Source organism: Ambystoma mexicanum, assembly GCF_040938575.1.
Source record: "Ambystoma mexicanum isolate Mex_15411 chromosome 12 unlocalized genomic scaffold, UKY_AmexF1_1 Mex_chr12_unloc.2, whole genome shotgun sequence".
Classification (NCBI taxonomy): Eukaryota; Metazoa; Chordata; class Amphibia; order Caudata; family Ambystomatidae; genus Ambystoma; species Ambystoma mexicanum.
In genome coordinates, this window is record NW_027182323.1 from 11,520,701 (window position 1) to 11,592,789 (window position 72,089).

The 72,089-nt window shown below is 44.9% G+C and overlaps 13 non-coding genes across 13 annotated transcripts; 5 read left to right on the forward strand and 8 right to left on the reverse strand.

The window, feature by feature from the left end:
• Window positions 1-1,447: 1,447 nt before the first annotated feature.
• TRNAR-UCG (transfer RNA arginine (anticodon UCG)) lies at window positions 1,448-1,520 on the reverse strand. The gene has a single exon. It is a non-coding gene; the product is annotated as a tRNA-Arg (tRNA).
• A 9,723-nt stretch (window positions 1,521-11,243) lies between these two features.
• TRNAR-UCG (transfer RNA arginine (anticodon UCG)) lies at window positions 11,244-11,316 on the reverse strand. Its single transcript has one exon. It is a non-coding gene; the product is annotated as a tRNA-Arg (tRNA).
• A 6,660-nt stretch (window positions 11,317-17,976) lies between these two features.
• Window positions 17,977-18,048, forward strand: TRNAQ-CUG (transfer RNA glutamine (anticodon CUG)). The gene has a single exon. It is a non-coding gene; the product is annotated as a tRNA-Gln (tRNA).
• Window positions 18,049-21,018: 2,970 nt separating this feature from the next.
• On the reverse strand, window positions 21,019-21,091 carry TRNAR-UCG (transfer RNA arginine (anticodon UCG)). Its single transcript has one exon. It is a non-coding gene; the product is annotated as a tRNA-Arg (tRNA).
• A 9,696-nt stretch (window positions 21,092-30,787) lies between these two features.
• Window positions 30,788-30,860, reverse strand: TRNAR-UCG (transfer RNA arginine (anticodon UCG)). The gene has a single exon. It is a non-coding gene; the product is annotated as a tRNA-Arg (tRNA).
• Window positions 30,861-37,521: 6,661 nt separating this feature from the next.
• Window positions 37,522-37,593, forward strand: TRNAQ-CUG (transfer RNA glutamine (anticodon CUG)). The gene has a single exon. It is a non-coding gene; the product is annotated as a tRNA-Gln (tRNA).
• A 2,994-nt stretch (window positions 37,594-40,587) lies between these two features.
• On the reverse strand, window positions 40,588-40,660 carry TRNAR-UCG (transfer RNA arginine (anticodon UCG)). The gene has a single exon. It is a non-coding gene; the product is annotated as a tRNA-Arg (tRNA).
• A 5,942-nt stretch (window positions 40,661-46,602) lies between these two features.
• On the forward strand, window positions 46,603-46,674 carry TRNAQ-CUG (transfer RNA glutamine (anticodon CUG)). The gene has a single exon. It is a non-coding gene; the product is annotated as a tRNA-Gln (tRNA).
• A 2,994-nt stretch (window positions 46,675-49,668) lies between these two features.
• TRNAR-UCG (transfer RNA arginine (anticodon UCG)) lies at window positions 49,669-49,741 on the reverse strand. Its single transcript has one exon. It is a non-coding gene; the product is annotated as a tRNA-Arg (tRNA).
• Window positions 49,742-56,402: 6,661 nt separating this feature from the next.
• TRNAQ-CUG (transfer RNA glutamine (anticodon CUG)) lies at window positions 56,403-56,474 on the forward strand. Its single transcript has one exon. It is a non-coding gene; the product is annotated as a tRNA-Gln (tRNA).
• Window positions 56,475-59,468: 2,994 nt separating this feature from the next.
• Window positions 59,469-59,541, reverse strand: TRNAQ-UUG (transfer RNA glutamine (anticodon UUG)). Its single transcript has one exon. It is a non-coding gene; the product is annotated as a tRNA-Gln (tRNA).
• A 6,661-nt stretch (window positions 59,542-66,202) lies between these two features.
• On the forward strand, window positions 66,203-66,274 carry TRNAQ-CUG (transfer RNA glutamine (anticodon CUG)). Its single transcript has one exon. It is a non-coding gene; the product is annotated as a tRNA-Gln (tRNA).
• A 2,993-nt stretch (window positions 66,275-69,267) lies between these two features.
• Window positions 69,268-69,340, reverse strand: TRNAR-UCG (transfer RNA arginine (anticodon UCG)). The gene has a single exon. It is a non-coding gene; the product is annotated as a tRNA-Arg (tRNA).
• Window positions 69,341-72,089: the final 2,749 nt, after the last annotated feature.

Consider the following 72,089-nt stretch of genomic DNA (forward strand, 5'->3'; position numbering starts at 1 on the left):
CACTTTATTTGCATATTAGCGAATGCAAAATAAAGAGCAAATCAACAGTGAACCTGTCTCCAATACAATCACCAGGTCGCCACAAATTACACAGCCCTAGCCCTGACCCAAACCCTTCCTGTAATACTAACCTTACCTTAATTGCAACTCTAACACTTACCCTAATGATTACTTTACCCTAACCACTAGGTTTAACCTAACTGCTATCCTACGCCAACACCACCAGCCCTTTCCATCCTCTGTATCCATTTCTTTAACACTTCCCCAAACCAATACCCAAACCCTTCAGCTGACACAGAATCTCGTCTAACCACTAACCAAACCTGAACATATTTACTCTAACCCTAACCCCTATCCTTCCCCTAACCCTAAACCAGGCAATAACAAGCCCACTAAATACTCTTTTACCTAACAATTACTGTAGCAACACTACCAATTTTGGCTACTTTTCAGCTGCGTTTTTGACTACTTTTTGCTTGGCATCGTTTTCACCGCAGAGGTATTTTCACCACGACATTTTCACAGACTATTTTTGATGGCTATATTTTGTCGGGATACCTGTAACATGATGTGCTGGTTCTGTTGGAGCGCTTGGTGGCAGAAAATATGGCTGACCACCACATCCTGCTTTATTATGACATGACATGCAATTTGCAAATTGGAAGTATGTCAGGATGATGCAAAGTAGGAGTATACTGATGCTGTGAAAAGTCGGCATTTAGAGCTATTTTTAACTGGGCATGAATTGCTTTTTGTAGAGCCAGTTCAACATCCAGATGCATACTGGTCGCTGCACTGATGCCTTGAAAGCATTTCCGGAAACCTTAGTGAAGACACAATTACCACATTTGCTAAGGTAACATTACCAGCTTGAACACTCGTGCACATGTTGTTATTACACCGGTGGTAAAACAAGCAGCATGTTGTCATTGTGCTGGGGCTACAATGAGCAAAACTGTTGTAATGACAAGGTTTATGCTAAGCACCAGCGTAATGACAAAAGATGTGTTGGAATTAGGGCGCTACAAAACCCTTCATGTGCATCTCTTAGCGCCAGGCCTAACGCCGCAATGTTTGTGTTCGTGTTTTGGGTGCTTCCAACGGTGCGGATGTTAACGTTTCAGCACTGCAAACATGCAGCCATATTGGGTAATTTCACTGTCACTACAACCAGACAAATACCTTCCCTGCTCCTGCACTAGAGCAGTGCAAATTGGATGAATCTCCCCCAATGCGTGCCAGCACACACAACCCTCTTCCGACCTGAAGCCATACAATGGGCTGACAGTATTTCCTAAGCATTTGCACACGAATGGTGTTGAGGAGCATCTCATGGTCTTCTCTGTAGCCGGCTTTAGTTTCCAAAATATGACATCTGGATTTCCAGATGCGGACATCATCAACTTTTCCTATAAAAGCAAAGATAATTTAAATGTACAAAACGTCCCGACCACGAAGGGACTCGAACCCTCAATCTTCTGATTCGAAGTCAGACACCTTATCCATTAGGCCACGCGGTCCACTGGTTGCAACATCTGTATACTCATATAAATAGCGTCCTCCATCACATTGCATATGCTATCTTGTCTGTCTATGAGGTTAGACCAGAGTCAATCCCCTCATTCTTTATGGAAGTGATATGTTGAACACATATAAAGATGAAGACCCATTTAAATATACAGCCCAGATCTAAAGTACAGGAACCAGTCTCTCACGCGTTTTACTTCTTTCTCTCTGTCTCGCTTCATCCCCGCCTGTCCCCAAATATTGTTCTCTCCTTTTCCGCCTGTATTCTCTCTATCCGTGGACTTCTGAGGCTGTGTCTTAATCGATGCAGCTCTCATGTTCATCTAATTAACTAAATAGATGAAGATGTGTCCTGGTCACCTGCATCACCACAAGCCACAGCGCCTTCCTTATGCACACTTATAAAAAAAAAAAGCAACACCAAAAACAACATACAGCCGCTTCCTAGATCCACAAGCTTATGAAAATGTGGGGGGTTGTGAGCTGGCAGAAGCAGCTTTAACGGAGTGACCATGCTAGGTCACAAGGGCCTGAGAGGAAGAGGAGGAGTAAGGGGAGAAAACATTAGTCAATAGACGGAGTTGAATGCAGACCCTTTAGGCCCAAATGCAACAACTGGCGACAAGCCATAAGTCCCACGCCGCGAGAGACGTCCACTGCACTCTGCAGTTCCTACGCGACTGCAGTCCGCAGTTCCACTTGACACTGACTGCAGTGGCGTCCCATGCCGGCATCCAGACTCCGAGGTCAGGATGGTCTGCGTTCCAACATTACTGTTCCGCTGTGATCCGCAACTCCGCTTGCCACCAGCACTGTGTGGCGTCCCGTGCCCTCATCCAGAGACCTAGGTCAGGAAGTCCACGTACACTCTGAGGATGTACTCTGCTCAGCTGTTTCCTTTGACGCAACAGGCCCGGCTGCATTGCCATACCTGTATCCGCCACAGAGGGGTAAGAAAAGATGAGAACATTAAAGGATAAAGGCAACCGGTAAACAGAAGGTGTGGACCAGGAGGTATTTGCATCACCGGGAGGCCTGGAACAGCAGCAAGATGGACGAGCAGCCAGCTGAGCAGCAAGCAAGGCAGAGTTCAAGCGCAAGGGCCACTTTCCTTTGAAAACCCCCACCATTCCCATTGCAGCTCCAATTCGACAAAGGTCCCTGGTGGGCAGAATGGGTGCAAGATTTCACCGATTTCATAGGTGCTGCAGGGTAAGAAAAGTCTCTGGCCATATCTGGCATGATCACAAATGTGTTGGGCAATGAGATGAACGGTAAAATAAAGACCATACCGTAAGAAGAAAGAACACCGTATGACACCCGTGTGGGGGCACTGAACAAGAAATTAATCATCCAGCCCAACAGCGACTACAGAAATTAATACACTGCCGTTTGCGAGCTTTGCTGATGATGAGTCTACTAGGCTGAGGGTGATAGAAGGGTGTACATCGTCTACATTCTGGAAGCAGTTGCTGAAGCAGCCGCTGACCATTGACACAGTCATTGAGCTGGCCAGAGTGCATGAGAGGGTAGATCTGCAGACCACAGCCATTGAAACACAGAAAAAGAAGACAGAGAAAGATGAAACGGTGGCTGCTCTCATGACACCAAGAGGGCCGGTCAACCGGTTCATGGGAGGACCAGTTACCTCGAGGGGGCCTACTCGATATCCATACCAACAAACAGGCAGTCAGCTAGACCACAACGGATATGTTTCAGATGCGGATTCGCATTTCCGCACACCGGAACATGCCCAGCAATTTGTGAGGCATGCTCCAAATGTGGAAGAGAAGGACACTTTCACACCGTGTGCCAAGAAGGCAGACCTTTTCTGACAGCAAGGCCACCACAGACAACCATGTGGAGACCATCAATGAGGGCTTCCCAACAAACAACATGGAGGATACCACGGCCATACTCGCAGATGCCACAAAGAGTGATCAGAGCGATGGAACCGGTTCTGAAATTTGAGGTGGCGACATACAAAGAAATACCACACTAGTACGTGGATTATGCTGATCCATACGAGAATGAATTTAAAAGCCACTGAGATAATGTGGAAATGCTACAGGAGTTTTATATAGACTACACAGACGAATATTTTAATCTAATGCAAGGGGACCAGGAAGCCGAGGAAGGCCCAAGGGTGATGATTGACATGGGGCCTGCTACACATTGCTTCCTCATGGACATTGGAGCAACAGTGAGCATCATGGGAGAACACAAATTTCTCAAAATGGGTGCTAGGAAGATACTGCAAAAGAGAAAGATCCAGGCTCAATAGCCATCCGTGTGGGTTGCACACCTCAGTAACTACACATCCATTCGTCAATTTCAACTGACACTCGCACAACGAGGACGCTCGGCCAACGCCACGATACACGTGATAAGAAGCCCTATAGATGGGTGGTCCCTGCTCAGTTACAAAACGGTGAAATCAATAGGACTCATGTATATAAACTGCCAAGATACAGAAGTGGTAAGGTGCGGTATGGGGCCCCGACAGCTAACGCACAGTGTGGCAAGATTATCACACAGACCCATTTCTAAAGAACAAGTGCGATAAACAAATACCGACCCTCTTCAAGGGACTGGGAAAATAGAAATGGAGCGTCAACTAGCTCCACATCGATGAAAAGGTGCGCCCAGTACCCCAACAGCCCCGGAGGGTTTGGTTTCATTTGCAACAGGCAGTGTCTCAGGAGGTTCAACAGCTGTAGCAAAATGAAATCATTAAGAAGGCGGTAGGGCCCACACCATGGATTTCACCCCTAGTGGTGGTTCCCAAGGAAGGAAGGCGCATCAGGATATGCTTCGACATGAGCGTAGCCAACACAGCCATCCAAGGAGAACGCCGCCGCAGACCAAAAATAGAGATATGATCGTGCAGCTTAACAGAGCCACAACAGTTTACAAGCTTGATCTATCTCAAGGATATCACCAGCTGGGACTGCATCCCTCATCCCATGTGATCATCACATATGCGACACATAGTGGCCTTTTTAGATATATATGCCTTAATTTCGGCATCTCTTCGGCAGCAGAGATGTTTCAGGAAGCCATCAGGTAAGTACTGTTATCGATAAAGACCGATTTTAATTACAGCGATGACATTTTGGTATACAAAACCTCACAGAATGAACACGATCAGGCACTTATGGTATGTGAAGCATTGCAAACGCCAGGCCTCACTCTAAATTTTGACAAATGCAACATAAAGAAAAAGAAGCTGCGATTCTATGGACACGCCTTTTCAGACGAGGGAACGAAGCCAGGCCCAGACAAGGTACGCACCATAACTGACCTAGTGGCACCCACAACGGTATCAGAGGTGAGGTCGACCCGTGGGTCCTTTTCAAGGCTATGTAGTATGGTCCAAAGCCCCCTATGGGGTCCTTAGTGGTATACTGCGATTGGTCCTGTGATTACAGCTGGGCTCTTGAGGGGCCCTAATTATTCGTTGTGCGCGGCGTTATTGCGTCCTGCTCTGTGTCGGCTGCCCTCATTTGGGACATAAGAGTCCACAATGTACCTATACAATAAGAAAACTTTTTCCAAAAAAGTCAACACAATAAGACAAAATAAAACAAAAACCTTTTGCACCGAGCCCAACACATGAGAAAACTGCGTAGAAAATCTATTTCTTTTTTCAAAAACAAATGCGAGGTATCCTGGGGGGCAGGATGACAGTTTTGAAAGCTGGTTGCGATTGGGGTCATTTACCCTTGGGCTGTTGATCCTCCCCCTCCTCTGAGCCTAGGAGGCTTAATAGCTATTAGGCATTACTTTGGCCCATTAGATGCATCTTTCATCCCAATTCAGAGGATATTTAGTTTAACAAATAGATGCTAGTCCTTAGAGTTGTGAACCATCTAAAGGCTGGGCTGAGCAATAAAGTGTTTGTCTACGTCATAGGGATATATTGATTGTGTGTGGGCAGGCTTGTGTCCTCTGCCAGTGTATGTTTCCTTCTGTTGTAACATTAATGAGTGTTTGCTGGTAGATGGTCTGCTCTACAAGATGAGAACGTTTACAAGATCTTGCTGAAGGCCCCCTTTCCAATTGGTGCCCCAGACTAAATGTCAGTTTAGTGCTGCCTTATGCCTGCAACCTCCTCAATGTGCGAGTGCTTAAGCAATCCCAAGCAAAGGGCTGGGGCCACCCCTGCTCGCATCCATATGGGTGCACTTCACAGCACTTACAACTCTTTGAGAAGAAGTGCTGGATCATTTATCAAAATGCAGCACTTTATAAAGGATGGCAACCAAAACAACAATCTCTTGGCTAAGAAGCAAGTGTCCAGTCCTTTGGGCCACCTGGGCTGGTTAAGATTCCTTTCATATACTTTCTATGCTACTCTTCCATCACAGCCAACCCTCCTCTGATTGCCTGAGAAAGGCAAGCGTTGCTATGACAAAGTGTCAGAAGAGGCCACTGAGCACAGCCCCTGAGCAAGTTAGGCTGAGAGCTAAATTGGCTCACAGCCTGCCAACCAACTTAGTCAGGAAAGTGAAATGTTTGCCCAGGGCATTCATATTTCACGCCGAACTTTAATTGAACCCGAGGTTTGTGTCTCCCATAACCCATAGCACTTCTTTTATGGCAATGCGTGGAGTGTCTCCCTTACTCCTTCCCTTCATCTCCCAATTCCAAGATCCCTGTTGCACATGGGATACAATGTATCTATTTGAGAGGGAGAGCAAAAGAGAGGGAGAGACACGGTTTGACAGTAGCAAAGTGAGAAAGTGAAATGGAAGCTCTCTGCAGACGCCAGTGGTAGGAGCACAGGAAGGACTCACATTTCTTTTGCCTTGTTTGGCATTTTTCATGTGCTGGTATAATTTATTTATTAAACATCAATATAGTACCTTCATCCAAGGCGTTGCACGTATTACAAAAAGTACAAAAATAAGGTAAACCACAACCAAGGCATGAAACGAGAGACGTCTAATGCTTTCTTTAGCCCTTCATGTCTTTTTCAGCCTTGCTCTGCCATGTGATGTTCTGCTAAATGTGGATTCAAGATTTTGTGCGGTCCTCACCAACCTGGACCATGGACTTTGACTGCTCTCTGCACTACATGCTCAAATTCTACTTTTCATACAAAACAGGCACACCAGCAAAGCCGCCCATGCGTGTCATTTGAACACCCCTCCCAACCAATATCAAACATCAGAACACTGCACCTCTGCAACCAACTTACATACCACAACCCATGGCAGAACATCCCTTGGCACCACAGGCATATAAAGCACCCCTTCATGCAAAAACACCTTCATGCTTTTGGCACAGAACACCTGGCAACCGATCCACACATAGAGTGCAGGATACTTCCAGTGTGCATGCGTCAACACAAAAGCAAAGCCATCTTGCATTTCCCTCTTCTCCTCACTAATGTAACCCATCCCTCTCTCTAAGATCCTGCGGAGCCCCTGGAGACCATGCAAATGGCGCTGGATCGGGTATAAAACCCAGTAACATACCATAACCTTGATTTATGGGATCTGGGTCATCTGCCCCCGCAGTAAAACTGCTCGGGCCCCCGTTTTGTCTGTTCATTGACAACGGGGGCCCAGCCCATTTTTGTCCACCTCCTCCATTGTTAAGTATGCAGGGGACACCCCCGCAATCCCTGAGGCTACAGATACCTAACATGGGGAGCAGGGGACACCTCCAAACCCTGCTCCTCATGTTCCGGTATTTTGGCACCCAAATAGTTGGAAAAAATTCGAACTAATGGTAGTGACCGAATTGGGTCAACTCTACCATGCGATCAATATTTTCGGAACAATTTGGGTAATACCTCTTTAAGTGCATTGTGGGATTTATAGTGAACTAGCAGTGACATACGCTCACCTTCCCACGCCAGCACGAAAGGCTTAAATATGTATTCCTCCATTCGTATCCGTAGGGGAACGCGATTGTTTATACCATTTACCTAAACTGGCTTATTTTCTTGCCTTATACGTTGATCAATAGCTGATCTTCCTTTCAAATGCAGCAGTTTAATTGTTTTGCACTTTAGTTCAGGTTTTTTTCTTTCCATTGAAAATATTGTTTCGACTACCCACGAATTTCTAAGTTTATTATTCCTGCATTTGTTGCCAGTTACAAACCCAGAGTTGTCTATATTTGTCCTGTTTTTGTTATAGGGTTCAGTGTTATACTATACAGTCTGCAGGTGGCGCTACTGAGTCCTTGAAAACAGCTTCTTTTACATTAGTCCTCCTATTTAGTCCAACTCATGCAAACCCAATCTCTTTATTATACGCTAATTAGGAATAGGTTAGCGCCAACAGCGTAGATAAGAGAATGGCGAGTTGTGCATGGCTACCAGAAGCGCTGCTAGTAAGTGTCCCTGCCCTCCTGCCCCTGCAAGTGGGACGTTGAGTGATTGTGTTAGTGAGATACCTGTATTCCCGTACAATATCCATGTTTTCTCTTCTAAATAATAAAATCTCAATCATGAAAGGAGTCATTCTGGATTTTCCAGATTTGCTCATGAAATTTCACTGATTGGACGCTTGGCTATGCTTTTCTGCAAAAAGGTGAAATCTTAAACTAGAATTACAGTAGATAACAAAAATATGCTACTGCATGTACTTCTCCTTCTTGAACAGAGTATATTGAGGGACTGGAAAGTACTGTTCACGTGGTTCCATGGTGTAATGGTTAGCACTCTGGACTCTGAATCCAGCGAGGATCAAATCTCGGTGGGACCTAGTTTTTTTGAAAAAAAACATTTAACATAAAAATGTTATGTCGACTTAATGTTAACAGGACGTGTCTTGCTATTTTTACTTGCAAATGGTGGCAGAAGTGACTTGTGTGTTTGGAGACGGTACACATGGTACTTTCATAGTCTTTATTTAAACAGAGAAGGCGTTCCCAGGTTTCTGCAACAGAACTTCAATTTCTCTGCCTTTCATCTCTTAGTGTTCTCTCTGAGCAGCAGGTCAGCAAAGTATTCGGGAAACAGTTGCATAGCATCTAACATTCTGTGCTCATTAATCTTGCTTACTGTCCTAAATCTACGTCCTTGCTTACTGCCCTAAATGTAAGTTGATGACTCTCCCATGACCGCAGAATCCCTTTTTTCGGTGCATGTTTTATCGCCTGGAACTGACAGGGGACCCTCTATCTAATACCTCTTTTTTTTTAGATGTACTCTCTTTGTACCCCTAAAACAGTTCAATCACATTGAGCTGGTTATGTATCAAACTCCCACATAACCTATTTCCTCCTCTTATTTAATGTGAACCAGCAGACCTTGAGACTCGCCACTTCAAGGACTATATGTCTTCTCAGTCTTTCTTTCATATCCATGTATGTTGTTGTTGCTTTTACATGTTTTTCAGATTGACACCAATGGAATGTTATTACACGTTTAATTCACTGAAAAGGAAAACGGACAACTGGTTCAAGAAGTAAGAACCATTTGCTGAGTTTTCCCGCTCGTTACCGCGTGTGTCTTGGTTTTGCACGTGATGTGCATGAAAACATATGTGCCTATATAGTATGGTTATAAAATGTAATATGTTGTTTTGGCAGCATCTCTAGAAACCATCTTAACATAAATCATGTTTCCCTTATATCTCCCATCTGCATTTCTCTTTGAAAGTCTTGATTTATTTTTCACTTTCCGGCAAATCATTACTAAAACACGGAATCTGTATGTTCCTGCAATGGACATAGATCCCTGCCAGCTGCCTTGCCTGTGCCCAGGACGAGAAAAGGTGCTTTGCTTCCCCTCACAATGGGTGGATGCTGCCGCTGTCCTTGAACTGATCAATAAGCTCAAATCCACTGGCTCAGCTGTGGCCCTGGAACAGCTTTTCCTTCAATGCCTTTAAGAGGCTCATCTGATCAACCTCATCTTTTCCGCTGGTTTGTCCCCCATATGAACACGGCAGGCGTTACCTTCATGCTTATAAAGAAACCAACACTGGACCCCGCCATACTGGCCTCTTATAGACTTATCTCCAGCCTTCTTGTAATATCTAACATGGTTCTACGTGAAAATGTCTGCAGGTAAATGTAGTCAGCAAAAAGTCATTTTAATAAAGTTAGTCATTCAATAAAAACTATGCCAGGTCTGAAAATGTTGCCAGTAAATAAGGTCACCAAAACACCTATTTTTAAATACACAAAAGCACAAGGCTGCAACCCTAAATATGAACTCCATTCCTAAACCGTCCCCTAACTCGAATTACACCACTTATCCTACCCTAAATTCTCACAGAACAGGAACCCTTCAGCACACGAATGCACTTTATTTGCATATTAGCGAATGCAAAATAAAGAGCAAATCAACAGTGAACCTGTCTCCAATACAATCACCAGGTCGCCACAAATTACACAGCCCTAGCCCTGACCCAAACCCTTCCTGTAATACTAACCTTACCTTAATTGCAACTCTAACACTTACCCTAATGATTACTTTACCCTAACCACTAGGTTTAACCTAACTGCTATCCTACGCCAACACCACCAGCCCTTTCCATCCTCTGTATCCATTTCTTTAACACTTCCCCAAACCAATACCCAAACCCTTCAGCTGACACAGAATCTCGTCTAACCACTAACCAAACCTGAACATATTTACTCTAACCCTAACCCCTATCCTTCCCCTAACCCTAAACCAGGCAATAACAAGCCCACTAAATACTCTTTTACCTAACAATTACTGTAGCAACACTACCAATTTTGGCTACTTTTCAGCTGCGTTTTTGACTACTTTTTGCTTGGCATCGTTTTCACTGCAGAGGTATTTTCACCACGACATTTTCACAGACTATTTTTGATGGCTATATTTTGTCGGGATACCTGTAACATGATGTGCTGGTTCTGTTGGAGCGCTTGGTGGCAGAAAATATGGCTGACCACCACATCCTGCTTTATTATGACATGACATGCAATTTGCAAATTGGAAGTATGTCAGGATGATGCAAAGTAGGAGTATACTGATGCTGTGAAAAGTCGGCATTTAGAGCTATTTTTAACTGGGCATGAATTGCTTTTTGTAGAGCCAGTTCAACATCCAGATGCATACTGGTCGCTGCACTGATGCCTTGAAAGCATTTCCGGAAACCTTAGTGAAGACACAATTACCACATTTGCTAAGGTAACATTACCAGCTTGAACACTCGTGCACATGTTGTTATTACACCGGTGGTAAAACAAGCAGCATGTTGTCATTGTGCTGGGGCTACAATGAGCAAAACTGTTGTAATGACAAGGTTTATGCTAAGCACCAGCGTAATGACAAAAGATGTGTTGGAATTAGGGCGCTACAAAACCCTTCATGTGCATCTCTTAGCGCCAGGCCTAACGCCGCAATGTTTGTGTTCGTGTTTTGGGTGCTTCCAACGGTGCGTATGTTAACGTGTCAGCACTGCAAACATGCAGCCATATTGTGTAATTTCACTGTCACTACAACCAGACAAATACCTTCCCTGCTCCTGCACTAGAGCAGTGCAAATTGGATGAATCTCCCCCAATGCGTGCCAGCACACACAACCCTCTTCCGACCTGAAGCCATACAATGGGCTGACAGTATTTCCTAAGCATTTGCACACGAATGGTGTTGAGGAGCATCTCATGGTCTTCTCTGTAGCCGGCTTTAGTTTCCAAAATATGACATCTGGATTTCCAGATGCGGACATCATCAACTTTTCCTATAAAAGCAAAGATAATTTAAATGTACAAAACGTCCCCGACCACGAAGGGACTCGAACCCTCAATCTTCTGATTCGAAGTCAGACGCCTTATCCATTAGGCCACGCGGTCCACTGGTTGCAACATCTGTATACTTATATAAATAGCGTCCTCCATCACATTGCATATGCTATCTTGTCTGTCTATGAGGTTAGACCAGAGTCAATCCCCTCATTCTTTATGGAAGTGATATGTTGAACACATATAAAGATGAAGACCCATTTAAATATACAGCCCAGATCTAAAGTACAGGAACCAGTCTCTCACGCGTTTTACTTCTTTCTCTCTGTCTCGCTTCATCCCCGCCTGTCCCCAAATATTGTTCTCTCCTTTTCCGCCTGTATTCTCTCTATCCGTGGACTTCTGAGGCTGTGTCTTAATCGATGCAGCTCTCATGTTCATCTAATTAACTAAATAGATGAAGATGTGTCCTGGTCACCTGCATCACCACAAGCCACAGCGCCTTCCTTATGCACACTTATAAAAAAAAAAAGCAACACCAAAAACAACATACAGCCGCTTCCTAGATCCACAAGCTTATGAAAATGTTTTCGGTTGTGAGCTGGCAGAAGCAGCTTTAACGGAGTGACCATGCTAGGTCACAAGGGCCTGAGAGGAAGAGGAGGAGTAAGGGGAGAAAACATTAGTCAATAGACGGAGTTGAATGCAGACCCTTTAGGCCCAAATGCAACAACTGGCGAAAACCAATAAGTCCCACGCCGCGAGAGACGTCCACTGCACTCTGCAGTTCCTACGCGACTGCAGTCCGCAGTTCCACTTGACACTGACTGCAGTGGCGTCCCATGCCGGCATCCAGACTCCGAGGTCAGGATGGTCTGCGTTCCAACATTACTGTTCCGCTGTGATCCGCAACTCCGCTTGCCACCAGCACTGTGTGGCGTCCCGTGCCCTCATCCAGAGACCTAGGTCAGGAAGTCCACGTACACTCTGAGGATGTACTCTGCTCAGCTGTTTCCTTTGACGCAACAGGCCCGGCTGCATTGCCATACCTGTATCCGCCACAGAGGGGTAAGAAAAGATGAGAACATTAAAGGATAAAGGCAACCGGTAAACAGAAGGTGTGGACCAGGAGGTATTTGCATCACCGGGAGGCCTGGAACAGCAGCAAGATGGACGAGCAGCCAGCTGAGCAGCAAGCAAGGCAGAGTTCAAGCGCAAGGGCCACTTTCCTTTGAAAACCCCCACCATTCCCATTGCAGCTCCAATTCGACAAAGGTCCCCGGTGGGCAGAATGGGTGCAAGATTTCACCGATTTCATAGGTGCTGCAGGGTAAGAAAAGTCTCTGGCCATATCTGGCATGATCACAAATGTGTTGGGCAATGAGATGAACGGTAAAATAAAGACCATACCGTAAGAAGAAAGAACACCGTATGACACCCGTGTGGGGGCACTGAACAAGAAATTAATCATCCAGCCCAACAGCGACTATAGAAATTAATACACTGCCGTTTGCGAGCTTTGCTGATGATGAGTCTACTAAGCTGAGGGTGATAGAAGGGTGTACATCGTCTACATTCTGGAAGCAGTTGCTGAAGCAGCCGCTGACCATTGACACAGTCATTGAGCTGGCCAGAGTGCATGAGAGGGTAGATCTGCAGACCACAGCCATTGAAACACAGAAAAAGAAGACAGAGAAAGATGAAACGGTGGCTGCTCTCATGACACCAAGAGGGCCGGTCAACCGGTTCATGGGAGGACCAGTTACCTCGAGGGGGCCTACTCGATATCCATACCAACAAACAGGCAGTCAGCTAGACCACAACGGATATGTTTCAGATGCGGATTCGCATTTCCGCACACCGGAACATGCCCAGCAATTTGTGAGGCATGCTCCAAATGTGGAAGAGAAGGACACTTTCACACCGTGTGCCAAGAAGGCAGACCTTTTCTGACAGCAAGGCCACCACAGACAACCATGTGGAGACCATCATTGAGGGCTTCCCAACAAACAACATGGAGGATACCACGGCCATACTCGCAGATGCCACAAAGAGTGATCAGAGCGATGGAACCGGTTCTGAAATTTGAGGTGGCGACATACAAAGAAATACCACACTAGTACGTGGATTATGCTGATCCATACGAGAATGAATTTAAAAGCCACTGAGATAATGTGGAAATGCTACAGGAGTTTTATATAGACTACACAGACGAATATTTTAATCTAATGCAAGGGGACCAGGAAACCGAGGAAGGCCCAAGGGTGATGATTGACATGGGGCCTGCTACACATTGCTTCCTCATGGACATTGGAGCAACAGTGAGCATCATGGGAGAACACAAATTTCTCAAAATGGGTGCTAGGAAGATACTGCAAAAGAGAAAGATCCAGGCTCAATAGCCATCCGTGTGGGTTGCACACCTCAGTAACTACACATCCATTCGTCAATTTCAACTGACACTCGCACAACGAGGACGCTCGGCCAACGCCACGATACACGTGATAAGAAGCCCTATAGATGGGTGGACCCTGCTCAGTTACAAAACGGTGAAATCAATAGGACTCATGTATATAAACTGCCAAGATACAGAAGTGGTAAGGTGCGGTATGGGGCCCCGACAGCTAACGCACAGTGTGGCAAGATTATCACACAGACCCATTTCTAAAGAACAAGTGCGATAAACAAATACCGACCCTCTTCAAGGGACTGGGAAAATAGAAATGGAGCGTCAACTAGCTCCACATCGATGAAAAGGTGCGCCCAGTACCCCAACAGCCCCGGAGGGTTTGGTTTCATTTGCAACAGGCAGTGTATCAGGAGGTTCAACAGCTGTAGCAAAATGAAATCATTAAGAAGGCGGTAGGGCCCACACCATGGATTTCACCCCTAGTGGTGGTTCCCAAGGAAGGAAGGCGCATCAGGATATGCTTCGATATGAGCGTAGCCAACACAGCCATCCAAGGAGAACGCCGCCGCCGACCAAAAATAGAGATATGATCGTGCAGCTTAACAGAGCCACAACAGTTTACAAGCTTGATCTATCTCAAGGATATCACCAGCTGGGACTGCATCCCTCATCCCATGTGATCATCACATATGCGACACATAGTGGCCTTTTTAGATATATATGCCTTAATTTCGGCATCTCTTCGGCAGCAGAGATGTTTCAGGAAGCCATCAGGTAAGTACTGTTATCGATAAAGACCGATTTTAATTACAGCGATGACATTTTGGTATACAAAACCTCACAGAATGAACACGATCAGGCACTTATGGTATGTGAAGCATTGCAAACGCCAGGCCTCACTCTAAATTTTGACAAATGCAACATAAAGAAAAAAAGCTGCGATTCTATGGACACGCCTTTTCAGACGAGGGAACGAAGCCAGGCCCAGACAAGGTACGCACCATAACTGACCTAGTGGCACCCACAACGGTATCAGAGGTGACGTCGACCCGTGGGTCCTTTTCAAGGCTATGTAGTATGGTCCAAAGCCCCCTATGGGGTCCTTAGTGGTATACTGCGATTGGTCCTGTGATTACAGCTGGGCTCTTGAGGGGCCCTAATTATTCGTTGTGCGCGGCGTTATTGCGTCCTGCTCTGTGTCGGCTGCCCTCATTTGGGACATAAGAGTCCACAATGTACCTATACAATAAGAAAACTTTTTCCAAAAAAGTCAACACAATAAGACAAAATAAAACAAAAACCTTTTGCACCGAGCCCAAAACATGAGAAAACTGCGTAGAAAATCTATTTCTTTTTACAAAAACAAATGCGAGGTATCCTGGGGAGCAGGATGACAGTTTTGAAAGCTGGTTGCGATTGGGGTCATTTACCCTTGGGCTGTCGATCCTCCCCCTCCTCTGAGCCTAGGAGGCTTAATAGCTATTAGGCATTACTTTGGCCCATTAGATGCATCTTTCATCCCAATTCAGAGGATATTTAGTTTAACAAATAGATGCCAGTCCTTAGAGTTGTGAACCATCTAAAGGCTGGGCTGAGCAATAAAGTGTTTGTCTACGTCATAGGGATATATTGATTGTGTGTGGGCAGGCTTGTGTCCTCTGCCAGTGTATGTTTCCTTCTGTTGTAACATTAATGAGTGTTTGCTGGTAGATGGTCTGCTCTACAAGATGAGAACGTTTACAAGATCTTGCTGAAGGCCCCCTTTCCAATTGGTGCCCCAGACTAAATGTCAGTTTAGTGCTGCCTTATGCCTGCAACCTCCTCAATGTGCGAGTGCTTAAGCAATCCCAAGCAAAGGGCTGGGGCCACCCCTGCTCGCATCCATATGGGTGCACTTCACAGCACTTACAACTCTTTGAGAAGAAGTGCTGGATCATTTATCAAAATGCAGCACTTTATAAAGGATGGCAACCAAAACAACAATCTCTTGGCTAAGAAGCAAGTGTCCAGTCCTTTGGGCCACCTGGGCTGGTTAAGATTCCTTTCATATACTTTCTATGCTACTCTTCCATCACAGCCACCCCTCCTCTGATTGCCTGAGAAAGGCAAGCGTTGCTATGACAAAGTGTCAGAAGAGGCCACTGAGCACAGCCCCTGAGCAAGTTAGGCTGAGAGCTAAATTGGCTCACAGCCTGCCAACCAACTTAGTCAGGAAAGTGAAATGTTTGCCCAGGGCATTCATATTTCACGCCGAACTTTAATTGAACCCGAGGTTTGTGTCTCCCATAACCCATAGCACTTCTTTTATGGCAATGCGTGGAGTGTCTCCCTTACTCCTTCCCTTCATCTCCCAATTCCAAGATCCCTGTTGCACATGGGATACAATGTATCTATTTGAGAGGGAGAGCAAAAGAGAGGGAGAGACACGGTTTGACAGTAGCAAAGTGAGAAAGTGAAATGGAAGCTCTCTGCAGACGCCAGTGGTAGGAGCACAGGAAGGACTCACATTTCTTTTGCCTTGTTTGGCATTTTTCATGTGCTGGTATAATTTATTTATTAAACATCAATATAGTACCTTCATCCAAGGCGTTGCACGTATTACAAAAAGTACAAAAATAAGGTAAACCACAACCAAGGCATGAAACGAGAGACGTCTAATGCTTTCTTTAGCCCTTCATGTCTTTTTCAGCCTTGCTCTGCCATGTGATGTTCTGCTAAATGTGGATTCAAGATTTTGTGCGGTCCTCACCAACCTGGACCATGGACTTTGACTGCTCTCTGCACTACATGCTCAAATTCTACTTTTCATACAAAACAGGCACACCAGCAAAGCCGCCCATGCATGTCATTTGAACACCCCTCCCAACCAATATCAAACATCAGAACACTGCACCTCTGCAACCAACTTACATACCACAACCCATGGCAGAACATCCCTTGGCACCACAGGCATATAAAGCACCCCTTCATGCAAAAACACCTTCATGCTTTTGGCACAGAACACCTGGCAACCGATCCACACATAGAGTGCAGGATACTTCCAGTGTGCATGCGTCAACACAAAAGCAAAGCCATCTTGCATTTCCCTCTTCTCCTCACTAATGTAACCCATCCCTCTCTCTAAGATCCTGCGGAGCCCCTGGAGACCATGCAAATGGCGCTGGATCGGGTATAAAACCCAGTAACATACCATAACCTTGATTTATGGGATCTGGGTCATCTGCCCCCGCAGTAAAACTGCTCGGGCCCCCGTTTTGTCTGTTCATTGACAACGGGGGCCCAGCCCATTTTTGTCCACCTCCTCCATTGTTAAGTATGCAGGGGACACCCCCGCAATCCCTGAGGCTACAGATACCTAACATGGGGAGCAGGGGACACCTCCAAACCCTGCTCCTCATGTTCCGGTATTTTGGCACCCAAATTGTTGGAAAAAATTCGAACTAATGGTAGTGACCGAATTGGGTCAACTGTACCATGCGATCAATATTTTCGGAACAATTTGGGTAATACCTCTTTAAGTGCATTGTGGGATTTATAGTGAACTAGCAGTGACATACGCTCACCTTCCCACCCCAGCACGAAAGGCTTAAATATGTATTCCTCCATTCGTATCCGTAGGGGAACGCGATTGTTTATACCATTTACCTAAACTGGCTTATTTTCTTGCCTTATACGTTGATCAATAGCTGATCTTCCTTTCAAATGCAGCAGTTTAATTGTTTTGCACTTTAGTTCAGGTTTTTTTCTTTCCATTGAAAATATTGTTTCGACTACCCACGAATTTCTAAGTTTATTATTCCTGCATTTGTTGCCAGTTACAAACCCAGAGTTGTCTATATTTGTCCTGTTTTTGTTATAGGGTTCAGTGTTATACTATACAGTCTGCAGGTGGCGCTACTGAGTCCTTGAAAACAGCTTCTTTTATATTAGTCCTCCTATTTAGTCCAACCCATGCAAACCCAATCTCTTTATTATACGCTAATTAGGAATAGGTTAGCGCCAACAGCGTAGATAAGAGAATGGCGAGTTGTGCATGGCTACCAGAAGCGCTGCTAGTAAGTGTCCCTGCCCTCCTGCCCCTGCAAGTGGGACGTTGAGTGATTGTGTTAGTGAGATACCTGTATTCCCGTACAATATCCATGTTTTCTCTTCTAAATAATAAAATCTCAATCATGAAAGGAGTCATTCTGGATTTTCCAGATTTGCTCATGAAATTTCACTGATTGGACGCTTGGCTATGCTTTTCTGCAAAAAGGTGAAATCTTAAACTAGAATTACAGTAGATAACAAAAATATGCTGCTGCATGTACTTCTCCTTCTTGAACAGAGTATATTGAGGGACTGGAAAGTACTGTTCACGTGGTTCCATGGTGTAATGGTTAGCACTCTGGACTCTGAATCCAGCGATCCGAGTTCAAATCTCGGTGGGACCTAGTTTTTTTGAAAAAAAACATTTAACATAAAAATGTTATGTCGACTTAATGTTAACAGGACTTGTCTTGCTATTTTTACTTGCAAATGGTGGCAGAAGTGACTTGTGTGTTTGGAGACGGTACACATGGTACTTTCATAGTCTTTATTTAAACAGAGAAGGCGTTCCCAGGTTTCTGCAACAGAACTTCAATTTCTCTGCCTTTCATCTCTTAGTGTTCTCTCTGAGCAGCAGGTCAGCAAAGTATTCGGGAAACAGTTGCATAGCATCTAACATTCTGTGCTCATTAATCTTGCTTACTGTCCTAAATCTACGTCCTTGCTTACTGTCCTAAATGTAAGTTGATGACTCTCCCATGACCGCAGAATCCCTTTTTTCGGTGCATGTTTTATCGCCTGGAACTGACAGGGGACCCTCTATCTAATACCTCTTTTTTTTTAGATGTACTCTCTTTGTACCCCTAAAACAGTTCAATCACATTGAGCTGGTTATGTATCAAACTCCCACATAACCTATTTCCTCCTCTTATTTAATGTGAACCAGCAGACCTTGAGACTCGCCACTTCAAGGACTATATGTCTTCTCAGTCTTTCTTTCATATCCATGTATGTTGTTGTTGCTTTTACATGTTTTTCAGATTGACACCAATGGAATGTTATTACACGTTTAATTCACTGAAAAGGAAAACGGACAACTGGTTCAAGAAGTAAGAACCATTTGCTGAGTTTTCCCGCTCGTTACCACGTGTGTCTTGGTTTTGCACGTGATGTGCATGAAAACATATGTGCCTATATAGTATGGTTATAAAATGTAATATGTTGTTTTGGCAGCATCTCTAGAAACCATCTTAACATAAATCATGTTTCCCTTATATCTCCCATCTGCATTTCTCTTTGAAAGTCTTGATTTATTTTTCACTTTCCGGCAAATCATTACTAAAACACGGAATCTGTATGTTCCTGCAATGGACATAGATCCCTGCCAGCTGCCTTGCCTGTGCCCAGGACGAGAAATGGGTGGATGCTGCCGCTGTCCTTGAACTGATCAATAAGCTCAAATCCACTGGCTCAGCTGTGGCCCTGGAACAGCTTTTCCTTCAATGCCTTTAAGAGGCTCATCTGATCAACCCCATCTTTTCCGCTGGTTTGTTCCCCATATGAACACGGCAGGCGTTACCTTCATGCTTATAAAGAAACCAACACTGGACCCCGCCATACTGGCCTCTTATAGACTTATCTCCAGCCTTCTTGTAATATCTAACATGGTTCTATGTGAAAATGTCTGCAGGTAAATGTAGTCAGCAAAAAGTCATTTTAATAAAGTTAGTCATTCAATAAAAACTATGCCAGGTCTGAAAATGTTGCCAGTAAATAAGGTCACCAAAACACCTATTTTTAAATACACAAAAGCACAAGGCTGCAACCCTAAATATGAACTCCATTCCTAAACCGTCCCCTAACTCGAATTACACCACTTATCCTACCCTAAATTCTCACAGAACAGGAACCCTTCAGCACACGAATGCACTTTATTTGCATATTAGCGAATGCAAAATAAAGAGCAAATCAACAGTGAACCTGTCTCCAATACAATCACCAGGTCGCCACAAATTACACAGCCCTAGCCCTGACCCAAACCCTTCCTGTAATACTAACCTTACCTTAATTGCAACTCTAACACTTACCCTAATGATTACTTTACCCTAACCACTAGGTTTAACCTAACTGCTATCCTACGCCAACACCACCAGCCCTTTCCATCCTCTGTATCCATTTCTTTAACACTTCCCCAAACCAATACCCAAACCCTTCAGCTGACACAGAATCTCGTCTAACCACTAACCAAACCTGAACATATTTACTCTAACCCTAACCCCTATCCTTCCCCTAACCCTAAACCAGGCAATAACAAGCCCACTAAATACTCTTTTACCTAACAATTACTGTAGCAACACTACCAATTTTGGCTACTTTTCAGCTGCGTTTTTGACTACTTTTTGCTTGGCATCGTTTTCACTGCAGAGGTATTTTCACCACGACATTTTCACAGACTATTTTTGATGGTTATATTTTGTCGGGATACCTGTAACATGATGTGCTGGTTCTGTTGGAGCGCTTGGTGGCAGAAAATATGGCTGACCACCACATCCTGCTTTATTATGACATGACATGCAATTTGCAAATTGGAAGTATGTCAGGATGATGCAAAGTAGGAGTATACTGATGCTGTGAAAAGTCGGCATTTAGAGCTATTTTTAACTGGGCATGAATTGCTTTTTGTAGAGCCAGTTCAACATCCAGATGCATACTGGTCGCTGCACTGATGCCTTGAAAGCATTTCCGGAAACCTTAGTGAAGACACAATTACCACATTTGCTAAGGTAACATTACCAGCTTGAACACTCGTGCACATGTTGTTATTACACCGGTGGTAAAACAAGCAGCATGTTGTCATTGTGCTGGGGCTACAATGAGCAAAACTGTTGTAATGACAAGGTTTATGCTAAGCACCAGCGTAATGACAAAAGATGTGTTGGAATTAGGGCGCTACAAAACCCTTCATGTGCATCTCTTAGCGCCAGGCCTAACGCCGCAATGTTTGTGTTCGTGTTTTGGGTGCTTCCAACGGTGCGGATGTTAACGTTTCAGCACTGCAAACATGCAGCCATATTGTGTAATTTCACTGTCACTACAACCAGACAAATACCTTCCCTGCTCCTGCACTAGAGCAGTGCAAATTGGATGAATCTCCCCCAATGCGTGCCAGCACACACAACCCTCTTCCGACCTGAAGCCATACAATGGGCTGACAGTATTTCCTAAGCATTTGCACACGAATGGTGTTGAGGAGCATCTCATGGTCTTCTCTGTAGCCGGCTTTAGTTTCCAAAATATGACATCTGGATTTCCAGATGCGGACATCATCAACTTTTCCTATAAAAGCAAAGATAATTTAAATGTACAAAAAGTCCCGACCACGAAGGGACTCGAACCCTCAATCTTCTGATTCGAAGTCAGACGCCTTATCCATTAGGCCACGCGGCCCACTGGTTGCAACATCTGTATACTCATATAAATAGCGTCCTCCATCACATTGCATATGCTATCTTGTCTGTCTATGAGGTTAGACCAGAGTCAATCCCCTCATTCTTTATGGAAGTGATATGTTGAACACATATAAAGATGAAGACCCATTTAAATATACAGCCCAGATCTAAAGTACAGGAACCAGTCTCTCACGCGTTTTACTTCTTTCTCTCTGTCTCGCTTCATCCCCGCCTGTCCCCAAATATTGTTCTCTCCTTTTCCGCCTGTATTCTCTCTATCCGTGGACTTCTGAGGCTGTGTCTTAATCGATGCAGCTCTCATGTTCATCTAATTAACTAAATAGATGAAGATGTGTCCTGGTCACCTGCATCACCACAAGCCACTGCGCCTTCCTTATGCACACTTATAAAAAAAAAAAGCAACACCAAAAACAACATACAGCCGCTTCCTAGATCCACAAGCTTATGAAAATGTGGGGGGTTGTGAGCTGGCAGAAGCAGCTTTAACGGAGTGACCATGCTAGGTCACAAGGGCCTGAGAGGAAGAGGAGGAGTAAGGGGAGAAAACATTAGTCAATAGACGGAGTTGAATGCAGACCCTTTAGGCCCAAATGCAACAACTGGCGACAAGCCATAAGTCCCACGCCGCGAGAGACGTCCACTGCACTCTGCAGTTCCTACGCGACTGCAGTCCGCAGTTCCACTTGACACTGACTGCAGTGGCGTCCCATGCCGGCATCCAGACTCCGAGGTCAGGATGGTCTGCGTTCCAACATTACTGTTCCGCTGTGATCCGCAACTCCGCTTGCCACCAGCACTGTGTGGCGTCCCGTGCCCTCATCCAGAGACCTAGGTCAGGAAGTCCACGTACACTCTGAGGATGTACTCTGCTCAGCTGTTTCCTTTGACGCAACAGGCCCGGCTGCATTGCCATACCTGTATCCGCCACAGAGGGGTAAGAAAAGATGAGAACATTAAAGGATAAAGGCAACCGGTAAACAGAAGGTGTGGACCAGGAGGTATTTGCATCACCGGGAGGCCTGGAACAGCAGCAAGATGGACGAGCAGCCAGCTGAACAGCAAGCAAGGCAGAGTTCAAGCGCAAGGGCCACTTTCCTTTGAAAACCCCCACCATTCCCATTGCAGCTCCAATTCGACAAAGGTCCCTGGTGGGCAGAATGGGTGAAAGATTTCACCGATTTCATAGGTGCTGCAGGGTAAGAAAAGTCTCTGGCCATATCTGGCATGATCACAAATGTGTTGGGCAATGAGATGAACGGTAAAATAAAGACCATACCGTAAGAAGAAAGAACACCGTATGACACCCGTGTGGGGGCACTGAACAAGAAATTAATCATCCAGCCCAACAGCGACTACAGAAATTAATACACTGCCGTTTGCGAGCTTTGCTGATGATGAGTCTACTAGGCTGAGGGTGATAGAAGGGTGTACATCGTCTACATTCTGGAAGCAGTTGCTGAAGCAGCCGCTGACCATTGAGACAGTCATTGAGCTGGCCAGAGTGCATGAGAGGGTAGATCTGCAGACCACAGCCATTGAAACACAGAAAAAGAAGACAGAGAAAGATGAAACGGTGGCTGCTCTCATGACACCAAGAGGGCCGGTCAACCGGTTCATGGGAGGACCAGTTACCTCGAGGGGGCCTACTCGATATCCATACCAACAAACAGGCAGTCAGCTAGACCACAACGGATATGTTTCAGATGCGGATTCGCATTTCCGCACACCGGAACATGCCCAGCAATTTGTGAGGCATGCTCCAAATGTGGAAGAGAAGGACACTTTCACACCGTGTGCCAAGAAGGCAGACCTTTTCTGACAGCAAGGCCACCACAGACAACCATGTGGAGACCATCAATGAGGGCTTCCCAACAAACAACATGGAGGATACCACGGCCATACTCGCAGATGCCACAAAGAGTGATCAGAGCGATGGAACCGGTTCTGAAATTTGAGGTGGCGACATACAAAGAAATACCACACTAGTACGTGGATTATGCTGATCCATACGAGAATGAATTTAAAAGCCACTGAGATAATGTGGAAATGCTACAGGAGTTTTATATAGACTACACAGACGAATATTTTAATCTAATGCAAGGGGACCAGGAAGCCGAGGAAGGCCCAAGGGTGATGATTGACATGGGGCCTGCTACACATTGCTTCCTCATGGACATTGGAGCAACAGTGAGCATCATGGGAGAACACAAATTTCTCAAAATGGGTGCTAGGAAGATACTGCAAAAGAGAAAGATCCAGGCTCAATAGCCATCCGTGTGGGTTGCACACCTCAGTAACTACACATCCATTCGTCAATTTCAACTGACACTCGCACAACGAGGACGCTCGGCCAACGCCACGATACACGTGATAAGAAGCCCTATAGATGGGTGGTCCCTGCTCAGTTACAAAACGGTGAAATCAATAGGACTCATGTATATAAACTGCCAAGATACAGAAGTGGTAAGGTGCGGTATGGGGCCCCGACAGCTAACGCACAGTGTGGCAAGATTATCACACAGACCCATTTCTAAAGAACAAGTGCGATAAACAAATACCGACCCTCTTCAAGGGACTGGGAAAATAGAAATGGAGCGTCAACTAGCTCCACATCGATGAAAAGGTGCGCCCAGTACCCCAACAGCCCCGGAGGGTTTGGTTTCATTTGCAACAGGCAGTGTCTCAGGAGGTTCAACAGCTGTAGCAAAATGAAATCATTAAGAAGGCGGTAGGGCCCACACCATGGATTTCACCCCTAGTGGTGGTTCCCAAGGAAGGAAGGCGCATCAGGATATGCTTCGACATGAGCGTAGCCAACACAGCCATCCAAGGAGAACGCCACCGCAGACCAAAAATAGAGATATGATCGTGCACCTTAACAGAGCCACAACAGTTTACAAGCTTGATCTATCTCAAGGATATCACCAGCTGGGACTGCATCCCTCATCCCATGTGATCATCACATATGCGACACATAGTGGCCTTTTTAGATATATATGCCTTAATTTCGGCATCTCTTCGGCAGCAGAGATGTTTCAGGAAGCCATCAGGTAAGTACTGTTATCGATAAAGACCGATTTTAATTACAGCGATGACATTTTGGTATACAAAACCTCACAGAATGAACACGATCAGGCACTTATGGTATGTGAAGCATTGCAAACGCCAGGCCTCACTCTAAATTTTGACAAATGCAACATAAAGAAAAAGAAGCTGCGATTCTATGGACACGCCTTTTCAGACGAGGGAACGAAGCCAGGCCCAGACAAGGTACGCACCATAACTGACCTAGTGGCACCCACAACGGTATCAGAGGTGAGGTCGACCCGTGGGTCCTTTTCAAGGCTATGTAGTATGGTCCAAAGCCCCCTATGGGGTCCTTAGTGGTATACTGCGATTGGTCCTGTGATTACAGCTGGGCTCTTGAGGGGCCCTAATTATTCGTTGTGCGCGGCGTTATTGCGTCCTGCTCTGTGTCGGCTGCCCTCATTTGGGACATAAGAGTCCACAATGTACCTATACAATAAGAAAACTTTTTCCAAAAAAGTCAACACAATAAGACAAAATAAAACAAAAACCTTTTGCACCGAGCCCAAAACATGAGAAAACTGCGTAAAAAATCTATTTCTTTTTTCAAAAACAAATGCGAGGTATCCTGGGGGGCAGGATGACAGTTTTGAAAGCTGGTTGCGATTGGGGTCATTTACCCTTGGGCTGTTGATCCTCCCCCTCCTCTGAGCCTAGGAGGCTTAATAGCTATTAGGCATTACTTTGGCCCATTAGATGCATCTTTCATCCCAATTCAGAGGATATTTAGTTTAACAAATATATGCTAGTCCTTAGAGTTGTGAACCATCTAAAGGCTGGGCTGAGCAATAAAGTGTTTGTCTACGTCATAGGGATATATTGATTGTGTGTGGGCAGGCTTGTGTCCTCTGCCAGTGTATGTTTCCTTCTGTTGTAACATTAATGAGTGTTTGCTGGTAGATGGTCTGCTCTACAAGATGAGAACGTTTACAAGATCTTGCTGAAGGCCCCCTTTCCAATTGGTGCCCCAGACTAAATGTCAGTTTAGTGCTGCCTTATGCCTGCAACCTCCTCAATGTGCGAGTGCTTAAGCAATCCCAAGCAAAGGGCTGGGGCCACCCCTGCTCGCATCCATATGGGTGCACTTCACAGCACTTAGAAGAACTCTTTGAGAAGAAGTGCTGGATCATTTATCAAAATGCAGCACTTTATAAAGGATGGCAACCAAAACAACAATCTCTTGGCTAAGAAGCAAGTGTCCAGTCCTTTGGGCCACCTGGGCTGGTTAAGATTCCTTTCATATACTTTCTATGCTACTCTTCCATCACAGCCACCCCTCCTCTGATTGCCTGAGAAAGGCAAGCGTTGCTATGACAAAGTGTCAGAAGAGGCCACTGAGCACAGCCCCTGAGCAAGTTAGGCTGAGAGCTAAATTGGCTCACAGCCTGCCAACCAACTTAGTCAGGAAAGTGAAATGTTTGCCCAGGGCATTCATATTTCACGCCGAACTTTAATTGAACCCGAGGTTTGTGTCTCCCATAACCCATAGCACTTCTTTTATGGCAATGCGTGGAGTGTCTCCCTTACTCCTTCCCTTCATCTCCCAATTCCAAGATCCCTGTTGCACATGGGATACAATGTATCTATTTGAGAGGGAGAGCAAAAGAGAGGGAGAGACACGGTTTGACAGTAGCAAAGTGAGAAAGTGAAATGGAAGCTCTCTGCAGACGCCAGTGGTAGGAGCACAGGAAGGACTCACATTTCTTTTGCCTTGTTTGGCATTTTTCATGTGCTGGTATAATTTATTTATTAAACATCAATATAGTACCTTCATCCAAGGCGTTGCACGTATTACAAAAAGTACAAAAATAAGGTAAACCACAACCAAGGCATGAAACGAGAGACGTCTAATGCTTTCTTTAGCCCTTCATGTCTTTTTCAGCCTTGCTCTGCCATGTGATGTTCTGCTAAATGTGGATTCAAGATTTTGTGCGGTCCTCACCAACCTGGACCATGGACTTTGACTGCTCTCTGCACTACATGCTCAAATTCTACTTTTCATACAAAACAGGCACACCAGCAAAGCCGCCCATGCGTGTCATTTGAACACCCCTCCCAACCAATATCAAACATCAGAACACTGCACCTCTGCAACCAACTTACATACCACAACCCATGGCAGAACATCCCTTGGCACCACAGGCATATAAAGCACCCCTTCATGCAAAAACACCTTCATGCTTTTGGCACAGAACACCTGGCAACCGATCCACACATAGAGTGCAGGATACTTCCAGTGTGCATGCGTCAACACAAAAGCAAAGCCATCTTGCATTTCCCTCTTCTCCTCACTAATGTAACCCATCCCTCTCTCTAAGATCCTGCGGAGCCCCTGGAGACCATGCAAATGGCGCTGGATCGGGTATAAAACCCAGTAACATACCATAACCTTGATTTATGGGATCTGGGTCATCTGCCCCCGCAGTAAAACTGCTCGGGCCCCCGTTTTGTCTGTTCATTGACAACGGGGGCCCAGCCCATTTTTGTCCACCTCCTCCATTGTTAAGTATGCAGGGGACACCCCCGCAATCCCTGAGGCTACAGATACCTAACATGGGGAGCAGGGGACACCTCCAAACCCTGCTCCTCATGTTCCGGTATTTTGGCACCCAAATTGTTGGAAAAAATTCGAACTAATGGTAGTGACCGAATTGGGTCAACTCTACCATGCGATCAATATTTTCGGAACAATTTGGGTAATACCTCTTTAAGTGCATTGTGGGATTTATAGTGAACTAGCAGTGACATACGCTCACCTTCCCACCCCAGCACGAAAGGCTTAAATATGTATTCCTCCATTCGTATCCGTAGGGGAACGCGATTGTTTATACCATTTACCTAAACTGGCTTATTTTCTTGCCTTATACGTTGATCAATAGCTGATCTTCCTTTCAAATGCAGCAGTTTAATTGTTTTGCACTTTAGTTCAGGTTTTTTTCTTTCCATTGAAAATATTGTTTCGACTACCCACGAATTTCTAAGTTTATTATTCCTGCATTTGTTGCCAGTTACAAACCCAGAGTTGTCTATATTTGTCCTGTTTTTGTTATAGGGTTCAGTGTTATACTATACAGTCTGCAGGTGGCGCTACTGAGTCCTTGAAAACAGCTTCTTTTATATTAGTCCTCCTATTTAGTCCAACCCATGCAAACCCAATCTCTTTATTATACGCTAATTAGGAATAGGTTAGCGCCAACAGCGTAGATAAGAGAATGGCGAGTTGTGCATGGCTACCAGAAGCGCTGCTAGTAAGTGTCCCTGCCCTCCTGCCCCTGCAAGTGGGACGTTGAGTGATTGTGTTAGTGAGATACCTGTATTCCCGTACAATATCCATGTTTTCTCTTCTAAATAATAAAATCTCAATCATGAAAGGAGTCATTCTGGATTTTCCAGATTTGCTCATGAAATTTCACTGATTGGACGCTTGGCTATGCTTTTCTGCAAAAAGGTGAAATCTTAAACTAGAATTACAGTAGATAACAAAAATATGCTACTGCATGTACTTCTCCTTCTTGAACAGAGTATATTGAGGGACTGGAAAGTACTGTTCACGTGGTTCCATGGTGTAATGGTTAGCACTCTGGACTCTGAATTGTTTTTTTGAAAAAAAACATTTAACATAAAAATGTTATGTCGACTTAATGTTAACAGGACGTGTCTTGCTATTTTTACTTGCAAATGGTGGCAGAAGTGACTTGTGTGTTTGGAGACGGTACACATGGTACTTTCATAGTCTTTATTTAAACAGAGAAGGCGTTCCCAGGTTTCTGCAACAGAACTTCAATTTCTCTGCCTTTCATCTCTTAGTGTTCTCTCTGAGCAGCAGGTCAGCAAAGTATTCGGGAAACAGTTGCATAGCATCTAACATTCTGTGCTCATTAATCTTGCTTACTGTCCTAAATCTACGTCCTTGCTTACTGTCCTAAATGTAAGTTGATGACTCTCCCATGACCGCAGAATCCCTTTTTTCGGTGCATGTTTTATCGCCTGGAACTGACAGGGGACCCTCTATCTAATACCTCTTTTTTTTTAGATGTACTCTCTTTGTACCCCTAAAACAGTTCAATCACATTGAGCTGGTTATGTATCAAACTCCCACATAACCTATTTCCTCCTCTTATTTAATGTGAACCAGCAGACCTTGAGACTCGCCACTTCAAGGACTATATGTCTTCTCAGTCTTTCTTTCATATCCATGTATGTTGTTGTTGCTTTTACATGTTTTTCAGATTGACACCAATGGAATGTTATTACACGTTTAATTCACTGAAAAGGAAAACGGACAACTGGTTCAAGAAGTAAGAACCATTTGCTGAGTTTTCCCGCTCGTTACCGCGTGTGTCTTGGTTTTGCACGTGATGTGCATGAAAACATATGTGCCTATATAGTATGGTTATAAAATGTAATATGTTGTTTTGGCAGCATCTCTAGAAACCATCTTAACATAAATCATGTTTCCCTTATATCTCCCATCTGCATTTCTCTTTGAAAGTCTTGATTTATTTTTCACTTTCCGGCAAATCATTACTAAAACATGGAATCTGTATGTTCCTGCAATGGACATAGATCCCTGCCAGCTGCCTTGCCTGTGCCCAGGACGAGAAAAGGTGCTTTGCTTCCCCTCACAATGGGTGGATGCTGCCGCTGTCCTTGAACTGATCAATAAGCTCAAATCCACTGGCTCAGCTGTGGCCCTGGAACAGCTTTTCCTTCAATGCCTTTAAGAGGCTCATCTGATCAACCCCATCTTTTCCGCTGGTTTGTCCCCCATATGAACACGGCAGGCGTTACCTTCATGCTTATAAAGAAACCAACACTGGACCCCGCCATACTGGCCTCTTATAGACTTATCTCCAGCCTTCTTGTAATATCTAACATGGTTCTATGTGAAAATGTCTGCAGGTAAATGTAGTCAGCAAAAAGTCATTTTAATAAAGTTAGTCATTCAATAAAAACTATGCCAGGTCTGAAAATGTTGCCAGTAAAAAAGGTCACCAAAACACCTATTTTTAAATACACAAAAGCACAAGGCTGCAACCCTAAATATGAACTCCATTCCTAAACCGTCCCCTAACTCGAATTACACCACTTATCCTACCCTAAATTCTCACAGAACAGGAACCCTTCAGCACACGAATGCACTTTATTTGCATATTAGCGAATGCAAAATAAAGAGCAAATCAACAGTGAACCTGTCTCCAATACAATCACCAGGTCGCCACAAATTACACAGCCCTAGCCCTGACCCAAACCCTTCCTGTAATACTAACCTTACCTTAATTGCAACTCTAACACTTACCCTAATGATTACTTTACCCTAACCACTAGGTTTAACCTAACTGCTATCCTACGCCAACACCACCAGCCCTTTCCATCCTCTGTATCCATTTCTTTAACACTTCCCCAAACCAATACCCAAACCCTTCAGCTGACACAGAATCTCGTCTAACCACTAACCAAACCTGAACATATTTACTCTAACCCTAACCCCTATCCTTCCCCTAACCCTAAACCAGGCAATAACAAGCCCACTAAATACTCTTTTACCTAACAATTACTGTAGCAACACTACCAATTTTGGCTACTTTTCAGCTGTGTTTTTGACTACTTTTTGCTTGGCATCGTTTTCACTGCAGAGGTATTTTCACCACGACATTTTCACAGACTATTTTTGATGGCTATATTTTGTCGGGATACCTGTAACATGATGTGCTGGTTCTGTTGGAGCGCTTGGTGGCAGAAAATATGGCTGACCACCACATCCTGCTTTATTATGACATGACATGCAATTTGCAAATTGGAAGTATGTCAGGATGATGCAAAGTAGGAGTATACTGATGCTGTGAAAAGTCGGCATTTAGAGCTATTTTTAACTGGGCATGAATTGCTTTTTGTAGAGCCAGTTCAACATCCAGATGCATACTGGTCGCTGCACTGATGCCTTGAAAGCATTTCCGGAAACCTTAGTGAAGACACAATTACCACATTTGCTAAGGTAACATTACCAGCTTGAACACTCGTGCACATGTTGTTATTACACCGGTGGTAAAACAAGCAGCATGTTGTCATTGTGCTGGGGCTACAATGAGCAAAACTGTTGTAATGACAAGGTTTATGCTAAGCACCAGCGTAATGACAAAAGATGTGTTGGAATTAGGGCGCTACAAAACCCTTCATGTGCATCTCTTAGCGCCAGGCCTAACGCCGCAATGTTTGTGTTCGTGTTTTGGGTGCTTCCAACGGTGCGGATGTTAACGTTTCAGCACTGCAAACATGCAGCCATATTGTGTAATTTCACTGTCACTACAACCAGACAAATACCTTCCCTGCTCCTGCACTAGAGCAGTGCAAATTGGATGAATCTCCCCCAATGCGTGCCAGCACACACAACCCTCTTCCGACCTGAAGCCATACAATGGGCTGACAGTATTTCCTAAGCATTTGCACACGAATGGTGTTGAGGAGCATCTCATGGTCTTCTCTGTAGCCGGCTTTAGTTTCCAAAATATGACATCTGGATTTCCAGATGCGGACATCATCAACTTTTCCTATAAAAGCAAAGATAATTTAAATGTACAAAAAGTCCCGACCACGAAGGGACTCGAACCCTCAATCTTCTGATTCGAAGTCAGACGCCTTATCCATTAGGCCACGCGGTCCACTGGTTGCAACATCTGTATACTCATATAAATAGCGTCCTCCATCACATTGCATATGCTATCTTGTCTGTCTATGAGGTTAGACCAGAGTCAATCCCCTCATTCTTTATGGAAGTGATATGTTGAACACATATAAAGATGAAGACCCATTTAAATATACAGCCCAGATCTAAAGTACAGGAACCAGTCTCTCACGCGTTTTACTTCTTTCTCTCTGTCTCGCTTCATCCCCGCCTGTCCCCAAATATTGTTCTCTCCTTTTCCGCCTGTATTCTCTCTATCCGTGGACTTCTGAGGCTGTGTCTTAATCGATGCAGCTCTCATGTTCATCTAATTAACTAAATAGATGAAGATGTGTCCTGGTCACCTGCATCACCACAAGCCACTGCGCCTTCCTTATGCACACTTATAAAAAAAAAAAGCAACACCAAAAACAACATACAGCCGCTTCCTAGATCCACAAGCTTATGAAAATGTGGGGGGTTGTGAGCTGGCAGAAGCAGCTTTAACGGAGTGACCATGCTAGGTCACAAGGGCCTGAGAGGAAGAGGAGGAGTAAGGGGAGAAAACATTAGTCAATAGACGGAGTTGAATGCAGACCCTTTAGGCCCAAATGCAACAACTGGCGACAAGCCATAAGTCCCACGCCGCGAGAGACGTCCACTGCACTCTGCAGTTCCTACGCGACTGCAGTCCGCAGTTCCACTTGACACTGACTGCAGTGGCGTCCCATGCCGGCATCCAGACTCCGAGGTCAGGATGGTCTGCGTTCCAACATTACTGTTCCGCTGTGATCCGCAACTCCGCTTGCCACCAGCACTGTGTGGCGTCCCGTGCCCTCATCCAGAGACCTAGGTCAGGAAGTCCACGTACACTCTGAGGATGTACTCTGCTCAGCTGTTTCCTTTGACGCAACAGGCCCGGCTGCATTGCCATACCTGTATCCGCCACAGAGGGGTAAGAAAAGATGAGAACATTAAAGGATAAAGGCAACCGGTAAACAGAAGGTGTGGACCAGGAGGTATTTGCATCACCGGGAGGCCTGGAACAGCAGCAAGATGGACGAGCAGCCAGCTGAGCAGCAAGCAAGGCAGAGTTCAAGCGCAAGGGCCACTTTCCTTTGAAAACCCCCACCATTCCCATTGCAGCTCCAATTCGACAAAGGTCCCTGGTGGGCAGAATGGGTGCAAGATTTCACCGATTTCATAGGTGCTGCAGGGTAAGAAAAGTCTCTGGCCATATCTGGCATGATCACAAATGTGTTGGGCAATGAGATGAACGGTAAAATAAAGACCATACCGTAAGAAGAAAGAACACCGTATGACACCCGTGTGGGGGCACTGAACAAGAAATTAATCATCCAGCCCAACAGCGACTACAGAAATTAATACACTGCCGTTTGCGAGCTTTGCTGATGATGAGTCTACTAGGCTGAGGGTGATAGAAGGGTGTACATCGTCTACATTCTGGAAGCAGTTGCTGAAGCAGCCGCTGACCATTGACACAGTCATTGAGCTGGCCAGAGTGCATGAGAGGGTAGATCTGCAGACCACAGCCATTGAAACACAGAAAAAGAAGACAGAGAAAGATGAAACGGTGGCTGCTCTCATGACACCAAGAGGGCCGGTCAACCGGTTCATGGGAGGACCAGTTACCTCGAGGGGGCCTACTCGATATCCATACCAACAAACAGGCAGTCAGCTAGACCACAACGGATATGTTTCAGATGCGGATTCGCATTTCCGCACACCGGAACATGCCCAGCAATTTGTGAGGCATGCTCCAAATGTGGAAGAGAAGGACACTTTCACACCGTGTGCCAAGAAGGCAGACCTTTTCTGACAGCAAGGCCACCACAGACAACCATGTGGAGACCATCAATGAGGGCTTCCCAACAAACAACATGGAGGATACCACGGCCATACTCGCAGATGCCACAAAGAGTGATCAGAGCGATGGAACCGGTTCTGAAATTTGAGGTGGCGACATACAAAGAAATACCACACTAGTACGTGGATTATGCTGATCCATACGAGAATGAATTTAAAAGCCACTGAGATAATGTGGAAATGCTACAGGAGTTTTATATAGACTACACAGACGAATATTTTAATCTAATGCAAGGGGACCAGGAAGCCGAGGAAGGCCCAAGGGTGATGATTGACATGGGGCCTGCTACACATTGCTTCCTCATGGACATTGGAGCAACAGTGAGCATCATGGGAGAACACAAATTTCTCAAAATGGGTGCTAGGAAGATACTGCAAAAGAGAAAGATCCAGGCTCAATAGCCATCCGTGTGGGTTGCACACCTCAGTAACTACACATCCATTCGTCAATTTCAACTGACACTCGCACAACGAGGACGCTCGGCCAACGCCACGATACACGTGATAAGAAGCCCTATAGATGGGTGGTCCCTGCTCAGTTACAAAACGGTGAAATCAATAGGACTCATGTATATAAACTGCCAAGATACAGAAGTGGTAAGGTGCGGTATGGGGCCCCGACAGCTAACGCACAGTGTGGCAAGATTATCACACAGACCCATTTCTAAAGAACAAGTGCGATAAACAAATACCGACCCTCTTCAAGGGACTGGGAAAATAGAAATGGAGCGTCAACTAGCTCCACATCGATGAAAAGGTGCGCCCAGTACCCCAACAGCCCCGGAGGGTTTGGTTTCATTTGCAACAGGCAGTGTCTCAGGAGGTTCAACAGCTGTAGCAAAATGAAATCATTAAGAAGGCGGTAGGGCCCACACCATGGATTTCACCCCTAGTGGTGGTTCCCAAGGAAGGAAGGCGCATCAGGATATGCTTCGACATGAGCGTAGCCAACACAGCCATCCAAGGAGAACGCCGCCGCAGACCAAAAATAGAGATATGATCGTGCAGCTTAACAGAGCCACAACAGTTTACAAGCTTGATCTATCTCAAGGATATCACCAGCTGGGACTGCATCCCTCATCCCATGTGATCATCACATATGCGACACATAGTGGCCTTTTTAGATATATATGCCTTAATTTCGGCATCTCTTCGGCAGCAGAGATGTTTCAGGAAGCCATCAGGTAAGTACTGTTATCGATAAAGACCGATTTTAATTACAGCGATGACATTTTGGTATACAAAACCTCACAGAATGAACACGATCAGGCACTTATGGTATGTGAAGCATTGCAAACGCCAGGCCTCACTCTAAATTTTGACAAATGCAACATAAAGAAAAAGAAGCTGCGATTCTATGGACACGCCTTTTCAGACGAGGGAACGAAGCCAGGCCCAGACAAGGTACGCACCATAACTGACCTAGTGGCACCCACAACGGTATCAGAGGTGAGGTCGACCCGTGGGTCCTTTTCAAGGCTATGTAGTATGGTCCAAAGCCCCCTATGGGGTCCTTAGTGGTATACTGCGATTGGTCCTGTGATTACAGCTGGGCTCTTGAGGGGCCCTAATTATTCGTTGTGCGCGGCGTTATTGCGTCCTGCTCTGTGTCGGCTGCCCTCATTTGGGACATAAGAGTCCACAATGTACCTATACAATAAGAAAACTTTTTTCCAAAAAAGTCAACACAATAAGACAAAATAAAACAAAAACCTTTTGCACCGAGCCCAACACATGAGAAAACTGCGTAGAAAATCTATTTCTTTTTTCAAAAACAAATGCGAGGTATCCTGGGGGGCAGGATGACAGTTTTGAAAGCTGGTTGCGATTGGGGTCATTTACCCTTGGGCTGTCGATCCTCCCCCTCCTCTGAGCCTAGGAGGCTTAATAGCTATTAGGCATTACTTTGGCCCATTAGATGCATCTTTCATCCCAATTCAGAGGATATTTAGTTTAACAAATAGATGCTAGTCCTTAGAGTTGTGAACCATCTAAAGGCTGGGCTGAGCAATAAAGTGTTTGTCTACGTCATAGGGATATATTGATTGTGTGTGGGCAGGCTTGTGTCCTCTGCCAGTGTATGTTTCCTTCTGTTGTAACATTAATGAGTGTTTGCTGGTAGATGGTCTGCTCTACAAGATGAGAACGTTTACAAGATCTTGCTGAAGGCCCCCTTTCCAATTGGTGCCCCAGACTAAATGTCAGTTTAGTGCTGCCTTATGCCTGCAACCTCCTCAATGTGCGAGTGCTTAAGCAATCCCAAGCAAAGGGCTGGGGCCACCCCTGCTCGCATCCATATGGGTGCACTTCACAGCACTTACAACTCTTTGAGAAGAAGTGCTGGATCATTTATCAAAATGCAGCACTTTATAAAGGATGGCAACCAAAACAACAATCTCTTGGCTAAGAAGCAAGTGTCCAGTCCTTTGGGCCACCTGGGCTGGTTAAGATTCCTTTCATATACTTTCTATGCTACTCTTCCATCACAGCCAACCCTCCTCTGATTGCCTGAGAAAGGCAAGCGTTGCTATGACAAAGTGTCAGAAGAGGCCACTGAGCACAGCCCCTGAGCAAGTTAGGCTGAGAGCTAAATTGGCTCACAGCCTGCCAACCAACTTAGTCAGGAAAGTGAAATGTTTGCCCAGGGCATTCATATTTCACGCCGAACTTTAATTGAACCCGAGGTTTGTGTCTCCCATAACCCATAGCACTTCTTTTATGGCAATGCGTGGAGTGTCTCCCTTACTCCTTCCCTTCATCTCCCAATTCCAAGATCCCTGTTGCACATGGGATACAATGTATCTATTTGAGAGGGAGAGCAAAAGAGAGGGAGAGACACGGTTTGACAGTAGCAAAGTGAGAAAGTGAAATGGAAGCTCTCTGCAGACGCCAGTGGTAGGAGCACAGGAAGGACTCACATTTCTTTTGCCTTGTTTGGCATTTTTCATGTGCTGGTATAATTTATTTATTAAACATCAATATAGTACCTTCATCCAAGGCGTTGCACGTATTACAAAAAGTACAAAAATAAGGTAAACCACAACCAAGGCATGAAACGAGAGTAGTCTAATGCTTTCTTTAGCCCTTCATGTCTTTTTCAGCCTTGCTCTGCCATGTGATGTTCTGCTAAATGTGGATTCAAGATTTTGTGCGGTCCTCACCAACCTGGACCATGGACTTTGACTGCTCTCTGCACTACATGCTCAAATTCTACTTTTCATACAAAACAGGCACACCAGCAAAGCCGCCCATGCATGTCATTTGAACACCCCTCCCAACCAATATCAAACATCAGAACACTGCACCTCTGCAACCAACTTACATACCACAACCCATGGCAGAACATCCCTTGGCACCACAGGCATATAAAGCACCCCTTCATGCAAAAACACCTTCATGCTTTTGGCACAGAACACCTGGCAACCGATCCACACATAGAGTGCAGGATACTTCCAGTGTGCATGCGTCAACACAAAAGCAAAGCCATCTTGCATTTCCCTCTTCTCCTCACTAATGTAACCCATCCCTCTCTCTAAGATCCTGCGGAGCCCCTGGAGACCATGCAAATGGCGCTGGATCGGGTATAAAACCCAGTAACATACCATAACCTTGATTTATGGGATCTGGGTCATCTGCCCCCGCAGTAAAACTGCTCGGGCCCCCGTTTTGTCTGTTCATTGACAACGGGGGCCCAGCCCATTTTTGTCCACCTCCTCCATTGTTAAGTATGCAGGGGACACCCCCGCAATCCCTGAGGCTACAGATACCTAACATGGGGAGCAGGGGACACCTCCAAACCCTGCTCCTCATGTTCCGGTATTTTGGCACCCAAATTGTTGGAAAAAATTCGAACTAATGGTAGTGACCGAATTGGGTCAACTCTACCATGCGATCAATATTTTCGGAACAATTTGGGTAATACCTCTTTAAGTGCATTGTGGGATTTATAGTGAACTAGCAGTGACATACGCTCACCTTCCCACCCCAGCACGAAAGGCTTAAATATGTATTCCTCCATTCGTATCCGTAGGGGAACGCGATTGTTTATACCATTTACCTAAACTGGCTTATTTTCTTGCCTTATACGTTGATCAATAGCTGATCTTCCTTTCAAATGCAGCAGTTTAATTGTTTTGCACTTTAGTTCAGGTTTTTTTCTTTCCATTGAAAATATTGTTTCGACTACCCACGAATTTCTAAGTTTATTATTCCTGCATTTGTTGCCAGTTACAAACCCAGAGTTGTCTATATTTGTCCTGTTTTTGTTATAGGGTTCAGTGTTATACTATACAGTCTGCAGGTGGCGCTACTGAGTCCTTGAAAACAGCTTCTTTTATATTAGTCCTCCTATTTAGTCCAACCCATGCAAACCCAATCTCTTTATTATACGCTAATTAGGAATAGGTTAGCGCCAACAGCGTAGATAAGAGAATGGCGAGTTGTGCATGGCTACCAGAAGCGCTGCTAGTAAGTGTCCCTGCCCTCCTGCCCCTGCAAGTGGGACGTTGAGTGATTGTGTTAGTGAGATACCTGTATTCCCGTACAATATCCATGTTTTCTCTTCTAAATAATAAAATCTCAATCATGAAAGGAGTCATTCTGGATTTTCCAGATTTGCTCATGAAATTTCACTGATTGGACGCTTGCTATGCTTTTCTGCAAAAAGGTGAAATCTTAAACTAGAATTACAGTAGATAACAAAAATATGCTACTGCATGTACTTCTCCTTCTTGAACAGAGTATATTGAGGGACTGGAAAGTACTGCCCACGTGGTTCCATGGTGTAATGGTTAGCACTCTGGACTCTGAATCCAGCGATCCGAGTTCAAATCTCGGTGGGACCTAGTTTTTTTGAAAAAAAACATTTAACATAAAAATGTTATGTCGACTTAATGTTAACAGGACGTGTCTTGCTATTTTTACTTGCAAATGGTGGCAGAAGTGACTTGTGTGTTTGGAGACGGTACACATGGTACTTTCATAGTCTTTATTTAAACAGAGAAGGCGTTCCCAGGTTTCTGCAACAGAACTTCAATTTCTCTGCCTTTCATCTCTTAGTGTTCTCTCTGAGCAGCAGGTCAGCAAAGTATTCGGGAAACAGTTGCATAGCATCTAACATTCTGTGCTCATTAATCTTGCTTACTGTCCTAAATCTACGTCCTTGCTTACTGTCCTAAATGTAAGTTGATGACTCTCCCATGACCGCAGAATCCCTTTTTTCGGTGCATGTTTTATCGCCTGGAACTGACAGGGGACCCTCTATCTAATACCTCTTTTTTTTTAGATGTACTCTCTTTGTACCCCTAAAACAGTTCAATCACATTGAGCTGGTTATGTATCAAACTCCCACATAACCTATTTCCTCCTCTTATTTAATGTGAACCAGCAGACCTTGAGACTCGCCACTTCAAGGACTATATGTCTTCTCAGTCTTTCTTTCATATCCATGTATGTTGTTGTTGCTTTTACATGTTTTTCAGATTGACACCAATGGAATGTTATTACACGTTTAATTCACTGAAAAGGAAAACGGACAACTGGTTCAAGAAGTAAGAACCATTTGCTGAGTTTTCCCGCTCGTTACCGCGTGTGTCTTGGTTTTGCACGTGATGTGCATGAAAACATATGTGCCTATATAGTATGGTTATAAAATGTAATATGTTGTTTTGGCAGCATCTCTAGAAACCATCTTAACATAAATCATGTTTCCCTTATATCTCCCATCTGCATTTCTCTTTGAAAGTCTTGATTTATTTTTCACTTTCCGGCAAATCATTACTAAAACATGGAATCTGTATGTTCCTGCAATGGACATAGATCCCTGCCAGCTGCCTTGCCTGTGCCCAGGACGAGAAAAGGTGCTTTGCTTCCCCTCACAATGGGTGGATGCTGCCGCTGTCCTTGAACTGATCAATAAGCTCAAATCCACTGGCTCAGCTGTGGCCCTGGAACAGCTTTTCCTTCAATGCCTTTAAGAGGCTCATCTGATCAACCCCATCTTTTCCGCTGGTTTGTCCCCCATATGAACACGGCAGGCGTTACCTTCATGCTTATAAAGAAACCAACACTGGACCCCGCCATACTGGCCTCTTATAGACTTATCTCCAGCCTTCTTGTAATATCTAACATGGTTCTATGTGAAAATGTCTGCAGGTAAATGTAGTCAGCAAAACGTCATTTTAATAAAGTTAGTCATTCAATAAAAACTATGCCAGGTCTGAAAATGTTGCCAGTAAATAAGGTCACCAAAACACCTATTTTTAAATACACAAAAGCACAAGGCTGCAACCCTAAATATGAACTCCATTCCTAAACCGTCCCCTAACTCGAATTACACCACTTATCCTACCCTAAATTCTCACAGAACAGGAACCCTTCAGCACACGAATGCACTTTATTTGCATATTAGCGAATGCAAAATAAAGAGCAAATCAACAGTGAACCTGTCTCCAATACAATCACCAGGTCGCCACAAATTACACAGCCCTAGCCCTGACCCAAACCCTTCCTGTAATACTAACCTTACCTTAATTGCAACTCTAACACTTACCCTAATGATTACTTTACCCTAACCACTAGGTTTAACCTAACTGCTATCCTACGCCAACACCACCAGCCCTTTCCATCCTCTGTATCCATTTCTTTAACACTTCCCCAAACCAATACCCAAACCCTTCAGCTGACACAGAATCTCGTCTAACCACTAACCAAACCTGAACATATTTACTCTAACCCTAACCCCTATCCTTCCCCTAACCCTAAACCAGGCAATAACAAGCCCACTAAATACTCTTTTACCTAACAATTACTGTAGCAACACTACCAATTTTGGCTACTTTTCAGCTGCGTTTTTGACTACTTTTTGCTTGGCATCGTTTTCACTGCAGAGGTATTTTCACCACGACATTTTCACAGACTATTTTTGATGGCTATATTTTGTCGGGATACCTGTAACATGATGTGCTGGTTCTGTTGGAGCGCTTGGTGGCAGAAAATATGGCTGACCACCACATCCTGCTTTATTATGACATGACATGCAATTTGCAAATTGGAAGTATGTCAGGATGATGCAAAGTAGGAGTATACTGATGCTGTGAAAAGTCGGCATTTAGAGCTATTTTTAACTGGGCATGAATTGCTTTTTGTAGAGTCAGTTCAACATCCAGATGCATACTGGTCGCTGCACTGATGCCTTGAAAGCATTTCCGGAAACCTTAGTGAAGACACAATTACCACATTTGCTAAGGTAACATTACCAGCTTGAACACTCGTGCACATGTTGTTATTACACCGGTGGTAAAACAAGCAGCATGTTGTCATTGTGCTGGGGCTACAATGAGCAAAACTGTTGTAATGACAAGGTTTATGCTAAGCACCAGCGTAATGACAAAAGATGTGTTGGAATTAGGGCGCTACAAAACCCTTCATGTGCATCTCTTAGCGCCAGGCCTAACGCCGCAATGTTTGTGTTCGTGTTTTGGGTGCTTCCAACGGTGCGGATGTTAACGTGTCAGCACTGCAAACATGCAGCCATATTGTGTAATTTCACTGTCACTACAACCAGACAAATACCTTCCCTGCTCCTGCACTAGAGCAGTGCAAATTGGATGAATCTCCCCCAATGCGTGCCAGCACACACAACCCTCTTCCGACCTGAAGCCATACAATGGGCTGACAGTATTTCCTAAGCATTTGCACACGAATGGTGTTGAGGAGCATCTCATGGTCTTCTCTGTAGCCGGCTTTAGTTTCCAAAATATGACATCTGGATTTCCAGATGCGGACATCATCAACTTTTCCTATAAAAGCAAAGATAATTTAAATGTACAAAACGTCCCCGACCACGAAGGGACTCGAACCCTCAATCTTCTGATTCGAAGTCAGACGCCTTATCCATTAGGCCACGCGGTCCACTGGTTGCAACATCTGTATACTTATATAAATAGCGTCCTCCATCACATTGCATATGCTATCTTGTCTGTCTATGAGGTTAGACCAGAGTCAATCCCCTCATTCTTTATGGAAGTGATATGTTGAACACATATAAAGATGAAGACCCATTTAAATATACAGCCCAGATCTAAAGTACAGGAACCAGTCTCTCACGCGTTTTACTTCTTTCTCTCTGTCTCGCTTCATCCCCGCCTGTCCCCAAATATTGTTCTCTCCTTTTCCGCCTGTATTCTCTCTATCCGTGGACTTCTGAGGCTGTGTCTTAATCGATGCAGCTCTCATGTTCATCTAATTAACTAAATAGATGAAGATGTGTCCTGGTCACCTGCATCACCACAAGCCACAGCGCCTTCCTTATGCACACTTATAAAAAAAAAAAGCAACACCAAAAACAACATACAGCCGCTTCCTAGATCCACAAGCTTATGAAAATGTGGGGGGTTGTGAGCTGGCAGAAGCAGCTTTAACGGAGTGACCATGCTAGGTCACAAGGGCCTGAGAGGAAGAGGAGGAGTAAGGGGAGAAAACATTAGTCAATAGACGGAGTTGAATGCAGACCCTTTAGGCCCAAATGCAACAACTGGCGAAAACCAATAAGTCCCACGCCGCGAGAGACGTCCACTGCACTCTGCAGTTCCTACGCGACTGCAGTCCGCAGTTCCACTTGACACTGACTGCAGTGGCGTCCCATGCCGGCATCCAGACTCCGAGGTCAGGATGGTCTGCGTTCCAACATTACTGTTCCGCTGTGATCCGCAACTCCGCTTGCCACCAGCACTGTGTGGCGTCCCGTGCCCTCATCCAGAGACCTAGGTCAGGAAGTCCACGTACACTCTGAGGATGTACTCTGCTCAGCTGTTTCCTTTGACGCAACAGGCCCGGCTGCATTGCCATACCTGTATCCGCCACAGAGGGGTAAGAAAAGATGAGAACATTAAAGGATAAAGGCAACCGGTAAACAGAAGGTGTGGACCAGGAGGTATTTGCATCACCGGGAGGCCTGGAACAGCAGCAAGATGGACGAGCAGCCAGCTGAGCAGCAAGCAAGGCAGAGTTCAAGCGCAAGGGCCACTTTCCTTTGAAAACCCCCACCATTCCCATTGCAGCTCCAATTCGACAAAGGTCCCCGGTGGGCAGAATGGGTGCAAGATTTCACCGATTTCATAGGTGCTGCAGGGTAAGAAAAGTCTCTGGCCATATCTGGCATGATCACAAATGTGTTGGGCAATGAGATGAACGGTAAAATAAAGACCATACCGTAAGAAGAAAGAACACCGTATGACACCCGTGTGGGGGCACTGAACAAGAAATTAATCATCCAGCCCAACAGCGACTACAGAAATTAATACACTGCCGTTTGCGAGCTTTGCTGATGATGAGTCTACTAGGCTGAGGGTGATAGACATGGGGCCTGCTACACATTGCTTCCTCATGGACATTGGAGCAACAGTGAGCATCATGGGAGAACACAAATTTCTCAAAATGGGTGCTAGGAAGATACTGCAAAAGAGAAAGATCCAGGCTCAATAGCCATCCGTGTGGGTTGCACACCTCAGTAACTACACATCCATTCGTCAATTTCAACTGACACTCGCACAACGAGGACGCTCGGCCAACGCCACGATACACGTGATAAGAAGCCCTATAGATGGGTGGTCCCTGCTCAGTTACAAAACGGTGAAATCAATAGGACTCATGTATATAAACTGCCAAGATACAGAAGTGGTAAGGTGCGGTATGGGGCCCCGACAGCTAACGCACAGTGTGGCAAGATTATCACACATACCCATTTCTAAAGAACAAGTGCGATAAACAAATACCGACCCTCTTCAAGGGACTGGGAAAATAGAAATGGAGCGTCAACTAGCTCCACATCGATGAAAAGGTGCGCCCAGTACCCCAACAGCCCCGGAGGGTTTGGTTTCATTTGCAACAGGCAGTGTCTCAGGAGGTTCAACAGCTGTAACAAAATGAAATCATTAAGAAGGCGGTAGGGCCCACACCATGGATTTCACCCCTAGTGGTGGTTCCCAAGGAAGGAAGGCGCATCAGGATATGCTTCGACATGAGCGTAGCCAACACAGCCATCCAAGGAGAACGCCGCCGCAGACCAAAAATAGAGATATGATCGTGCAGCTTAACAGAGCCACAACAGTTTACAAGCTTGATCTATCTCAAGGATATCACCAGCTGGGACTGCATCCCTCATCCCATGTGATCATCACATATGCAACACATAGTGGCCTTTTTAGATATATATGCCTTAATTTCGGCATCTCTTCGGCAGCAGAGATGTTTCAGGAAGCCATCAGGTAAGTACTGTTATCGATAAAGACCGATTTTAATTACAGCGATGACATTTTGGTATACAAAACCTCACAGAATGAACACGATCAGGCACTTATGGTATGTGAAGCATTGCAAACGCCAGGCCTCACTCTAAATTTTGACAAATGCAACATAAAGAAAAAGAAGCTGCGATTCTATGGACACGCCTTTTCAGACGAGGGAACGAAGCCAGGCCCAGACAAGGTACGCACCATAACTGACCTAGTGGCACCCACAACGGTATCAGAGGTGAGGTCGACCCGTGGGTCCTTTTCAAGGCTATGTAGTACGGTCCAAAGCCCCCTATGGGGTCCTTAGTGGTATACTGCGATTGGTCCTGTGATTACAGCTGGGCTCTTGAGGGGCCCTAATTATTCGTTGTGCGCGGCGTTATTGCGTCCTGCTCTGTGTCGGCTGCCCTCATTTGGGACATAAGAGTCCACAATGTACCTATACAATAAGAAAACTTTTTCCAAAAAAGTCAACACAATAAGACAAAATAAAACAAAAACCTTTTGCACCGAGCCCAAAACATGAGAAAACTGCGTAGAAAATCTATTTCTTTTTTCAAAAACAAATGCGAGGTATCCTGGGGGGCAGGATGACAGTTTTGAAAGCTGGTTGCGATTGGGGTCATTTACCCTTGGGCTGTCGATCCTCCCCCTCCTCTGAGCCTAGGAGGCTTAATAGCTATTAGGCATTACTTTGGCCCATTAGATGCATCTTTCATCCCAATTCAGAGGATATTTAGTTTAACAAATAGATGCTAGTCCTTAGAGTTGTGAACCATCTAAAGGCTGGGCTGAGCAATAAAGTGTTTGTCTACGTCATAGGGATATATTGATTGTGTGTGGGCAGGCTTGTGTCCTCTGCCAGTGTATGTTTCCTTCTGTTGTAACATTAATGAGTGTTTGCTGGTAGATGGTCTGCTCTACAAGATGAGAACGTTTACAAGATCTTGCTGAAGGCCCCCTTTCCAATTGGTGCCCCAGACTAAATGTCAGTTTAGTGCTGCCTTATGCCTGCAACCTCCTCAATGTGCGAGTGCTTAAGCAATCCCAAGCAAAGGGCTGGGGCCACCCCTGCTCGCATCCATATGGGTGCACTTCACAGCACTTACAACTCTTTGAGAAGAAGTGCTGGATCATTTATCAAAATGCAGCACTTTATAAAGGATGGCAACCAAAACAACAATCTCTTGGCTAAGAAGCAAGTGTCCAGTCCTTTGGGCCACCTGGGCTGGTTAAGATTCCTTTCATATACTTTCTATGCTACTCTTCCATCACAGCCACCCCTCCTCTGATTGCCTGAGAAAGGCAAGCGTTGCTATGACAAAGTGTCAGAAGAGGCCACTGAGCACAGCCCCTGAGCAAGTTAGGCTGAGAGCTAAATTGGCTCACAGCCTGCCAACCAACTTAGTCAGGAAAGTGAAATGTTTGCCCAGGGCATTCATATTTCACGCCGAACTTTAATTGAACCCGAGGTTTGTGTCTCCCATAACCCATAGCACTTCTTTTATGGCAATGCGTGGAGTGTCTCCCTTACTCCTTCCCTTCATCTCCCAATTCCAAGATCCCTGTTGCACATGGGATACAATGTATCTATTTGAGAGGGAGAGCAAAAGAGAGGGAGAGACACGGTTTGACAGTAGCAAAGTGAGAAAGTGAAATGGAAGCTCTCTGCAGACGCCAGTGGTAGGAGCACAGGAAGGACTCACATTTCTTTTGCCTTGTTTGGCATTTTTCATGTGCTGGTATAATTTATTTATTAAACATCAATATAGTACCTTCATCCAAGGCGTTGCACGTATTACAAAAAGTACAAAAATAAGGTAAACCACAACCAAGGCATGAAACGAGAGACGTCTAATGCTTTCTTTAGCCCTTCATGTCTTTTTCAGCCTTGCTCTGCCATGTGATGTTCTGCTAAATGTGGATTCAAGATTTTGTGCGGTCCTCACCAACCTGGACCATGGACTTTGACTGCTCTCTGCACTACATGCTCAAATTCTACTTTTCATACAAAACAGGCACACCAGCAAAGCCGCCCATGCGTGTCATTTGAACACCCCTCCCAACCAATATCAAACATCAGAACACTGCACCTCTGCAACCAACTTACATACCACAACCCATGGCAGAACATCCCTTGGCACCACAGGCATATAAAGCACCCCTTCATGCAAAAACACCTTCATGCTTTTGGCACAGAACACCTGGCAACCGATCCACACATAGAGTGCAGGATACTTCCAGTGTGCATGCGTCAACACAAAAGCAAAGCCATCTTGCATTTCCCTCTTCTCCTCACAAATGTAACCCATCCCTCTCTCTAAGATCCTGCGGAGCCCCTGGAGACCATGCAAATGGCGCTGGATCGGGTATAAAACCCAGTAACATACCATAACCTTGATTTATGGGATCTGGGTCATCTGCCCCCGCAGTAAAACTGCTCGGGCCCCCGTTTTGTCTGTTCATTGACAACGGGGGCCCAGCCCATTTTTGTCCACCTCCTCCATTGTTAAGTATGCAGGGGACACCCCCGCAATCCCTGAGGCTACAGATACCTAACATGGGGAGCAGGGGACACCTCCAAACCCTGCTCCTCATGTTCCGGTATTTTGGCACCCAAATAGTTGGAAAAAATTCGAACTAATGGTAGTGACCGAATTGGGTCAACTCTACCATGCGATCAATATTTTCGGAACAATTTGGGTAATACCTCTTTAAGTGCATTGTGGGATTTATAGTGAACTAGCAGTGACATACGCTCACCTTCCCACCCCAGCACGAAAGGCTTAAATATGTATTCCTCCATTCGTATCCGTAGGGGAACGCGATTGTTTATACCATTTACCTAAACTGGCTTATTTTCTTGCCTTATACGTTGATCAATAGCTGATCTTCCTTTCAAATGCAGCAGTTTAATTGTTTTGCACTTTAGTTCAGGTTTTTTTCTTTCCATTGAAAATATTGTTTCGACTACCCACGAATTTCTAAGTTTATTATTCCTGCATTTGTTGCCAGTTACAAACCCAGAGTTGTCTATATTTGTCCTGTTTTTGTTATAGGGTTCAGTGTTATACTATACAGTCTGCAGGTGGCGCTACTGAGTCCTTGAAAACAGCTTCTTTTACATTAGTCCTCCTATTTAGTCCAACTCATGCAAACCCAATCTCTTTATTATACGCTAATTAGGAATAGGTTAGCTCCAACAGCGTAGATAAGAGAATGGCGAGTTGTGCATGGCTACCAGAAGCGCTGCTAGTAAGTGTCCCTGCCCTCCTGCCCCTGCAAGTGGGACGTTGAGTGATTGTGTTAGTGAGATACCTGTATTCCCGTACAATATCCATGTTTTCTCTTCTAAATAAAAAAATCTCAATCATGAAAGGAGTCATTCTGGATTTTCCAGATTTGCTCATGAAATTTCACTGATTGGACGCTTGGCTATGCTTTTCTGCAAAAAGGTGAAATCTTAAACTAGAATTACAGTAGATAACAAAAATATGCTACTGCATGTACTTCTCCTTCTTGAACAGAGTATATTGAGGGACTGGAAAGTACTGTTCACGTGGTTCCATGGTGTAATGGTTAGCACTCTGGACTCTGAATCCAGCGATCCGAGTTCAAATCTCGGTGGGACCTAGTTTTTTTGAAAAAAAACATTTAACATAAAAATGTTATGTCGACTTAATGTTAACAGGACGTGTCTTGCTATTTTTACTTGCAAATGGTGGCAGAAGTGACTTGTGTGTTTGGAGACGGTACACATGGTACTTTCATAGTCTTTATTTAAACAGAGAAGGCGTTCCCAGGTTTCTGCAACAGAACTTCAATTTCTCTGCCTTTCATCTCTTAGTGTTCTCTCTGAGCAGCAGGTCAGCAAAGTATTCGGGAAACAGTTGCATAGCATCTAACATTCTGTGCTCATTAATCTTGCTTACTGTCCTAAATCTATGTCCTTGCTTACTGTCCTAAATGTAAGTTGATGACTCTCCCATGACCGCAGAATCCCTTTTTTCGGTGCATGTTTTATCGCCTGGAACTGACAGGGGACCCTCTATCTAATACCTCTTTTTTTTTAGATGTACTCTCTTTGTACCCCTAAAACAGTTCAATCACATTGAGCTGGTTATGTATCAAACTCCCACATAACCTATTTCCTCCTCTTATTTAATGTGAACCAGCAGACCTTGAGACTCGCCACTTCAAGGACTATATGTCTTCTCAGTCTTTCTTTCATATCCATGTATGTTGTTGTTGCTTTTACATGTTTTTCAGATTGACACCAATGGAATGTTATTACACGTTTAATTCACTGAAAAGGAAAACGGACAACTGGTTCAAGAAGTAAGAACCATTTGCTGAGTTTTCCCGCTCGTTACCGCGTGTGTCTTGGTTTTGCACGTGATGTGCATGAAAACATATGTGCCTATATAGTATGGTTATAAAATGTAATATGTTGTTTTGGCAGCATCTCTAGAAACCATCTTAACATAAATCATGTTTCCCTTATATCTCCCATCTGCATTTCTCTTTGAAAGTCTTGATTTATTTTTCACTTTCCGGCAAATCATTACTAAAACACGGAATCTGTATGTTCCTGCAATGGACATAGATCCCTGCCAGCTGCCTTGCCTGTGCCCAGGACGAGAAAAGGTGCTTTGCTTCCCCTCACAATGGGTGGATGCTGCCGCTGTCCTTGAACTGATCAATAAGCTCAAATCCACTGGCTCAGCTGTGGCCCTGGAACAGCTTTTCCTTCAATGCCTTTAAGAGGCTCATCTGATCAACCTCATCTTTTCCGCTGGTTTGTCCCCCATATGAACACGGCAGGCGTTACCTTCATGCTTATAAAGAAACCAACACTGGACCCCGCCATACTGGCCTCTTATAGACTTATCTCCAGCCTTCTTTTAATATCTAACATGGTTCTATGTGAAAATGTCTGCAGGTAAATGTAGTCAGCAAAAAGTCATTTTAATAAAGTTAGTCATTCAATAAAAACTATGCCAGGTCTGAAAATGTTGCCAGTAAATAAGGTCACCAAAACACCTATTTTTAAATACACAAAAGCACAAGGCTGCAACCCTAAATATGAACTCCATTCCTAAACCGTCCCCTAACTCGAATTACACCACTTATCCTACCCTAAATTCTCACAGAACAGGAACCCTTCAGCACACGAATGCACTTTATTTGCATATTAGCGAATGCAAAATAAAGAGCAAATCAACAGTGAACCTGTCTCCAATACAATCACCAGGTCGCCACAAATTACACAGCCCTAGCCCTGACCCAAACCCTTCCTGTAATACTAACCTTACCTTAATTGCAACTCTAACACTTACCCTAATGATTACTTTACCCTAACCACTAGGTTTAACCTAACTGCTATCCTACGCCAACACCACCAGCCCTTTCCATCCTCTGTATCCATTTCTTTAACACTTCCCCAAACCAATACCCAAACCCTTCAGCTGACACAGAATCTCGTCTAACCACTAACCAAACCTGAACATATTTACTCTAACCCTAACCCCTATCCTTCCCCTAACCCTAAACCAGGCAATAACAAGCCCACTAAATACTCTTTTACCTAACAATTACTGTAGCAACACTACCAATTTTGGCTACTTTTCAGCTGCGTTTTTGACTACTTTTTGCTTGGCATCGTTTTCACTGCAGAGGTATTTTCACCACGACATTTTCACAGACTATTTTTGATGGCTATATTTTGTCGGGATACCTGTAACATGATGTGCTGGTTCTGTTGGAGCGCTTGGTGGCAGAAAATATGGCTGACCACCACATCCTGCTTTATTATGACATGACATGCAATTTGCAAATTGGAAGTATGTCAGGATGATGCAAAGTAGGAGTATACTGATGCTGTGAAAAGTCGGCATTTAGAGCTATTTTTAACTGGGCATGAATTGCTTTTTGTAGAGCCAGTTCAACATCCAGATGCATACTGGTCGCTGCACTGATGCCTTGAAAGCATTTCCGGAAACCTTAGTGAAGACACAATTACCACATTTGCTAAGGTAACATTACCAGCTTGAACACTCGTGCACATGTTGTTATTACACCGGTGGTAAAACAAGCAGCATGTTGTCATTGTGCTGGGGCTACAATGAGCAAAACTGTTGTAATGACAAGGTTTATGCTAAGCACCAGCGTAATGACAAAAGATGTGTTGGAATTAGGGCGCTACAAAACCCTTCATGTGCATCTCTTAGCGCCAGGCCTAACGCCGCAATGTTTGTGTTCGTGTTTTGGGTGCTTCCAACGGTGCGGATGTTAACGTTTCAGCACTGCAAACATGCAGCCATATTGTGTAATTTCACTGTCACTACAACCAGCCAAATACCTTCCCTGCTCCTGCACTAGAGCAGTGCAAATTGGATGAATCTCCCCCAATGCGTGCTAGCACACACAACCCTCTTCCGACCTGAAGCCATACAATGGGCTGACAGTATTTCCTAAGCATTTGCACACGAATGGTGTTGAGGAGCATCTCATGGTCTTCTCTGTAGCCGGCTTTAGTTTCCAAAATATGACATCTGGATTTCCAGATGCGGACATCATCAACTTTTCCTATTGAAGCAAAGATAATTTAAATGTACAAAACGTCCCCAACCACAAAGGGACTCGAACCCTCAATCTTCTGATTCGAAGTCAGACGCCTTATCCATTAGGCCACGCGGTCCACTGTTTGCAACATCTGTATACTTATATAAATAGCGTCCTCCATCACATTGCATATGCTATCTTGTCTGTCTATGAGGTTAGACCAGAGTCAATCCCCTCATTCTTTATGGAAGTGATATGTTGAACACATATAAAGATGAAGACCCATTTAAATATACAGCCCAGATCTAAAGTACAGGAACCAGTCTCTCACGCGTTTTACTTCTTTCTCTCTGTCTCGCTTCATCCCCGCCTGTCCCCAAATATTGTTCTCTCCTTTTCCGCCTGTATTCTCTCTATCCGTGGACTTCTGAGGCTGTGTCTTAATCGACGCAGCTCTCATGTTCATCTAATTAACTAAATAGATGAAGATGTGTCCTGGTCACCTGCATCACCACAAGCCACAGCGCCTTCCTTATGCACACTTATAAAAAAAAAAAGCAACACCAAAAACAACATACAGCCGCTTCCTAGATCCACAAGCTTATGAAAATGTGGGGGGTTGTGAGCTGGCAGAAGCAGCTTTAACGGAGTGACCATGCTAGGTCACAAGGGCCTGAGAGGAAGAGGAGGAGTAAGGGGAGAAAACATTAGTCAATAGACGGAGTTGAATGCAGACCCTTTAGGCCCAAATGCAACAACTGGCGACAAGCCATAAGTCCCACGCCGCGAGAGACGTCCACTGCACTCTGCAGTTCCTACGCGACTGCAGTCCGCAGTTCCACTTGACACTGACTGCAGTGGCGTCCCATGCCGGTATCCAGACTCAGAGGTCAGGATGGTCTGCGTTCCAACATTACTGTTCCGCTGTGATCCGCAACTCCGCTTGCCACCAGCACTGTGTGGCGTCCCGTGCCCTCATCCAGAGACCTAGGTCAGGAAGTCCACGTACACTCTGAGGATGTACTCTGCTCAGCTGTTTCCTTTGACGCAACAGGCCCGGCTGCATTGCCATACCTGTATCCGCCACAGAGGGGTAAGAAAAGATGAGAACATTAAAGGATAAAGGCAACCGGTAAACAGAAGGTGTGGACCAGGAGGTATTTGCATCACCGGGAGGCCTGGAACAGCAGCAAGATGGACGAGCAGCCAGCTGAGCAGCAAGCAAGGCAGAGTTCAAGCGCAAGGGCCACTTTCCTTTGAAAACCCCCACCATTCCCATTGCAGCTCCAATTCGACAAAGGTCCCCGGTGGGCAGAATGGGTGCAAGATTTCACCGATTTCATAGGTGCTGCAGGGTAAGAAAAGTCTCTGGCCATATCTGGCATGATCACAAATGTGTTGGGCAATGAGATGAACGGTAAAATAAAGACCATACCGTAAGAAGAAAGAACACCGTATGACACCCGTGTGGGGGCACTGAACAAGAAATTAATCATCCAGCCCAACAGCGACTACAGAAATTAATACACTGCCGTTTGCGAGCTTTGCTGATGATGAGTCTACTAGGCTGAGGGTGATAGAAGGGTGTACATCGTCTACATTCTGGAAGCAGTTGCTGAAGCAGCCGCTGACCATTGACACAGTCATTGAGCTGGCCAGAGTGCATGAGAGGGTAGATCTGCAGACCACAGCCATTGAAACACAGAAAAAGAAGACAGAGAAAGATGAAACGGTGGCTGCTCTCATGACACCAAGAGGGCCGGTCAACCGGTTCATGGGAGGACCAGTTACCTCGAGGGGGCCTACTCGATATCCATACCAACAAACAGGCAGTCAGCTAGACCACAACGGATATGTTTCAGATGCGGATTCGCATTTCCGCACACCGGAACATGCCCAGCAATTTGTGAGGCATGCTCCAAATGTGGAAGAGAAGGACACTTTCACACCGTGTGCCAAGAAGGCAGACCTTTTCTGACAGCAAGGCCACCACAGACAACCATGTGGAGACCATCAATGAGGGCTTCCCAACAAACAACATGGAGGATACCACGGCCATACTCGCAGATGCCACAAAGAGTGATCAGAGCGATGGAACCGGTTCTGAAATTTGAGGTGGCGACATACAAAGAAATACCACACTAGTACGTGGATTATGCTGATCCATACGAGAATGAATTTAAAAGCCACTGAGATAATGTGGAAATGCTACAGGAGTTTTATATAGACTACACAGACGAATATTTTAATCTAATGCAAGGGGACCAGGAAACCGAGGAAGGCCCAAGGGTGATGATTGACATGGGGCCTGCTACACATTGCTTCCTCATGGACATTGGAGCAACAGTGAGCATCATGGGAGAACACAAATTTCTCAAAATGGGTGCTAGGAAGATACTGCAAAAGAGAAAGATCCAGGCTCAATAGCCATCCGTGTGGGTTGCACACCTCAGTAACTACACATCCATTCGTCAATTTCAACTGACACTCGCACAACGAGGACGCTCGGCCAACGCCACGATACACGTGATAAGAAGCCCTATAGATGGGTGGACCCTGCTCAGTTACAAAACAGTGAAATCAATAGGACTCATGTATATAAACTGCTAAGATACAGAAGTGGTAAGGTGCGGTATGGGGCCCCGACAGCTAACGCACAGTGTGGCAAGATTATCACACAGACCCATTTCTAAAGAACAAGTGCGATAAACAAATACCGACCCTCTTCAAGGGACTGGGAAAATAGAAATGGAGCGTCAACTAGCTCCACATCGATGAAAAGGTGCGCCCAGTACCCCAACAGCCCCGGAGGGTTTGGTTTCATTTGCAACAGGCAGTGTCTCAGGAGGTTCAACAGCTGTAGCAAAATGAAATCATTAAGAAGGCGGTAGGGCCCACACCATGGATTTCACCCCTAGTGGTGGTTCCCAAGGAAGGAAGGCGCATCAGGATATGCTTCGACATGAGCGCAGCCAACACAGCCATCCAAGGAGAACGCCGCCGCAGACCAAAAATAGAGATATGATCGTGCAGCTTAACAGAGCCACAACAGTTTACAAGCTTGATCTATCTCAAGGATATCACCAGCTGGGACTGCATCCCTCATCCCATGTGATCATCACATATGCGACACATAGTGGCCTTTTTAGATATATATGCCTTAATTTCGGCATCTCTTCGGCAGCAGAGATGTTTCAGGAAGCCATCAGGTAAGTACTGTTATCGATAAAGACCGATTTTAATTACAGCGATGACATTTTGGTATACAAAACCTCACAGAATGAACACGATCAGGCACTTATGGTATGTGAAGCATTGCAAACGCCAGGCCTCACTCTAAATTTTGACAAATGCAACATAAAGAAAAAGAAGCTGCGATTCTATGGACACGCCTTTTCAGACGAGGGAACGAAGCCAGGCCCAGACAAGGTACGCACCATAACTGACCTAGTGGCACCCACAACGGTATCAGAGGTGAGGTCGACCCGTGGGTCCTTTTCAAGGCTATGTAGTATGGTCCAAAGCCCCCTATGGGGTCCTTAGTGGTATACTGCGATTGGTCCTGTGATTACAGCTGGGCTCTTGAGGGGCCCTAATTATTCGTTGTGCGCGGCGTTATTGCGTCCTGCTCTGTGTCGGCTGCCCTCATTTGGGACATAAGAGTCCACAATGTACCTATACAATAAGAAAACTTTTTCCAAAAAAGTCAACACAATAAGACAAAATAAAACAAAAACCTTTTGCACCGAGCCCAAAACATGAGAAAACTGCGTAGAAAATCTATTTCTTTTTTCAAAAACAAATGCGAGGTATCCTGGGGGGCAGGATGACAGTTTTGAAAGCTGGTTGCGATTGGGGTCATTTACCCTTGGGCTGTCGATCCTCCCCCTCCTCTGAGCCTAGGAGGCTTAATAGCTATTAGGCATTACTTTGGCCCATTAGATGCATCTTTCATCCCAATTCAGAGGATATTTAGTTTAACAAATAGATGCTAGTCCTTAGAGTTGTGAACCATCTAAAGGCTGGGCTGAGCAATAAAGTGTTTGTCTACGTCATAGGGATATATTGATTGTGTGTGGGCAGGCTTGTGTCCTCTGCCAGTGTATGTTTCCTTCTGTTGTAACATTAATGAGTGTTTGCTGGTAGATGGTCTGCTCTACAAGATGAGAACGTTTACAAGATCTTGCTGAAGGCCCCCTTTCCAATTGGTGCCCCAGACTAAATGTCAGTTTAGTGCTGCCTTATGCCTGCAACCTCCTCAATGTGCGAGTGCTTAAGCAATCCCAAGCAAAGGGCTGGGGCCACCCCTGCTCGCATCCATATGGGTGCACTTCACAGCACTTACAACTCTTTGAGAAGAAGTGCTGGATCATTTATCAAAATGCAGCACTTTATAAAGGATGGCAACCAAAACAACAATCTCTTGGCTAAGAAGCAAGTGTCCAGTCCTTTGGGCCACCTGGGCTGGTTAAGATTCCTTTCATATACTTTCTATGCTACTCTTCCATCACAGCCACCCCTCCTCTGATTGCCTGAGAAAGGCAAGCGTTGCTATGACAAAGTGTCAGAAGAGGCCACTGAGCACAGCCCCTGAGCAAGTTAGGCTGAGAGCTAAATTGGCTCACAGCCTGCCAACCAACTTAGTCAGGAAAGTGAAATGTTTGCCCAGGGCATTCATATTTCACGCCGAACTTTAATTGAACCCGAGGTTTGTGTCTCCCATAACCCATAGCACTTCTTTTATGGCAATGCGTGGAGTGTCTCCCTTACTCCTTCCCTTCATCTCCCAATTCCAAGATCCCTGTTGCACATGGGATACAATGTATCTATTTGAGAGGGAGAGCAAAAGAGAGGGAGAGACACGGTTTGACAGTAGCAAAGTGAGAAAGTGAAATGGAAGCTCTCTGCAGACGCCAGTGGTAGGAGCACAGGAAGGACTCACATTTCTTTTGCCTTGTTTGGCATTTTTCATGTGCTGGTATAATTTATTTATTAAACATCAATATAGTACCTTCATCCAAGGCGTTGCACGTATTACAAAAAGTACAAAAATAAGGTAAACCACAACCAAGGCATGAAACGAGAGACGTCTAATGCTTTCTTTAGCCCTTCGTGTCTTTTTCAGCCTTGCTCTGCCATGTGATGTTCTGCTAAATGTGGATTCAAGATTTTGTGTGGTCCTCACGAACCTGGACCATGGACTTTGACTGCTCTCTGCACTACATGCTCAAATTCTACTTTTCATACAAAACAGGCACACCAGCAAAGCCGCCCATGCATGTCATTTGAACACCCCTCCCAACCAATATCAAACATCAGAACACTGCACCTCTGCAACCAACTTACATACCACAACCCATGGCAGAACATCCCTTGGCACCACAGGCATATAAAGCACCCCTTCATGCAAAAACACCTTCATGCTTTTGGCACAGAACACCTGGCAACCGATCCACACATAGAGTGCAGGATACTTCCAGTGTGCATGCGTCAACACAAAAGCAAAGCCATCTTGCATTTCCCTCTTCTCCTCACTAATGTAACCCATCCCTCTCTCTAAGATCCTGCGGAGCCCCTGGAGACCATGCAAATGGCGCTGGATCGGGTATAAAACCCAGTAACATACCATAACCTTGATTTATGGGATCTGGGTCATCTGCCCCCGCAGTAAAACTGCTCGGGCCCCCGTTTTGTCTGTTCATTGACAACGGGGGCCCAGCCCATTTTTGTCCACCTCCTCCATTGTTAAGTATGCAGGGGACACCCCCGCAATCCCTGAGGCTACAGATACCTAACATGGGGAGCAGGGGACACCTCCAAACCCTGCTCCTCATGTTCCGGTATTTTGGCACCCAAATTGTTGGAAAAAATTCGAACTAATGGTAGTGACCGAATTGGGTCAACTCTACCATGCGATCAATATTTTCGGAACAATTTGGGTAATACCTCTTTAAGTGCATTGTGGGATTTATAGTGAACTAGCAGTGACATACGCTCACCTTCCCACCCCAGCACGAAAGGCTTAAATATGTATTCCTCCATTCGTATCCGTAGGGGAACGCGATTGTTTATACCATTTACCTAAACTGGCTTATTTTCTTGCCTTATACGTTGATCAATAGCTGATCTTCCTTTCAAATGCAGCAGTTTAATTGTTTTGCACTTTAGTTCAGGTTTTTTTCTTTCCATTGAAAATATTGTTTCGACTACCCACGAATTTCTAAGTTTATTATTCCTGCATTTGTTGCCAGTTACAAACCCAGAGTTGTCTATATTTGTCCTGTTTTTGTTATAGGGTTCAGTGTTATACTATACAGTCTGCAGGTGCCGCTACTGAGTCCTTGAAAACAGCTTCTTTTACATTAGTCCTCCTATTTAGTCCAACCCATGCAAACCCAATCTCTTTATTATACGCTAATTAGGAATAGGTTAGCGCCAACAGCATAGATAAGAGAATGGCGAGTTGTGCATGGCTACCAGAAGCGCTGCTAGTAAGTGTCCCTGCCCTCCTGCCCCTGCAAGTGGGACGTTGAGTGATTGTGTTAGTGAGATACCTGTATTCCCGTACAATATCCATGTTTTCTCTTCTAAATAATAAAATCTCAATCATGAAAGGAGTCATTCTGGATTTTCCAGATTTGCTCATGAAATTTCACTGATTGGACGCTTGGCTATGCTTTTCTGCTAAAAGGTGAAATCTTAAACTAGAATTACAGTAGATAACAAAAATATGGTACTGCATGTACTTCTCCTTCTTGAACAGAGTATATTGAGGGACTGGAAAGTACTGTTCACGTGGTTCCATGGTGTAATGGTTAGCACTCTGGACTCTGAATCCAGCGATCCGAGTTCAAATCTCGGTGGGACCTAGTTTTTTTGAAAAAAAACATTTAACATAAAAATGTTATGTCGACTTAATGTTAACAGGACGTGTCTTGCTATTTTTACTTGCAAATGGTGGCAGAAGTGACTTGTGTGTTTGGAGACGGTACACATGGTACTTTCATAGTCTTTATTTAAACAGAGAAGGCGTTCCCAGGTTTCTGCAACAGAACTTCAATTTCTCTGCCTTTCATCTCTTAGTGTTCTCTCTGAGCAGCAGGTCAGCAAAGTATTCGGGAAACAGTTGCATAGCATCTAACATTCTGTGCTCATTAATCTTGCTTACTGTCCTAAATCTACGTCCTTGCTTACTGTCCTAAATGTAAGTTGATGACTCTCCCATGACCGCAGAATCCCTTTTTTCGGTGCATGTTTTATCGCCTGGAACTGACAGGGGACCCTCTATCTAATACCTCTTTTTTTTTAGATGTACTCTCTTTGTACCCCTAAAACAGTTCAATCACATTGAGCTGGTTATGTATCAAACTCCCACATAACCTATTTCCTCCTCTTATTTAATGTGAACCAGCAGACCTTGAGACTCGCCACTTCAAGGACTATATGTCTTCTCAGTCTTTCTTTCATATCCATGTATGTTGTTGTTGCTTTTACATGTTTTTCAGATTGACACCAATGGAATGTTATTACACGTTTAATTCACTGAAAAGGAAAACGGACAACTGGTTCAAGAAGTAAGAACCATTTGCTGAGTTTTCCCGCTCGTTACCGCGTGTGTCTTGGTTTTGCACGTGATGTGCATGAAAACATATGTGCCTATATAGTATGGTTATAAAATGTAATATGTTGTTTTGGCAGCATCTCTAGAAACCATCTTAACATAAATCATGTTTCCCTTATATCTCCCATCTGCATTTCTCTTTGAAAGTCTTGATTTATTTTTCACTTTCCGGCAAATCATTACTAAAACATGGAATCTGTATGTTCCTGCAATGGACATGGATCCCTGCCAGCTGCCTTGCCTGTGCCCAGGACGAGAAAAGGTGCTTTGCTTCCCCTCACAATGGGTGGATGCTGCCGCTGTCCTTGAACTGATCAATAAGCTCAAATCCACTGGCTCAGCTGTGGCCCTGGAACAGCTTTTCCTTCAATGCCTTTAAGAGGCTCATCTGATCAACCCCATCTTTTCCGCTGGTTTGTCCCCCATATGAACACGGCAAGCGTTACCTTCATGCTTATAAAGAAACCAACACTGGACCCCGCCATACTGGCCTCTTATAGACTTATCTCCAGCCTTCTTGTAATATCTAACATGGTTCTATGTGAAAATGTCTGCAGGTAAATGTAGTCAGCAAAAAGTCATTTTAATAAAGTTAGTCATTCAATAAAAACTATGCCAGGTCTGAAAATGTTGCCAGTAAATAAGGTCACCAAAACACCTATTTTTAAATACACAAAAGCACAAGGCTGCAACCCTAAATATGAACTCCATTCCTAAACCGTCCCCTAACTCGAATTACACCACTTATCCTACCCTAAATTCTCACAGAACAGGAACCCTTCAGCACACGAATGCACTTTATTTGCATATTAGCGAATGCAAAATAAAGAGCAAATCAACAGTGAACCTGTCTCCAATACAATCACCAGGTCGCCACAAATTACACAGCCCTAGCCCTGACCCAAACCCTTCCTGTAATACTAACCTTACCTTAATTGCAACTCTAACACTTACCCTAATGATTACTTTACCCTAACCACTAGGTTTAACCTAACTGCTATCCTACGCCAACACCACCAGCCCTTTCCATCCTCTGTATCCATTTCTTTAACACTTCCCCAAACCAATACCCAAACCCTTCAGCTGACACAGAATCTCGTCTAACCACTAACCAAACCTGAACATATTTACTCTAACCCTAACCCCTATCCTTCCCCTAACCCTAAACCAGGCAATAACAAGCCCACTAAATACTCTTTTACCTAACAATTACTGTAGCAACACTACCAATTTTGGCTACTTTTCAGCTGTGTTTTTGACTACTTTTTGCTTGGCATCGTTTTCACTGCAGAGGTATTTTCACCACGACATTTTCACAGACTATTTTTGATGGCTATATTTTGTCGGGATACCTGTAACATGATGTGCTGGTTCTGTTGGAGCGCTTGGTGGCAGAAAATATGGCTGACCACCACATCCTGCTTTATTATGACATGACATGCAATTTGCAAATTGGAAGTATGTCAGGATGATGCAAAGTAGGAGTATACTGATGCTGTGAAAAGTCGGCATTTAGAGCTATTTTTAACTGGGCATGAATTGCTTTTTGTAGAGCCAGTTCAACATCCAGATGCATACTGGTCGCTGCACTGATGCCTTGAAAGCATTTCCGGAAACCTTAGTGAAGACACAATTACCACATTTGCTAAGGTAACATTACCAGCTTGAACACTCGTGCACATGTTGTTATTACACCGGTGGTAAAACAAGCAGCATGTTGTCATTGTGCTGGGGCTACAATGAGCAAAACTGTTGTAATGACAAGGTTTATGCTAAGCACCAGCGTAATGACAAAAGATGTGTTGGAATTAGGGCGCTACAAAACCCTTCATGTGCATCTCTTAGCGCCAGGCCTAACGCCGCAATGTTTGTGTTCGTGTTTTGGGTGCTTCCAACGGTGCGGATGTTAACGTTTCAGCACTGCAAACATGCAGCCATATTGTGTAATTTCACTGTCACTACAACCAGCCAAATACCTTCCCTGCTCCTGCACTAGAGCAGTGCAAATTGGATGAATCTCCCCCAATGCGTGCTAGCACACACAACCCTCTTCCGACCTGAAGCCATACAATGGGCTGACAGTATTTCCTAAGCATTTGCACACGAATGGTGTTGAGGAGCATCTCATGGTCTTCTCTGTAGCCGGCTTTAGTTTCCAAAATATGACATCTGGATTTCCAGATGCGGACATCATCAACTTTTCCTATAAAAGCAAAGATAATTTAAATGTACAAAACGTCCCCAACCACAAAGGGACTCGAACCCTCAATCTTCTGATTCAAAGTCAGACGCCTTATCCATTAGGCCACGCGGTCCACTGTTTGCAACATCTGTATACTTATATAAATAGCGTCCTCCATCACATTGCATATGCTATCTTGTCTGTCTATGAGGTTAGACCAGAGTCAATCCCCTCATTCTTTATGGAAGTGATATGTTGAACACATATAAAGATGAAGACCCATTTAAATATACAGCCCAGATCTAAAGTACAGGAACCAGTCTCTCACGCGTTTTACTTCTTTCTCTCTGTCTCGCTTCATCCCCGCCTGTCCCCAAATATTGTTCTCTCCTTTTCCGCCTGTATTCTCTCTATCCGTGGACTTCTGAGGCTGTGTCTTAATCGACGCAGCTCTCATGTTCATCTAATTAACTAAATAGATGAAGATGTGTCCTGGTCACCTGCATCACCACAAGCCACAGCGCCTTCCTTATGCACACTTATAAAAAAAAAAAGCAACACCAAAAACAACATACAGCCGCTTCCTAGATCCACAAGCTTATGAAAATGTGGGGGGTTGTGAGCTGGCAGAAGCAGCTTTAACGGAGTGACCATGCTAGGTCACAAGGGCCTGAGAGGAAGAGGAGGAGTAAGGGGAGAAAACATTAGTCAATAGACGGAGTTGAATGCAGACCCTTTAGGCCCAAATGCAACAACTGGCGACAAGCCATAAGTCCCACGCCGCGAGAGACGTCCACTGCACTCTGCAGTTCCTACGCGACTGCAGTCCGCAGTTCCACTTGACACTGACTGCAGTGGCGTCCCATGCCGGTATCCAGACTCAGAGGTCAGGATGGTCTGCGTTCCAACATTACTGTTCCGCTGTGATCCGCAACTCCGCTTGCCACCAGCACTGTGTGGCGTCCCGTGCCCTCATCCAGAGACCTAGGTCAGGAAGTCCACGTACACTCTGAGGATGTACTCTGCTCAGCTGTTTCCTTTGACGCAACAGGCCCGGCTGCATTGCCATACCTGTATCCGCCACAGAGGGGTAAGAAAAGATGAGAACATTAAAGGATAAAGGCAACCGGTAAACAGAAGGTGTGGACCAGGAGGTATTTGCATCACCGGGAGGCCTGGAACAGCAGCAAGATGGACGAGCAGCCAGCTGAGCAGCAAGCAAGGCAGAGTTCAAGCGCAAGGGCCACTTTCCTTTGAAAACCCCCACCATTCCCATTGCAGCTCCAATTCGACAAAGGTCCCCGGTGGGCAGAATGGGTGCAAGATTTCACCGATTTCATAGGTGCTGCAGGGTAAGAAAAGTCTCTGGCCATATCTGGCATGATCACAAATGTGTTGGGCAATGAGATGAACGGTAAAATAAAGACCATACCGTAAGAAGAAAGAACACCGTATGACACCCGTGTGGGGGCACTGAACAAGAAATTAATCATCCAGCCCAACAGCGACTACAGAAATTAATACACTGCCGTTTGCGAGCTTTGCTGATGATGAGTCTACTAGGCTGAGGGTGATAGAAGGGTGTACATCGTCTACATTCTGGAAGCAGTTGCTGAAGCAGCCGCTGACCATTGACACAGTCATTGAGCTGGCCAGAGTGCATGAGAGGGTAGATCTGCAGACCACAGCCATTGAAACACAGAAAAAGAAGACAGAGAAAGATGAAACGGTGGCTGCTCTCATGACACCAAGAGGGCCGGTCAACCGGTTCATGGGAGGACCAGTTACCTCGAGGGGGCCTACTCGATATCCATACCAACAAACAGGCAGTCAGCTAGACCACAACGGATATGTTTCAGATGCGGATTCGCATTTCCGCACACCGGAACATGCCCAGCAATTTGTGAGGCATGCTCCAAATGTGGAAGAGAAGGACACTTTCACACCGTGTGCCAAGAAGGCAGACCTTTTCTGACAGCAAGGCCACCACAGACAACCATGTGGAGACCATCAATGAGGGCTTCCCAACAAACAACATGGAGGATACCACGGCCATACTCGCAGATGCCACAAAAAGTGATCAGAGCGATGGAACCGGTTCTGAAATTTGAGGTGGCGACATACAAAGAAATACCACACTAGTACGTGGATTATGCTGATCCATACGAGAATGAATTTAAAAGCCACTGAGATAATGTGGAAATGCTACAGGAGTTTTATATAGACTACACAGACGAATATTTTAATCTAATGCAAGGAGACCAGGAAACCGAGGAAGGCCCAAGGGTGATGATTGACATGGGGCCTGCTACACATTGCTTCCTCATGGACATTGGAGCAACAGTGAGCATCATGGGAGAACACAAATTTCTCAAAATGGGTGCTAGGAAGATACTGCAAAAGAGAAAGATCCAGGCTCAATAGCCATCCGTGTGGGTTGCACACCTCAGTAACTACACATCCATTCATCAATTTCAACTGACACTCGCACAACGAGGACGCTCGGCCAACGCCACGATACACGTGATAAGAAGCCCTATAGATGGGTGGACCCTGCTCAGTTACAAAACGGTGAAATCAATAGGACTCATGTATATAAACTGCCAAGATACAGAAGTGGTAAGGTGCGGTATGGGGCCCCGACAGCTAACGCACAGTGTGGCAAGATTATCACACAGACCCATTTCTAAAGAACAAGTGCGATAAACAAATACCGACCCTCTTCAAGGGACTGGGAAAATAGAAATGGAGCGTCAACTAGCTCCACATCGATGAAAAGGTGCGCCCAGTACCCCAACAGCCCCGGAGGGTTTGGTTTCATTTGCAACAGGCAGTGTCTCAGGAGGTTCAACAGCTGTAGCAAAATGAAATCATTAAGAAGGCGGTAGGGCCCACACCATGGATTTCACCCCTAGTGGTGGTTCCCAAGGAAGGAAGGCGCATCAGGATATGCTTCGACATGAGCGCAGCCAACACAGCCATCCAAGGAGAACGCCGCCGCAGACCAAAAATAGAGATATGATCGTGCAGCTTAACAGAGCCACAACAGTTTACAAGCTTGATCTATCTCAAGGATATCACCAGCTGGGACTGCATCCCTCATCCCATGTGATCATCACATATGCGACACATAGTGGCCTTTTTAGATATATATGCCTTAATTTCGGCATCTCTTCGGCAGCAGAGATGTTTCAGGAAGCCATCAGGTAAGTACTGTTATCGATAAAGACCGATTTTAATTACAGCGATGACATTTTGGTATACAAAACCTCACAGAATGAACACGATCAGGCACTTATGGTATGTGAAGCATTGCAAACGCCAGGCCTCACTCTAAATTTTGACAAATGCAACATAAAGAAAAAGAAGCTGCGATTCTATGGACACGCCTTTTCAGACGAGGGAACGAAGCCAGGCCCAGACAAGGTACGCACCATAACTGACCTAGTGGCACCCACAACGGTATCAGAGGTGAGGTCGACCCGTGGGTCCTTTTCAAGGCTATGTAGTATGGTCCAAAGCCCCCTATGGGGTCCTTAGTGGTATACTGCGATTGGTCCTGTGATTACAGCTGGGCTCTTGAGGGGCCCTAATTATTCGTTGTGCGCGGCGTTATTGCGTCCTGCTCTGTGTCGGCTGCCCTCATTTGGGACATAAGAGTCCACAATGTACCTATACAATAAGAAAACTTTTTCCAAAAAAGTCAACACAATAAGACAAAATAAAACAAAAACCTTTTGCACCGAGCCCAACACATGAGAAAACTGCGTAGAAAATCTATTTCTTTTTTCAAAAACAAATGCGAGGTATCCTGGGGGGCAGGATGACAGTTTTGAAAGCTGGTTGCGATTGGGGTCATTTACCCTTGGGCTGTCGATCCTCCCCCTCCTCTGAGCCTAGGAGGCTTAATAGCTATTAGGCATTACTTTGGCCCATTAGATGCATCTTTCATCCCAATTCAGAGGATATTTAGTTTAACAAATAGATGCTAGTCCTTAGAGTTGTGAACCATCTAAAGGCTGGGCTGAGCAATAAAGTGTTTGTCTACGTCATAGGGATATATTGATTGTGTGTGGGCAGGCTTGTGTCCTCTGCCAGTGTATGTTTCCTTCTGTTGTAACATTAATGAGTGTTTGCTGGTAGATGGTCTGCTCTACAAGATGAGAACGTTTACAAGATCTTGCTGAAGGCCCCCTTTCCAATTGGTGCCCCAGACTAAATGTCAGTTTAGTGCTGCCTTATGCCTGCAACCTCCTCAATGTGCGAGTGCTTAAGCAATCCCAAGCAAAGGGCTGGGGCCACCCCTGCTCGCATCCATATGGGTGCACTTCACAGCACTTACAACTCTTTGAGAAGAAGTGCTGGATCATTTATCAAAATGCAGCACTTTATAAAGGATGGCAACCAAAACAACAATCTCTTGGCTAAGAAGCAAGTGTCCAGTCCTTTGGGCCACCTGGGCTGGTTAAGATTCCTTTCATATACTTTCTATGCTACTCTTCCATCACAGCCACCCCTCCTCTGATTGCCTGAGAAAGGCAAGCGTTGCTATGACAAAGTGTCAGAAGAGGCCACTGAGCACAGCCCCTGAGCAAGTTAGGCTGAGAGCTAAATTGGCTCACAGCCTGCCAACCAACTTAGTCAGGAAAGTGAAATGTTTGCCCAGGGCATTCATATTTCACGCCGAACTTTAATTGAACCCGAGGTTTGTGTCTCCCATAACCCATAGCATTTCTTTTATGGCAATGCGTGGAGTGTCTCCCTTACTCCTTCCCTTCATCTCCCAATTCCAAGATCCCTGTTGCACATGGGATACAATGTATCTATTTGAGAGGGAGAGCAAAAGAGAGGGAGAGACACGGTTTGACAGTAGCAAAGTGAGAAAGTGAAATGGAAGCTCTCTGCAGACGCCAGTGGTAGGAGCACAGGAAGGACTCACATTTCTTTTGCCTTGTTTGGCATTTTTCATGTGCTGGTATAATTTATTTATTAAACATCAATATAGTACCTTCATCCGAGGCGTTGCACGTATTACAAAAAGTACAAAAATAAGGTAAACCACAACCAAGGCATGAAACGAGAGACGTCTAATGCTTTCTTTAGCCCTTCATGTCTTTTTCAGCCTTGCTCTGCCATGTGATGTTCTGCTAAATGTGGATTCAAGATTTTGTGCGGTCCTCACGAACCTGGACCATGGACTTTGACTGCTCTCTGCACTACATGCTCAAATTCTACTTTTCATACAAAACAGGCACACCAGCAAAGCCGCCCATGCATGTCATTTGAACACCCCTCCCAACCAATATCAAACATCAGAACACTGCACCTCTGCAACCAACTTACATACCACAACCCATGGCAGAACATCCCTTGGCACCACAGGCATATAAAGCACCCCTTCATGCAAAAACACCTTCATGCTTTTGGCACAGAACACCTGGCAACCGATCCACACATAGAGTGCAGGATACTTCCAGTGTGCATGCGTCAACACAAAAGCAAAGCCATCTTGCATTTCCCTCTTCTCCTCACTAATGTAACCCATCCCTCTCTCTAAGATCCTGCGGAGCCCCTGGAGACCATGCAAATGGCGCTGGATCGGGTATAAAACCCAGTAACATACCATAACCTTGATTTATGGGATCTGGGTCATCTGCCCCCGCAGTAAAACTGCTCGGGCCCCCGTTTTGTCTGTTCATTGACAACGGGGGCCCAGCCCATTTTTGTCCACCTCCTCCATTGTTAAGTATGCAGGGGACACCCCCGCAATCCCTGAGGCTACAGATACCTAACATGGGGAGCAGGGGACACCTCCAAACCCTGCTCCTCATGTTCCGGTATTTTGGCACCCAAATTGTTGGAAAAAATTCGAACTAATGGTAGTGACCGAATTGGGTCAACTCTACCATGCGATCAATATTTTCGGAACAATTTGGGTAATACCTCTTTAAGTGCATTGTGGGATTTATAGTGAACTAGCAGTGACATACGCTCACCTTCCCACCCCAGCACGAAAGGCTTAAATATGTATTCCTCCATTCGTATCCGTAGGGGAACGCGATTGTTTATACCATTTACCTAAACTGGCTTATTTTCTTGCCTTATACGTTGATCAATAGCTGATCTTCCTTTCAAATGCAGCAGTTTAATTGTTTTGCACTTTAGTTCAGGTTTTTTTCTTTCCATTGAAAATATTGTTTCGACTACCCACGAATTTCTAAGTTTATTATTCCTGCATTTGTTGCCAGTTACAAACCCAGAGTTGTCTATATTTGTCCTGTTTTTGTTATAGGGTTCAGTGTTATACTATACAGTCTGCAGGTGGCGCTACTGAGTCCTTGAAAACACCTTCTTTTACATTAGTCCTCCTATTTAGTCCAACCCATGCAAACCCAATCTCTTTATTATACGCTAATTAGGAATAGGTTAGCGCCAACAGCGTAGATAAGAGAATGGCGAGTTGTGCATGGCTACCAGAAGCGCTGCTAGTAAGTGTCCCTGCCCTCCTGCCCCTGCAAGTGGGACGTTGAGTGATTGTGTTAGTGAGATACCTGTATTCCCGTACAATATCCATGTTTTCTCTTCTAAATAATAAAATCTCAATCATGAAAGGAGTGATTCTGGATTTTCCAGATTTGCTCATGAAATTTCACTGATTGGACGCTTGGCTATGCTTTTCTGCTAAAAGGTGAAATCTTAAACTAGAATTACAGTAGATAACAAAAATATGCTACTGCATGTACTTCTCCTTCTTGAACAGAGTATATTGAGGGACTGGAAAGTACTGTTCACGTGGTTCCATGGTGTAATGGTTAGCACTCTGGACTCTGAATCCAGCAATCCGAGTTCAAATCGCGGTGGGACCTAGTTTTTTTGAAAAAAAACATTTAACATAAAAATGTTATGTCGACTTAATGTTAACAGGACGTGTCTTGCTATTTTTACTTGCAAATGGTGGCAGAAGTGACTTGTGTGTTTGGAGACGGTACACATGGTACTTTCATAGTCTTTATTTAAACAGAGAAGGCGTTCCCAGGTTTCTGCAACAGAACTTCAATTTCTCTGCCTTTCATCTCTTAGTGTTCTCTCTGAGCAGCAGGTCAGCAAAGTATTCGGGAAACAGTTGCATAGCATCTAACATTCTGTGCTCCTTAATCTTGCTTACTGTCCTAAATCTACGTCCTTGCTTACTGTCCTAAATGTAAGTTGATGACTCTCCCATGACCGCAGAATCCCTTTTTTCGGTGCATGTTTTATCGCCTGGAACTGACAGGGGACCCTCTATCTAATACCTCTTTTTTTTAGATGTACTCTCTTTGTACCCCTAAAACAGTTCAATCACATTGAGCTGGTTATGTATCAAACTCCCACATAACCTATTTCCTCCTCTTATTTAATGTGAACCAGCAGACCTTGAGACTCGCCACTTCAAGGACTATATGTCTTCTCAGTCTTTCTTTCATATCCATGTATGTTGTTGTTGCTTTTACATGTTTTTCAGATTGACACCAATGGAATGTTATTACACGTTTAATTCACTGAAAAGGAAAACGGACAACTGGTTCAAGAAGTAAGAACCATTTGCTGAGTTTTCCCGCTCGTTACCGCGTGTGTCTTGGTTTTGCACGTGATGTGCATGAAAACATATGTGCCTATATAGTATGGTTATAAAATGTAATATGTTGTTTTGGCAGCATCTCTAGAAACCATCTTAACATAAATCATGTTTCCCTTATATCTCCCATCTGCATTTCTCTTTGAAAGTCTTGATTTATTTTTCACTTTCCGGCAAATCATTACTAAAACATGGAATCTGTATGTTCCTGCAATGGACATAGATCCCTGCCAGCTGCCTTGCCTGTGCCCAGGACGAGAAAAGGTGCTTTGCTTCCCCTCACAATGGGTGGATGCTGCCGCTGTCCTTGAACTGATCAATAAGCTCAAATCCACTGGCTCAGCTGTGGCCCTGGAACAGCTTTTCCTTCAATGCCTTTAAGAGGCTCATCTGATCAACCCCATCTTTTCCGCTGGTTTGTCCCCCATATGAACACGGCAGGCGTTACCTTCATGCTTATAAAGAAACCAACACTGGACCCCGCCATACTGGCCTCTTATAGACTTATCTCCAGCCTTCTTGTAATATCTAACATGGTTCTATGTGAAAATGTCTGCAGGTAAATGTAGTCAGCAAAAAGTCATTTTAATAAAGTTAGTCATTCAATAAAAACTATGCCAGGTCTGAAAATGTTGCCAGTAAATAAGGTCACCAAAACACCTATTTTTAAATACACAAAAGCACAAGGCTGCAACCCTAAATATGAACTCCATTCCTAAACCGTCCCCTAACTCGAATTACACCACTTATCCTACCCTAAATTCTCACAGAACAGGAACCCTTCAGCACACGAATGCACTTTATTTGCATATTAGCGAATGCAAAATAAAGAGCAAATCAACAGTGAACCTGTCTCCAATACAATCACCAGGTCGCCACAAATTACACAGCCCTAGCCCTGACCCAAACCCTTCCTGTAATACTAACCTTACCTTAATTGCAACTCTAACACTTACCCTAATGATTACTTTACCCTAACCACTAGGTTTAACCTAACTGCTATCCTACGCCAACACCACCAGCCCTTTCCATCCTCTGTATCCATTTCTTTAACACTTCCCCAAACCAATACCCAAACCCTTCAGCTGACACAGAATCTCGTCTAACCACTAACCAAACCTGAACATATTTACTCTAACCCTAACCCCTATCCTTCCCCTAACCCTAAACCAGGCAATAACAAGCCCACTAAATACTCTTTTACCTAACAATTACTGTAGCAACACTACCAATTTTGGCTACTTTTCAGCTGCGTTTTTGACTACTTTTTGCTTGGCATCGTTTTCACTGCAGAGGTATTTTCACCACGACATTTTCACAGACTATTTTTGATGGCTATATTTTGTCGGGATACCTGTAACATGATGTGCTGGTTCTGTTGGAGCGCTTGGTGGCAGAAAATATGGCTCACCACCACATCCTGCTTTATTATGACATGACATGCAATTTGCAAATTGGAAGTATGTCAGGATGATGCAAAGTAGGAGTATACTGATGCTGTGAAAAGTCGGCATTTAGAGCTATTTTTAACTGGGCATGAATTGCTTTTTGTAGAGCCAGTTCAACATCCAGATGCATACTGGTCGCTGCACTGATGCCTTGAAAGCATTTCCGGAAACCTTAGTGAAGACACAATTACCACATTTGCTAAGGTAACATTACCAGCTTGAACACTCGTGCACATGTTGTTATTACACCGGTGGTAAAACAAGCAGCATGTTGTCATTGTGCTGGGGCTACAATGAGCAAAACTGTTGTAATGACAAGGTTTATGCTAAGCACCAGCGTAATGACAAAAGATGTGTTGGAATTAGGGCGCTACAAAACCCTTCATGTGCATCTCTTAGCGCCAGGCCTAACGCCGCAATGTTTGTGTTCGTGTTTTGGGTGCTTCCAACGGTGCGGATGTTAACGTTTCAGCACTGCAAACATGCAGCCATATTGGGTAATTTCACTGTCACTACAACCAGACAAATACCTTCCCTGCTCCTGCACTAGAGCAGTGCAAATTGGATGAATCTCCCCCAATGCGTGCCAGCACACACAACCCTCTTCCGACCTGAAGCCATACAATGGGCTGACAGTATTTCCTAAGCATTTGCACACGAATGGTGTTGAGGAGCATCTCATGGTCTTCTCTGTAGCCGGCTTTAGTTTCCAAAATATGACATCTGGATTTCCAGATGCGGACATCATCAACTTTTCCTATAAAAGCAAAGATAATTTAAATGTAGAAAACGTCCCCGACCACGAAGGGACTCGAACCCTCAATCTTCTGATTCGAAGTCAGACGCCTTATCCATTAGGCCACGCGGTCCACTGGTTGCAACATCTGTATACTTATATAAATAGCGTCCTCCATCACATTGCATATGCTATCTTGTCTGTCTATGAGGTTAGACCAGAGTCAATCCCCTCATTCTTTATGGAAGTGATATGTTGAACACATATAAAGATGAAGACCCATTTAAATATACAGCCCAGATCTAAAGTACAGGAACCAGTCTCTCACGCGTTTTACTTCTTTCTCTCTGTCTCGCTTCATCCCCGCCTGTCCCCAAATATTGTTCTCTCCTTTTCCGCCTGTATTCTCTCTATCCGTGGACTTCTGAGGCTCTGTCTTAATCGATGCAGCTCTCATGTTCATCTAATTAACTAAATAGATGAAGATGTGTCCTGGTCACCTGCATCACCACAAGCCACAGCGCCTTCCTTATGCACACTTATAAAAAAAAAAAGCAACACCAAAAACAACATACAGCCGCTTCCTAGATCCACAAGCTTATGAAAATGTGGGGGGTTGTGAGCTGGCAGAAGCAGCTTTAACGGAGTGACCATGCTAGGTCACAAGGGCCTGAGAGGAAGAGGAGGAGTAAGGGGAGAAAACATTAGTCAATAGACGGAGTTGAATGCAGACCCTTTAGGCCCAAATGCAACAACTGGCGACAAGCCATAAGTCCCACGCCGCGAGAGACGTCCACTGCACTCTGCAGTTCCTACGCGACTGCAGTCCGCAGTTCCACTTGACACTGACTGCAGTGGCGTCCCATGCAGGCATCCAGACTCCGAGGTCAGGATGGTCTGCGTTCCAACATTACTGTTCCGCTGTGATCCGCAACTCCGCTTGCCACCAGCACTGTGTGGCGTCCCGTACCCTCATCCAGAGACCTAGGTCAGGAAGTCCACGTACACTCTGAGGATGTACTCTGCTCAGCTGTTTCCTTTGACGCAACAGGCCCGGCTGCATTGCCATACCTGTATCCGCCACAGAGGGGTAAGAAAAGATGAGAACATTAAAGGATAAAGGCAACCGGTAAACAGAAGGTGTGGACCAGGAGGTATTTGCATCACCGGGAGGCCTGGAACAGCAGCAAGATGGACGAGCAGCCAGCTGAGCAGCAAGCAAGGCAGAGTTCAAGCGCAAGGGCCACTTTCCTTTGAAAACCCCCACCATTCCCATTGCAGCTCCAATTCGACAAAGGTCCCCGGTGGGCAGAATGGGTGCAAGATTTCACCGATTTCATAGGTGCTGCAGGGTAAGAAAAGTCTCTGGCCATATCTGGCATGATCACAAATGTGTTGGGCAATGAGATGAACGGTAAAATAAAGACCATACCGTAAGAAGAAAGAACACCGTATGACACCCGTGTGGGGGCACTGAACAAGAAATTAATCATCCAGCCCAACAGCGACTACAGAAATTAATACACTGCCATTTGCGAGCTTTGCTGATGATGAGTCTACTAGGCTGAGGGTGATAGAAGGGTGTACATCGTCTACATTCTGGAAGCAGTTGCTGAAGCAGCCGCTGACCATTGACACAGTCATTGAGCTGGCCAGAGTGCATGAGAGGGTAGATCTGCAGACCACAGCCATTGAAACACAGAAAAAGAAGACAGAGAAAGATGAAACGGTGGCTGCTCTCATGACACCAAGAGGGCCGGTCAACCGGTTCATGGGAGGACCAGTTACCTCGAGGGGGCCTACTCGATATCCATACCAACAAACAGGCAGTCAGCTAGACCACAACGGATATGTTTCAGATGCGGATTCGCATTTCCGCACACCTGGAACATGCCCAGCAATTTGTGAGGCATGCTCCAAATGTGGAAGAGAAGGACACTTTCACACCGTGTGCCAAGAAGGCAGACCTTTTCTGACAGCAAGGCCACCACAGACAACCATGTGGAGACCATCAATGAGGGCTTCCCAACAAACAACATGGAGGATACCACGGCCATACTCGCAGATGCCACAAAGAGTGATCAGAGCGATGGAACCGGTTCTGAAATTTGAGGTGGCGACATACAAAGAAATACCACACTAGTACGTGGATTATGCTGATCCATACGAGAATGAATTTAAAAGCCACTGAGATAATGTGGAAATGCTACAGGAGTTTTATATAGACTACACAGACGAATATTTTAATCTAATGCAAGGGGACCAGGAAGCCGAGGAAGGCCCAAGGGTGATGATTGACATGGGGCCTGCTACACATTGCTTCCTCATGGACATTGGAGCAACAGTGAGCATCATGGGAGAACACAAATTTCTCAAAATGGGTGCTAGGAAGATACTGCAAAAGAGAAAGATCCAGGCTCAATAGCCATCCGTGTGGGTTGCACACCTCAGTAACTACACATCCATTCGTCAATTTCAACTGACACTCGCACAACGAGGACGCTCGGCCAACGCCACGATACACGTGATAAGAAGCCCTATAGATGGGTGGTCCCTGCTCAGTTACAAAACGGTGAAATCAATAGGACTCATGTATATAAACTGCCAAGATACAGAAGTGGTAAGGTGCGGTATGGGGCCCCGACAGCTAACGCACAGTGTGGCAAGATTATCACACAGACCCATTTCTAAAGAACAAGTGCGATAAACAAATACCGACCCTCTTCAAGGGACTGGGAAAATAGAAATGGAGCGTCAACTAGCTCCACATCGATGAAAAGGTGCGCCCAGTACCCCAACAGCCCCGGAGGGTTTGGTTTCATTTGCAACAGGCAGTGTCTCAGGAGGTTCAACAGCTGTAGCAAAATGAAATCATTAAGAAG